At 50.1% G+C, this 71,478-nt stretch overlaps 1 long non-coding RNA gene across 1 annotated transcript; it reads left to right on the top strand.

Annotated features, from left to right (window-relative positions):
- The first annotated feature begins 11,783 nt into the window (after positions 1 to 11,783).
- On the top strand, positions 11,784 to 41,042 carry LOC119966980. The gene is made up of 2 exons (XR_005460889.1): positions 11,784 to 11,858; positions 40,792 to 41,042. It is a non-coding gene; the product is annotated as an uncharacterized LOC119966980 (long non-coding RNA).
- The last annotated feature ends 30,436 nt before the right edge of the window (positions 41,043 to 71,478 follow it).

Below are 71,478 nucleotides of genomic sequence, written 5' to 3'. Positions count from 1 at the left end.
TCTATCACTCTGAGCATAGTGAATGGCAGGGTTTAGAATGTGGTATCTATCACTCTGAGAGCATCGCTGAATGGCAGGGTTTAGAATGTGGTATCTATCACTCTGAGAGCATCGCGAATGGCAGGGTTTAGAATGTGGTATCTATCACTCTGAGCATCGCGAATGGCAGGGTTTAGAATGTGGTATCTATCACTCTGAGCATCGCGAATCGCAGGGTTTAGAATGTGGTATCTGTCACTCTGAGCATCGTGAATGGCAGGGTTTAGAATGTGGTATCTATCACTCTGAGCATCGCGAATGGCAGGGTTTAGAATGTGGTATCTATCACTCTGAGCATCGCGAATGGCAGGGTTTAGAATGTGGTATCTATCACTCTGAGTATCGTGAATGGCAGGGTTTAGAATGTGGTATCTATCACTCTGAGCATCGTGAATGGCAGGGTTTAGAATGTGGTATCTATCACTCTGAGCATCGTGAATGGCAGGGTTTAGAATGTGGTATCTATCACTGAGCATCGCGAATGGCAGGGTTTAGAATGTGGTATCTATCACTCTGAGCATCGCGAATGGCAGGGTTTAGAATGTGGTATCTATCACTGAGCATCGCGAATGGCAGGGTTTAGAATGTGGTATCTGTCACTCTGAGCATCGTGAATGGCAGGGTTTAGAATGTGGTATCTGTCACTCAGAGCATCGTGAATGGCAGGGTTTAGAATGTGGTATCTATCACTCTGAGCATCGCGAATGGCAGGGTTTAGAATGTGGTATCTATCACTCTGAGCATCGTGAATGGCAGGGTTTAGAATGTGGTATCTATCACTCTGAGCATCGCGAATGGCAGGGTTTAGAATGTGGTATCTATCACTCTGAGCATCGTGAATGGCAGGGTTTAGAATGTGGTATCTGTCACTCAGAGCATCGTGAATGGCAGGGTTTAGAATGTGGTATCTATCACTCTGAGCATCGCGAATGGCAGGGTTTAGAATGTGGTATCTATCACTAAGCATCGTGAATGGCAGGGTTTAGAATGTGGTATCTATCACTCTGAGCATCATGAATGGCAGGGTTTAGAATGTGGTATCTATCACTCTGAGCATCGCGAATGGCAGGGTTTAGAATGTGGTATCTATCACTGAGCATCGTGAATGGCAGGGCTTAGAATGTGGTATCTATCACTCTGAGAGCATCGCGAATGGCAGGGTTTAGAATGTGGTATCTATCACTCTGAGCATCGCGAATGGCAGGGTTTAGAATGTGGTATCTATCACTCTGAGCATCGTGAATGGCAGGGTTTAGAATGTGGTATCTATCACTCTGAGCATCGCGAATGGCAGGGTTTAGAATGTGGTATCTATCACTCTGAGCATCGTGAATGGCAGGGTTTAGAATGTGGTATCTATCACTCTGAGCATCGCGAATGGCAGGGTTTAGAATATGGTATCTATCACTCTGAGAGCATCGTGAATGGCAGGGTTTAGAATGTGGTATCTATCACTCAGAGCATCGTGAATGGCAGGGTTTAGAATGTGGTATCTATCACTCTGAGCATCGCGAATGGCAGGGTTTAGAATGTGGTATCTATCACTCTGCGCATCGCGAATGGCAGGGTTTAGAATGTGGTATCTATCACTCTGAGCATCGCGAATGGCAGGGTTTAGAATGTGGTATCTATCACTGAGCATCGCGAATGGCAGGGTTTAGAATGTGGTATCTATCACTCAGAGCATCGTGAATGGCAGGGTTTAGAATGTGGTATCTATCACTCTGAGCATCGCGAATGGCAGGGTTTAGAATGTGGTATCTATCACTCTGAGAGCATCGCGAATGGCAGGGTTTAGAATGTGGTATCTATCACTGAGCATCGTGAATGGCAGGGTTTAGAATGTGGTATCTATCACTCTGAGCATCGTGAATGGCAGGGTTTAGAATGTGGTATCTATCACTCTGAGCATCGCGAATGGCAGGGTTTAGAATGTGGTATCTATTACTGAGCATCGTGAATGGCAGGGTTTAGAATGTGGTATCTATCACTCTGAGCATCGCGAATGGCAGGGTTTAGAATGTGGTATCTATCATTCTGAGCATCGTGAATGGCAGGGTTTAGAATGTGGTATCTATCACTCTGAGCATCGCGAATGGCAGGGTTTAGAATGTGGTATCTATCACTCTGAGCATCGTGAATGGCAGGGTTTAGAATGTGGTATCTATCACTCTGAGAGCATCGCGAATGGCAGGGTTTAGAATGTGGTATCTATCACTCTGAGCATCGCGAATGGCAGGGTTTAGAATGTGGTATCTATCACTCTGAGCATAGTGAATGGCAGGGTTTAGAATGTGGTATCTATCACTCTGAGAGCATCATGAATGGCAGGGTTTAGAATGTGGTATCTATCACTCTGAGAGCATCGCGAATGGCAGGGTTTAGAATGTGGTATCTATCACTCTGAGCATCGCGAATGGCAGGGTTTAGAATGTGGTATCTATCACTCTGAGCATCGCGAATGGCAGGGTTTAGAATGTGGTATCTGTCACTCTGAGCATCGTGAATGGCAGGGTTTAGAATGTGGTATCTATCACTCTGAGCATCGCGAATGGCAGGGTTTAGAATGTGGTATCTATCACTCTGAGCATCGCGAATGGCAGGGTTTAGAATGTGGTATCTATCACTCTGAGCATCGTGAATGGCAGGGTTTAGAATGTGGTATCTATCACTCTGAGCATCGTGAATGGCAGGGTTTAGAATGTGGTATCTATCACTCTGAGCATCGTGAATGGCAGGGTTTAGAATGTGGTATCTATCACTGAGCATCGCGAATGGCAGGGTTTAGAATGTGGTATCTATCACTCTGAGCATCGCGAATGGCAGGGTTTAGAATGTGGTATCTATCACTGAGCATCGCGAATGGCAGGGTTTAGAATGTGGTATCTATCACTCTGAGCATCGTGAATGGCAGGGTTTAGAATGTGGTATCTGTCACTCAGAGCATCGTGAATGGCAGGGTTTAGAATGTGGTATCTATCACTCTGAGCATCGCGAATGGCAGGGTTTAGAATGTGGTATCTATCACTCTGAGCATCGCGAATGGCAGGGTTTAGAATGTGGTATCTATCACTCTGAGCATCGTGAATGGCAGGGTTTAGAATGTGGTATCTGTCACTCAGAGCATCGTGAATGGCAGGGTTTAGAATGTGGTATCTATCACTCTGAGCATCGCGAATGGCAGGGTTTAGAATGTGGTATCTATCACTGAGAGCATCGTGAATGGCAGGGTTTAGAATGTGGTATCTATCACTCTGAGCATCGTGAATGGCAGGGTTTAGAATGTGGTATCTATCACTGAGCATCGCGAATGGCAGGGTTTAGAATGTGGTATCTATCACTCTGAGCATCGTGAATGGCAGGGTTTAGAATGTGGTATCTATCACTCTGAGCATCGTGAATGGCAGGGTTTAGAATGTGGTATCTATCACTCTGAGCATCGTGAATGGCAGGGTTTAGAATGTGGTATCTATCACTCTGAGCATCGCGAATGGCAGGGTTTAGAATGTGGTATCTATCACTCTGAGAGCATCGTGAATGGCAGGGTTTAGAATGTGGTATCTGTCACTCAGAGCATCGTGAATGGCAGGGTTTAGAATGTGGTATCTATCACTCTGAGCATCGTGAATGGCAGGGTTTAGAATGTGGTATCTATCACTCTGAGCATCGCGAATGGCAGGGTTTAGAATGTGGTATCTATCACTAAGCATCGCGAATGGCAGGGTTTAGAATGTGGTATCTATCACTGAGCATCGCGAATGGCAGGGTTTAGAATATGGTATCTATCACTGAGCATCGCGAATGGCAGGGTTTAGAATGTGGTATCTATCACTCTGAGAGCATCGTGAATGGCAGGGTTTAGAATGTGGTATCTATCACTCTGAGCATCGTGAATGGCAGGGTTTAGAATGTGGTATCTATCACTCTGAGCATCGTGAATGGCAGGGTTTAGAATGTGGTATCTATCACTCTGAGAGCATCGTGAATGGCAGGGTTTAGAATGTGGTATCTATCACTAAGCATCGTGAATGGCAGGGTTTAGAATGTGGTATCTATCACTGAGAGCATCGTGAATGGCAGGGTTTAGAATGTGGTATCTATCACTCTGAGAGCATCGTGAATGGCAGGGTTTAGAATGTGGTATCTATCACTCTGAGCATCGCGAATGGCAGGGTTTAGAATGTGGTATCTATCACTCTGAGAGCATCGTGAATGGCAGGGTTTAGAATGTGGTATCTATCACTGAGCATCGTGAATGGCAGGGTTTAGAATGTGGTATCTGTCACTCTGAGCATCGTGAATGGCAGGGTTTAGAATGTGGTATCTATCACTCTGAGCATCGCGAATGGCAGGGTTTAGAATGTGGTATCTATCACTCTGAGCATCGTGAATGGCAGGGTTTAGAATGTGGTATCTATCACTCAGAGCATCGTGAATGGCAGGGTTTAGAATGTGGTATCTATCACTCAGAGCATCGTGAATGGCAGGGTTTAGAATGTGGTATCTATCACTCTGAGCATCGTGAATGGCAGGGTTTAGAATGTGGTATCTATCACTCTGAGCATCGTGAATGGCAGGGTTTAGAATGTGGTATCTATCACTCTGAGCATAGTGAATGGCAGGGTTTAGAATGTGGTATCTATCACTCTGAGAGCATCATGAATGGCAGGGTTTAGAATGTGGTATCTATCACTCTGAGAGCATCGCGAATGGCAGGGTTTAGAATGTGGTATCTATCACTCTGAGCATCGCGAATGGCAGGGTTTAGAATGTGGTATCTATCACTCTGAGCATCGCGAATGGCAGGGTTTAGAATGTGGTATCTATCACTCTGAGCATCGTGAATGGCAGGGTTTAGAATGTGGTATCTATCACTCTGAGCATCGTGAATGGCAGGGTTTAGAATGTGGTATCTATCACTGAGCATCGCGAATGGCAGGGTTTAGAATGTGGTATCTATCACTCTGAGCATCGCGAATGGCAGGGTTTAGAATGTGGTATCTATCACTGAGCATCGCGAATGGCAGGGTTTAGAATGTGGTATCTGTCACTCTGAGCATCGTGAATGGCAGGGTTTAGAATGTGGTATCTGTCACTCAGAGCATCGTGAATGGCAGGGTTTAGAATGTGGTATCTATCACTCTGAGCATCGCGAATGGCAGGGTTTAGAATGTGGTATCTATCACTCTGAGCATCGCGAATGGCAGGGTTTAGAATGTGGTATCTATCACTCTGAGCATCGTGAATGGCAGGGTTTAGAATGTGGTATCTGTCACTCAGAGCATCGTGAATGGCAGGGTTTAGAATGTGGTATCTATCACTCTGAGCATCGCGAATGGCAGGGTTTAGAATGTGGTATCTATCACTAAGCATCGTGAATGGCAGGGTTTAGAATGTGGTATCTATCACTCTGAGCATCGTGAATGGCAGGGTTTAGAATGTGGTATCTATCACTGAGCATCGCGAATGGCAGGGTTTAGAATGTGGTATCTATCACTCTGAGGATCGTGATTGGCAGGGTTTAGAATGTGGTATCTATCACTGAGCATCGTGAATGGCAGGGTTTAGAATGTGGTATCTATCACTCTGAGCATCGTGAATGGCAGGGTTTAGAATGTGGTATCTATCACTCTGAGCATCGCGAATGGCAGGGTTTAGAATGTGGTATCTATCACTAAGCATCGCGAATGTCAGGGTTTAGAATGTGGTATCTATCACTGAGCATCGCGAATGGCAGGGTTTAGAATATGGTATCTATCACTGAGCATCGCGAATGGCAGGGTTTAGAATGTGGTATCTATCACTCTGAGCATCGTGAATGGCAGGGTTTAGAATGTGGTATCTATCACTCTGAGAGCATCGTGAATGGCAGGGTTTAGAATGTGGTATCTATCACTCTGAGCATCGCGAATGGCAGGGTTTAGAATGTGGTATCTATCACTCTGAGAGCATCGTGAATGGCAGGGTTTAGAATGTGGTATCTATCACTGAGCATCGTGAATGGCAGGGTTTAGAATGTGGTATCTGTCACTCTGAGCATCGTGAATGGCAGGGTTTAGAATGTGGTATCTATCACTCTGAGCATCGCGAATGGCAGGGTTTAGAATGTGGTATCTATCACTCTGAGCATCGTGAATGGCAGGGTTTAGAATGTGGTATCTATCACTCAGAGCATCGTGAATGGCAGGGTTTAGAATGTGGTATCTATCACTCAGAGCATCGTGAATGGCAGGGTTTAGAATGTGGCATCTATCACTCTGAGCATCGTGAATGGCAGGGTTTAGAATGTGGTATCTATCACTCTGAGCATCGTGAATGGCAGGGTTTAGAATGTGGTATCTATCACTGAGCATCGCGAATGGCAGGGTTTAGAATGTGGTATCTATCACTCTGAGCATCGCGAATGGCAGGGTTTAGAATGTGGTATCTATCACTGAGCATCGCGAATGGCAGGGTTTAGAATGTGGTATCTATCACTCAGAGCATCGTGAATGGCAGGGTTTAGAATGTGGTATCTATCACTCTGAGCATTGTGAATGGCAGGGTTTAGAATGTGGTATCTATCACTCTGAGCATCGCGAATGGCAGGGTTTAGAATGTGGTATCTATCACTCTGAGCATCGTGAATGGCGGGGTTTAGAATGTGGTATCTATCACTCTGAGCATCGCGAATGGCAGGGTTTAGAATGTGGTATCTATCACTCTGAGCATCGCGAATGGCAGGGTTTAGCATGTGGTATCTATCACTCTGAGCATCGTGAATGGCAGGGTTTAGAATGTGGTATCTATCACTCTGAGCATCGTGAATGGCAGGGTTTAGAATGTGGTATCTATCATTCTGAGCATCGTGAATGGCAGGGTTTAGAATGTGGTATCTATCACTCTGAGCATCGTGAATGGCAGGGTTTAGAATGTGGTATCTATCACTCTGAGCATCGTGAATGGCAGGGTTTAGAATGTGGTATCTATCACTCTGAGCATCGTGAATGGCAGGGTTTAGAATGTGGTATCTATCACTGAGCATCGTGAATGGCAGGGTTTAGAATGTGGTATCTATCACTCTGAGCATCGCGAATGGCAGGGTTTAGAATGTGGTATCTATCACTCTGAGAGCATCGCGAATGGCAGGGTATAGAATGTGGTATCTATCACTCAGCATCGCGAATGGCAGGGTTTAGAATGTGGTATCTATCACTCTGAGCATCGTGAATGGCAGGGTTTAGAATGTGGTATCTATCACTCTGAGAGCATCGCGAATGGCAGGGTTTAGAATGTGGTATCTATCACTCTGAGCATCGCGAATGGCAGGGTTTAGAATGTGGTATCTATCACTCTGAGCATCGTGAATGGCAGGGTTTAGAATGTGGTATCTATCACTCTGAGCATCGCGAATGGCAGGGTTTAGAATGTGGTATCTGTCTCTCTGAGCATCGTGAATGGCAGGGTTTAGAATGTGGTATCTATCACTCTGAGCATCGCGAATGGCAGGGTTTAGAATGTGGTATCTATCACTCTGAGAGCATCGCGAATGGCAGGGTTTAGAATGTGGTATCTATCACTCTGAGCATCGTGAATGGCAGGGTTTAGAATGTGGTATCTATCACTCTGAGCATCGTGAATGGCAGGGTTTAGAATGTGGTATCTATCACTCTGAGCATCGCGAATGGCAGGGTTTAGAATGTGGTATCTGTCTCTCTGAGCATCGTGAATGGCAGGGTTTAGAATGTGGTATCTATCACTCTGAGCATCGTGAATGGCAGGGTTTAGAATGTGGTATCTATCACTCTGAGCATCGCGAATGGCAGGGTTTGGAATGTGGTATCTGTCACTCTGAGCATCGCGAATGGCAGGGTTTGGAATGTGGTCACCCTGGAACCTTAGCTTTACAAATCCCAGGTTAGACTCCACTTGGAGTACTGTGGGCACCACACTTTAGGAAGGATATTTTATCCTGAGAAGAAGGGCAATGTCGGTTTGCAAAAGTGATACCTAGACTTCAGGGGTTAAGTTACGAAGAGAGATGATACAAATTTGACCTATTTTTGCTAGAATTTAGAAGGTTATGGGATGATCTGATCGAAGTCGTCAAGATATTAACAGGGAAAGATAGTTTCAACTGGTTGGAGATTCTAAAACTAGGGGGCTTAGTCTAAAATAATCTATAATCTTTATCAGTGTCACAAGTAGGCTTACATTTACACTGCAATAAAGTTACTGTGAAAATCCTAGTCACCATATTCCGCCGCCTGTTTGGATACATGGAGGGAGAATTCAGATTGTCCAATTCACCTAATAAGCACGTCTTTCTGGACTTGTGGGAGGAAACCGGAGCCCCCCGGAGGAAACCCACGCAGACACGGGGAGAATGTGCAGACTCCGCACAGAAGACTCTGTCCTGGGAGAGAGTCAGTGCGGCACCTGTGCCACACCCTCACGGACATGGGACTTCACGGAGGAGACTGTGACTGGTCCACAAGCTTACTGTGAAGGAAACATGCTCACCCTCTTTTCTCTTTCACTTATGTTTTTTTAAATTTCTACCCCTCTGTGTTTGTCTGTCTTGTCAGTGTATGTAGAGGGTGGGGAGGCAAGTTAAATTAGGAGTTAGGTATTTATCAATAGTCAACACACTGCATTTGCTGCACACTTCATGATAGTTCTTGTTCTAAATAAACAGAAACTGTGTTTAGACTTACAAACCAGGTGAGTATAATTATTGGGCAGCCGGGGGCCAATGACTTTGGGAATTTTTCTAAGAATTATTGGTCAATCCACTTGTGTTGTGACTCCGAGACGAGTGGGGCTGGAATTGACCCGGGACTTGCCCAGGATGTTGTGATATAATTTGGGGGCTGGATCTTTGGAATGGTAGACAGCAAAGTTTCGGTTATAGAGATACCAGGTTTGTAGTGATATAACAAGATGGCTCTGGAAGCTGCTAAGCATTCTCTTAAGGTGGATGACTTATCTCTGGTTTACTTAAAAGAGCTTCGCAAAGACAAGCTAGTTGAAATGGTAGGTGAACTAGAAAGAGGTACCAGCTAGATCTAGGAAGTTGGAGATAATTGACGTGGTTGCTCAACATTTGAGTTTGAAAGAAATGCCAGAAACACAGTCTGGGTCACGGCAAGAATCAGTAGAATTAGCTAAAATCAGCACCAAATGAAAGATATCGAGGGAGGCAGAAAGAAAGAGAAATGGAGAGGAAGCAAAGAGATATGGAGCGAAAGCAACGAGAAATAGAGAGGAAGCAAGGAGGAATAGAAAATTGAAAATCGCTTATTGTCACGAGTAGGCTTCAATGAAGTTACTGTGAAAAGCCCCTAGTCGCCACATTCCAGCGCCTGTCCGGGGAGGCTGGTACGGGAATCGAACCTGTGCTGCTGGCCTGCTTAGTCTGCTTTAAAAGCCAGCGATTTAGCTCAGTGAGCTAAACCAGCCCCTGGGAGCAAGGAGGAATAGAGAGGAAGCAAGGAGAAATAGAGAAGAAGCAAGCAGAAATAGAGAAGAAGCAAGCGGAAAAGGAAGCAAGAAGGAATAGAGAGGAAGCAAGGAGAAATAGAGAGGAAATAGAGACAATTCCAGGTGAAGGCACTAGAAATTAGTGGGAAACCCTCCTAACTCCTTGCTTAAGTTCTTTCCTACTTTCTTTATATTCTTCAAGGGCGTCATGTGTTCCCAGCCTTGTAGAGCTTACAAATGTTTCCTTTTTCTTTTTGACAAGACTCACAATATCCCTCGTTATTCTAGGTTCCCAAAACTTGCCAAACGTATCCTCCATCTTCACAGGAACATGCCGGTCATGAATTCTTATCAACTGACATTTGAAAGACTCGCACATGTCAGATGTTGATTTACCCTCAAACAGCCGGCCCAATCTAAATTCTTCAGTTCCTGCCTAATATTGTTATAATGAGCCTTTCCCCTCCCAATGTAGCGCATTCACCCAAGGACTAGTCAACTATTTATCCACCAGGAACTGGGAACTTACGGAGTTATAATCACTCTTCGCGAATTGCGCCCCGATTGAAACTTTGACTACCTGGCTGGGGAAGTAAAATCACCCCCCCCCCCCCCCCCCGCCACAACATCCCTGTTTACAGCCGAGCCAGTGTGCACTGGGACAGCTGACCCAGTGAAATGCACTGGGGAACTGAACCCAACAGCACTGGAGACCAGCTCCGAGCCAGTGTGCACTGGGACAGCTGACCCAGTGAAATGCACTGGGGAACTGAACCCAACAGCACTGGAGACCAGCTCCGAGCCAGTGTGCACTGGGACAGCTGACCCAGTGAAATGCACTGGGGAACTGAACCCAACAGCACTGGAGACCAGCTCCGAGCCAGTGTGCACTGGGACAGCTGACCCAGTGAAATGCACTGGGGAACTGAACCCAACAGCACTGGAGACCAGCTCCGAGCCAGTGTGCACTGGGACAGCTGACCCAGTGAAATGCACTGGGGAACTGAACCCAACAGCACTGGAGACCAGCTCCGAGCCAGTGTGCACTGGGACAGCTGACCAAGTGAAATGCACTGGGGAACTGAACCCAATAGCACTGGAAACCAGCTCCAAACCAGTGTGCACTGGGACAGCTGACCAAGTGAAATGCACTGGGGAACTGAACCCAACAGCACTGGAAACCAGCTCCGAGCCAGTGTGCACTGGGACAGCTGACCCAGTGAAATGCACTGGGGAACTGAACCCAATAGCACTGGAAACCAGCTCCGAGCCAGTGTGCACTGGGACAGCTGACCTCAGTACGACTTGTGTTACAGATGGACTTGTATGGCTGAATTGGAAGATGGGAAGAATCTTGCGGCAGTGCCATTTGCTGGATTGTGTGCACGGGTAGATGTCAGGCAGGCACAGGTTCTGGCTAGGATGTGATGTTTAGTGGTTTATGTCCATCTAGGTGAAAGATCAGGGCTTCCGGGGGAGCAGCAAAGTTAACAACATCAAGGTGAAAGACTAGATAATTCACCAAATAATTATGATGAATTTGGGCTTTTAACCAATTGATTGCCAAAAGATAAATAACTTTATTCGCATATTTGAGGTCCAGGTATAAGATGTAAAATAAAGCCGATTTAAATATGGTATGGAATCAAGGAGTTTTATTTATGTGCAGCTAGCACAGGTTGAGGATGCCTCGAAGAATTTTGCAGCTTATTAACTCGTTTTCATCTTTAATCATCGTGGTAATGGGAGAGATGAAGGGAGGAAGGCAAATGGGTCGGAATGTTTACAGCTCAGTGGAAAAAAAGGGGAAAATTCTGAGGAACTAGAGGCAAACAGGAGAGGGAGGGACTGGAAACTACGGGTGACAAGAAGATTTCCTGTCAATTGAGAAGCTTTGGCCAGAATCAGGCTTTATAATAATAACCTTTATTATTTTCACAAGTGGGCTTACATTAACACTGCAATGAAGTTACTGTGAAAATCCCCTAATCACCACATTCCTAGAGCCTGTTCGGGTCACAGAGGGAGAATTCAGAATGTCCAAATTACCCAACAGCACGTCTTTCAGACTTTCAAAAAATTCATAATTGTTGAGGGAGAAGATACAGCCATAATTGGAGAAATTGAAATAAGAGATAGCGAGGCCTAGAGCGGTCTGTGGGATGTAGATGGACAATCACTAAATTAGATACTTGGAAGTGAATGTGATGATGAATATTTGTGTTTGAAGAATTGAGCCTGCGATTGGTATTGATGTTGAGTTGCTGTTCTCTGTTGCAGGTGGAGTACCTCAGGTTGTGCTTACTGCTCCCACTGGAACAGTCCAAATCCCACTGTCAGCTGTCCAGCTACACCAGGTATGGTGTAAAGAGACAATATCTGAAAATGTCTGATGTCCTACAGGAAAGGTCAATGGGCTTCCCATTTTTATTACATGGAGGATGGTCAGGGGATTGTTATTTATGATATGTCTTCTCTCTGCCTCTCTCTCTGTCGTCTTCTTTTCCCTTCATACTTGGCAGGAGAAACAAGAGGCATTAATTAAAAGGTACATCTTTGGCTTGTCTTTTGTTACGATCCCAGTTGATGTTATAACTTGACGAGAACATCCCAGAATGGAATCCTGACACATATATATATATATATATATTGTACGGTCTCCCTGTCTCTCAGGGTCACAGATATATATTGTACGGTCTCCCTGTCTCTCGGGGTCACAGATATATATTGTACAGTTTCCCTGTCTCTCAGGGACACAGATATATATTGTACGGTCTCCCTGTCTCTCAGGGACACAGATATATATTGTACGGTATCCCTGTCTCTCAGGGACACAGATATATATTGTACAGTCTCCCTGTCTCTCAGGGTCACAGATATATATTGTACGGTCTCCCTGTCTCTCAGGGTTACAGATCTATATTGTACGGTCTCCCTGTCTCTCAGGGACACAGATATATATTGTACAGTCTCCCTGTCTCTCAGGGTCACAGATATATATTGTACGGTCTCCCTGTCTCTCAGGGTTACAGATCTATATTGTACGGTCTCCCTGTCTCTCAGGGTCACAGATATATATTGTACGGTCTCCCTGTCTCTCAGGGACACAGATATATATTGTCTGGTCTCCCTGTCTCTCAGGGACACAGATATATATTGTACGGTCTCCCTGTCTCTCAGGGACACAGATATATATTGTACGGTCTCCCTGTCTCTCAGGGACACAGATATATATTGTACGGTCTCCCTGTCTCTCAGGGACACAGATATATATTGTACGGTCTCCCTGTCTCTCAGGGACACAGATATATATTGTACGGTCTCCCTGTCTCTCAGGGACACAGATATATATTGTACGGTCTCCCTGTCTCTCAGGGACACAGATATATATTGTCTGGTCTCCCTGTCTCTCAGGGACACAGATATATATTGTACGGTCTCCCTGTCTCTCAGGGACACAGGGACCGGTTCTGGGGGAGGTGGGACCAGTACAAACCCGACGGTCTGCACTTGGGCAGGACTGGAACCGATGTCCTGGGGGGGTGTTTTCTAGAGCTGTTGGGGAGGGTTTAAACTAATGTGGCAGGGGGATGGGAACCAATGCTGGAAGTTGGAAGGTAGTAAAACAGGGACAGAAACAAAAGGAAGTAAGGGGAAAAGTGCAAGGCAGAGAAGACATAGTCAGAAATCCATAAGGGCGACAGTACAAGGTACAGTGACTGAGGGGAGCACAGTGAATAGGCCCAGTAATAACAAAAGGAATAAAACTGGAGATGTTAAGATTCAAAACAGAGGTAAAAAAACCAACATAAGTGTACTTTACCTGAATGCTCGTAGTATTCGGAATAAAGTAAATGAGTTGGTGGCACAAATCATCGTAAATGACTATGATTTAGTGGCCATTACTGAAACATGGTTAAAGGATGGTCACGACTGGGAGTTAAATATCCGAGGGTATCAAACTATTCGGAAGGACAGAGTGGATGGTAAGGGAGGTGGTGTTGCTCTGTTATTTAAGGATGACATCCGGGCAATAGTAAGGGATGACATCGGTGCTATGGAGGATAAGGTTGAATCCATTTGGGTGGAAATCAGGAATAGTAAGGCGAAAAAGTCACTGATAGGAGTAGTCTATCGGCCACCAAATAGTAACGAGATGGTGGGGCAGGCAATAAACAAAGAAATAACTGATGCATGTAGAAATGGTACAGCAGTTATCATGGGGGATTTTAATCTACATGTCGATTGGTTTAACCAGGTCGGTCAAGGCAACCGTGAGGAGGAGTTTATAGAATGTATCCGCGATAGTTTCCTAGAACAGTATGTAATGGAACCTACGAGGGAACAAGCGGTCCTAGATCTTGTCCTGTGTAATGAGACAGGATTGATTCATGATCTCATAGTTAGGGATCCTCTCGGAAGGAGTGATCACAATATGGTGGAATTTAAAATACAGATGGAGGGTGAGAAAGTAAAATCAAATACTAGTGTTTGTGTTTAAACAAAGGAGATTACAAGGGGATGAGAGAAGAACTAGCTAAGGTAGACTGGGAGCTAAGACTTTATGGTGGAACAGTTGAGGAACAGTGGAGAACCTTCCAAGCGATTTTTCACAGTGCTCAGCAAAGGTTTATACCAACAAAAAGGAAGGACGGAAGAAAGAGGGAAAATCGACCGTGGATATCTAAGGAAAAAAGGGAGAGTATCAAATTGAAGGAAAAAGCATATAAAGTGGCAAAGATTAGTGGGAGACTAGAGGACTGGGAAATCTTTAGGGGGCAACAGAAAGCTACTAAAAAAGCTATAAGAAGAGTAAGATAGAGTATGAGAGTAAACTTGCTCAGAATATAAAAACAGACAGTAAAAGTTTTTACAAATATATAAGACAAAAAAGAGTGGCTAAGGTAAATATTGGTCCTTTAGAGGATGAGAAGGGAGTTTTAATAATGGGAAATGAGGAAATGGCTGAGGAACTGAACAGGTTTTTTGGGTCGGTCTTCACAGTGGGAGACACAAATAACATGCCAGCGACTGATAGAAATGAGGCTATGACAGGTGAGGACCTTGAGAGGATTGTTATCACTAAGGAGGTAGTGATGGGCAAGCTAATGGGGCTAAAGGTAGACAAGTCTCCTGGCCCTGATGGAATGCATCCCAGAGTGCTAAAAGAGATGGCTAGGGAAATTGCAGATGCACTAGTGATAATTTACCGAAATTCACTAGACTCTGGGGTGGTCCCGGTGGATTGGAAATTAGCAAACGTGACGCCACTGTTTAAAAAAGGAGGTAGGCAGAAAGCAGGAAATTATAGGCCAGTGAGTTTAACTTCGGTAATAGGGAAGATGCTGGAATCTATCATCAAGGAAGAAATTGCGAGGCATCTGGATAGAAATTGTCCCATTGGGCAGACGCAGCATGGGTTCGTTAAAGGCAGGTCATGCCTAACTAATTTAGTGGAATTTTTTGAGGACATTACCAGTGCAGTAGATAACGGGGAGCCGATGGATGTGGTATATCTGGATTTCCAGAAAGCCTTTGACAAGGTGCCACACAAAAGGTTGCTGCATAAGATAAAGATGCATGGCATTAAGGGTAAAGTAGTAGCATGGATAGAGGATTGGTTAATTAATAGAAAGCAAAGAGTTGGGATAAATGGGTGTTTCTCTGGTTGGCAATCAGTAGCTAGTGGTGTCCCTCAGGGATCCGTGTTGGGCCCACAATTGTTCACAATTTACATTGATGATTTGGAGTTGGGGACCAAGGGCAATGTGTCCAAGTTTGCAGATGACACTAAGATGAGTGGTAAAGCGAAAAGTGCAGAGGATACTGGAAGTCTGCAGAGGGATTTGGATAGGTTAAGTGAATGGGCTCGGGTCTGGCAGATGGAATACAATGTTGACAAATGTGAGGTTATCCATTTTGGTAGGAATAACAGCAAACGGGATTATTATTTAAACGATAAAATATTAAAGCATGCCGCTGTTCAGAGAGACTTGGGTGTGCTAGTGCATGAGTCACAGAAGGTTGGTTTACAAGTGCAACAGGTGATTAAGAAGGCAAATGGAATTTTGTCCTTCATTACTAGAGGGATGGAGTTTAAGACTAGGGAGGTTATGTTGCAATTGTATAAGGTGTTAGTGCGGCCACACCTGGAGTATTGTGTTCAGTTTTGGTCTCCTTACTTGAGAAAGGACGTACTGGCACTGGAGGGTGTGCAGAGGAGATTCACTAGGTTAATCCCAGAGCTGAAGGGGTTGGATTATGAGGAGAGGTTGAGTAGACTGGGACTGTACTCGTTGGAATTTAGAAGGATGAGGGGGGATCTTATAGAAACATTTAAAATTATGAAGGGAATAGATAGGATAGATGCGGGCAGGTTGTTTCCACTGGCGGGTGAAAGCAGAACTAGGGGGCATAGCCTCAAAATAAGGGGAAGTAGATTTAGAACTGAGTTTAGGAGGAACTTCTTCACCCAAAGGGTTGTGAATCTATGGAATTCCTTGCCCAGTGAAGCAGTTGAGGCTCCTTCATTACATGTTTTTAAGGTAAAGATAGATACTTTTTTGAAGAATAAAGGGATTAAGGGTTATGGTGTTCGGGCCGGAAAGTGGAGCTGAGTCCACAAAAGATCAGCCATGATCTAATTGAATGGCGGAGCAGGCTCGAGGGGCCAGATGGCCTACTCCTGCTCCTAGTTCTTATGTTCTTATGTTCTTATATATTGTACGGTCTCCCTGTCTCTCAGGGTCACAGATATATATTGTACGGTATCCCTGTCTCTCAGGGACACAGATATATATTGTACGGTCTCCCTGTCTCTCAGGGTCACAGATATATATTGTCTGGTCTCCCCGTCTCTCAGAGACACAGATATATATTGTACGGTCTCCCTGTCTCTCAGGGACACAGATATATATTGTACGGTCTCCCTGTCTCTCAGGGTCACAGATATATATTGTACGGTCTCCCTGTCTCTCAGGGACACAGATATATATTGTACGGTCTCCCTGTCTCTCAGGGTTACAGATATATATTGTCTGGTCTCCTTGTCTCTCAGGGACACAGATATATATTGTACGGTCTCCCTGTCTCTCAGGGTCACAGATATATATTGTCTGGTCTCCCTGTCTCTCAGGGTTACAGATATATATTGTACGGTCTCCCTGTCTCTCAGGGACACAGATATATATTGTACGGTCTCCCTGTCTCTCAGGGTCACAGATATATATTGTACGGTCTCCCTGTCTCTCAGGGACACAGATATATATTGTCTGGTCTCCCTGTCTCTCAGGGACACAGATATATATTGTACGGTCTCCCTGTCTCTCAGGGTCACAGATATATATTGTACAATCTCCCTGTCTCTCAGGGACACAGATATATATTGTACGGTCTCCCTGTCTCTCAGGGTTACAGATATATATTGTACGGTCTCCCCGTCTCTCAGGGACACAGATATATATTGTACGGTCTCCCTGTCTCTCAGGGACACAGATATATATTGTCTGGTATCGCTGTTTTCGTCTCATTTCTCCGAGAGAGCAATTTTTAAAAATAATAATTTATGGGATGTGTGCGTTGCTGGCTAGGCCAGGGTTTATTGCCCAACCCTTGAGAATCTGTTGGTGAGCTGCCTTCTTGAACTGCTGACACGCAGGTACATCCACAGCCCTGTTGGGGGAAATTCGAGGATGTTGCCCCAGCGACAGTGAAAGAATGGCGATATATTTCCAAGTCAGGATGGTGAGTGACCTGGAGGGCAATAAATACTGTGGCTACAAGAGCCAGTCAAAAGGCAGGAATCGGCAGTGAGTAACTGATGGTGTTACCAGCTCCTTGCTGCTCTTAACCTTCCAGATGGTGTGGTGGTCATGAGTGAGAAAAGAATTGCCTAAGAAGCCTTGGTGAGTTCTTGCAATGCATCTTGTAGATGGTACACACGGCTGCTTCTGTGTGTCAGTGGTGGAGGAAGTGAATGTTTGTCGGTGAAATTCCAATCTAATGGGCTCCTTTGTCCTGGATGGCTTCGATCTTCTTGAATGTTGTTTGAGCTGCATTCATCCAGGCAAGTGGGGACTATCCTAATACACTCCTGACTTGTGCCCTGTAGATGGTGCACAGGCTTTGGGGAGTCGGAAGGTGAGTTACTGACCGCCGATTCCTGTCTTTTGACTGGCTCTTGTAGCCACAGTATTTATATGGCTAGTTCAGTTTCTGGTCATTGGTAACACCGAGATATTGATAGTGGGAGTTCAGGGATTCAGCGATGATATCGCTGTTCTCTTTGTGCAAACCATCCCCCCCCCCCCACACTCCTCCAGACCTGCTTAACTCCGAGGAGATATATATTTCTATTTGATTCATTCATGGAATATGGGTGTCGCTTGCTGGGCCAGCATTTATTGGCCAACCTGAAGTGCCCTTGGGTAGATGGTGAGCTGACCTCTGGAACTGCTGTAGCCCCTGTGGCATTGGTACAGGCGTTGATAGCAGGATGTTAATGAAGCAGCTGAAGGTGGTTGGGCATGGGACACTACCCAGAGGAACTCCTGCAGTGATGTCCTGGGACTAAGATGATTGACCTCCAACCACCATCTTCCTTTGTGCCAGGTATGGCTCCAACCAGCAGAGGGTTCCCTTCCTCCTGCCCCAATTCTCTCTCACTCCAGTTTTGCCAGGGCTCCTTGATGCCATACTCTGTCAAATTCTGCCTTGATGTCAGGGCAGTCACTCTCACCTCACCTCTACTCGTTTGTTCATGTTTCACTCAAGGCTGTAATGAGGTCAGGAGCTAAGTGACCCTGACGGAACCCAAACTGAGCTTCAGTGAATCAGGTCAGTGCCACTTGGAAGTGCTGTTGATGACTCCTTCCATCACTTACTGATGATTGAGAGTAGACTGATGAGGTGGTAATTGGTCGAGTTGGATTTATCCTGTTTCTCATGTACAGGACATGGTTGAGCAATTTTGCACATTGTCACGTAGATGCCAGTGTCGTTGCTGTATTCGGACAGCTTGGTTAGGGGTGTGGAAGGTCCTGGAGCACAGGTCAGCAGTATTATTGACACAATATTGTCATAGCTTTTGCAGTATCCAGGTCCTTCAGCCATTTCTTGATATCACGTGGAATGAATTGAATTGGCTGAAGACTGACATCTGTGATGCTGGGGCCTCGAGAGGAGGCTGAGATGGATCATCCACTCGGCACTTGACTGAATATTGCAGCGAATGCCTCAGCCTTGTCTTTTGCTCGCATGTGCTGGGCTCCTCCATCATTGAGGATGGGGATATTTGTGGAGCCTCCTCCTCCAGTGAGTTGTTTAATTGTCCACCACCATTCACGGCTGGATGTGGCAGGACTGGAGAGCTTAGATCTGATGCGTTGGTTGTGGAATCATTTAGCTCTGTCTATTATTTGCTGCTTATGCTGTTTGGCAGAAGCAGTCCTGTGTTGTAGCTTCACCAGGTTGAAACCTCATTTTTCAATATGCCTAATGTTGTTCCTGGCATGCTCTCCTGCACTCTTCATTGAATCAGGTTTGATCCCCCATTTTGGTAATGGTAGAATGGAGGATATGCTGAGTTATGAGGTTATAGATTGTAGCTGAGTACAATTCTACTGCTGCTGATGGCCCACAGCACTTTGGATGCCCAGTCTTAGAACATAGAACATAGAACATTACAGCGCAGTACGGGCCCTTCGGCCCTCGATGTTGCGCCGACCTGTGAAACAATCTGAAGCCTATCTGACCTACACTATTCCATTTTCATCCATATGTCTATCCAGTGACCACTTAAATGCCCTTAAAGTTGGCGAGTCTACTACTGTTGCAGGCAGGGCGTTCCACACCCCTACTACTCTCTGAGTGAAGAAACTGCCTCTGACATCTGTCCTATATCTACCACCCCTCAATTTAAAGCTATGTCCCCTCATGTTGATCATCACCATCCAAGGAAAAAGACTCTCACTGTCCACCCTATCTAACCCTCTGACTATCTTATATGTCTCTATTAAGTCACCTCTCAGCCTTCTCCTCTCTAACGAAAACAATCTCAAGTCCCTGAGCCTTTCCTCGTAAGACCGTCCCTCTATACCAGGCAACATCCTAGTAAATCTCCTCTGAACCCTTTCCAAAGCTTCCACATCCTTCCTATAATGTGGTGACCAGAACTGCACGCAGTACTCCAGGAGCGGCCGCACCAGAGTTATGTACAGCTGCAGCATGATGTAAATTATTCCATTGTACTATTTGAAGAAGAGAAATTAGTTTTCCTTAGTGTCCTGACCAATATTCATCCCTCAACCAACATCTCTGAAACAGCGATTATTTGGTCATTGTCAAATTACTGTTTCAGAAGATTGCTGTGCACAAATTGCTTTCCACATTTAATAAATTGCGACTTGAACAGTGAGCGAATGGCTGTAAAGTGTTTTGGAATATCCTGGGGCTATGAAAGGTGCAGATGTGTTCAAGCCTTACTTTCTGTTCTTTTCTTCCCCTTTGCTCCTCTGATATGCTAAGCAATGGCTGGGGGAGGAAAATTGATTGATGTTCAGAATGATCTAAGGAAATATTTAAGAACTCAGAAAAGGTGAATATCAATTGTTCTTCCTTAAAATAACAAAACTAAAAACAAATTGTTATGCTTTCAGTTTGTATTAAAATAACACAAAGCGGGGATTTCTGTGAATAAATTGAGTAAATGTGAATCACAGAACGGAAGCTGAGGGTGCAATCTAACAGCCACCTTAGGCCCGACTCAGATTGATGCGAGCCGGTTAGATTGCGGCAGAGGCTGAAATCGGGGTCTGCAACCGGCAGCGAACGGTTTCTTATCTAACCGGCCCACTCCCGTTGGCGGGTTCCAAGACATGGCGATGTTCCAATTAACAACAATTTGGGCCAATCTCCATATCGTTAACAGAACCCCCCACTTCGCATGGCCTCCCATTATCTAATTTGCTCCGCAGTGAGCAGTTGCGCGGGCGCCTTTTAGAACATAGAACATAGAACATAGAACACTACAGCGCAGTACGGGCCCTTCGGCCCTCGATGTTGCGCCGACCTGTGAAACCATCTGAAGCCTATCTGACCTACACTATTCCATTTTCATCCATATGTCTATCCAGTGACCACTTAAATGCCCTTAAAGTTGGCGAGTCTACTACTGTTGCAGGCAGGGCGTTCCACACTCCTACTACTCTCTGAGTAAAGAAACTGCCTCTGACATCTGTCCTATATCTACCACCCCTCAATTTAAAGCTATGTCCCCTCGTGTTGGTCATCACCATCCAAGGAAAAAGACTCTCAGTGTCCACCCTATCTAACCCTCTGACTATCTTATATGTCTCTATTAAGTCACCTCTCAGCCTTCTCCTCTCTAACGAAAACAACCTCAATTCCGTGAGCCTTTCCTCGTAAGACCTTGAGTTGCTTGATCTCTTCTGAATCTATCCCATTGAGCACACAATACAATGAATGGTATCCTCAATGTGACGACGTAACTTTGTCTCCATAAGATGAAAAATTAAATGAAATGAAAATTGCTTATTGTCACGAGTAGGCTTCAATGAAGTTACTGTGAAAAACCCCTAGTCGCCACATTCCGGCGCCTGTTCGGGGAGGCTGGTACGGGTCTATGTGATGGTCACTCCTACTGGTATACTCATGGACAGACGCATCTGCAGCAGGCAGGTTAGTGAGGATGACGCCAAGTAAGTTTTTAAAAATCTTGTTGGTTCCCTCACCACCTGCTGCAGTCCCAGTCTAGCAGCTATTGTCCTTTAGGACCCGGCCAGCTCGGTCTGTGGTGGTACTACTGAGCCACTCTTGGTGATGGACATTGAAGATCCCCACCCAGAGCATATTCTACGCTCCTGTCACCCTCCGTGTTTCATCCAAGTGGTGTTCAACATGGACTCAAAAGATCACAAGACAAGATTTCACACTTTAAGACTTGTAGCATAACAAAGAAGGTAAAATGAATACCAATTAAACACTACTTAGGAGGCAACTTTATTAGCTTCTTAACATGACTGATAAACTCATGCCAGTTCTACACATTATGCCCTACCCTCAGCTGAACCTTGGCCTTGTTTTCAAACTCCCAAACCTCTCCCTGCATTTCAACAGGCTTTCCTCTCTCTAACGCTGGGGCAAGTCTTCCAGAGTCCTTTAAAAATGCCTTCAATCCTGAACACAGCCCCATGGACTTCCAGCAGCAAGACACCATCAGGCAACCTCTCAGTCTTTAAATCTCTAAATGGTCCACCTTTTCAAATGTGGGATTCATTCTCTTTTTTAAAAAATAATTTTTATTAAGATTTTCACAAAATATATACAACAAAACAATATTAACCAAACAACCATAGTAAAAACAAAAGAACAAAAACCAAACCCCCCCCCCAGCAACTACAAAAATAAAACAAAAAGAAAGCAACAAAAAGAAAAGAGATAACACCCGCCACATCCCACAACCCCATGTACACAATTCTCCCTCCCACCGAACCAAACCCACCCCCCCCCCCCCACCCCCGGTTGCTGCTGCTGTCGGCCTATTTCCCTACCGTTCCGCCAGGAAGTCCAGGAAAGGCTGCCACCGCCTAAAGAACCCTTGAACTGATCCCCTCAGGGCAAATCTCACCTTCTCCAATTTGATGAACCCCGCCATATCATTGATCCAGGCCTCCACGCTTGGGGGCCTCACATCCTTCCATTGGAGCAAGATCCTCCGCCGGGCTACTAGGGATGCAAAGGCCAGAACACCGGCCTCTTTCGCCTCCTGCACTCCCGGCTCCACTGCAACCCCAAAAATTGCGAGTCCCCAGCCTGGCTTGACCCTGGATCCTACCACCCTCGACACCGTGCTTGCTACCCCCTTCCAAAAATCCCCCAACGCTGGGCACGCCCAAAACATATGGGCATGGTTCGCTGGGCTCCCCGAACACCTAGCACACCTGTCTTCGCCCCCAAAGAACCTACTCATCCTCGACCCAGTCATATGAGCCCAATGCAGCACCTTGAACTGTATGAGGCTAAGCCTCGCACAGGAAGAGGAGGAGTTCACTCTTTCCAGGGCATCTGCCCACATCCCCTCCTCAATCTCCTCACCCAGCTCCTCTTCCCATTTACCCTTCAGCTCCTCCACCGAGGCCTCATTCACCTCTTGCATAACATGGTACACGTCTGAAATCTTCCCTCCTCCAACCCACACCCCCGAGAGCACCCTGTCCTGAACCCCCCGCGGGGGCAACACCGGGAACCCCGCCACTTGCCGCCTGGCAAACGCCCTCACCTGCATGTACCTAAACATGTTCCCCGGGGGGAACCCAAACATCCCCTCCAACTCGCCCAGGCTCGCAAACTTCCCATCTACAAACAGGTCCCTCAACCTCCTAATACCTGCCCTGTGCCAGCTAAGAAACCCCCCATCGACGCTCCCCGGGACAAACCGGTGATTCCCCCGTATCGGGGACTCCATCGAGCCCCCCACCTCCCCCCTATGCCGTCTCCATTGCCCCCAAATTTTCAGGGTAGCCGCCACCACCGGACTCGTAGTATACCTCGTTGGAGGGAGCGGCAACGGCGCCGTTACCAGCGCCTCCAGGCTCGTGTCCACACAGGACGCCATCTCCATCCTCTTCCATGCTGCCCCTTCCCTGTCCATTACCCATTTACGCACCATTGCTGCGTTGGCAGCCCAGTAATACCTACAAAGGTCGGGCAGCGCCAGCCCCCCCCTATCCCTGCCCTGCTCCAAAAACATCCCTTCTCACCCTCGGAGTCCCATGCGCCCACACAAATCCCGTAATACTGTTGACCCTCCAAAAAAGGCCTTCGGGATAAGGATGGGGAGGCACTGGAACGGGAACAAAAACCTCGGGAGCACCGTCATCTTGACGGACTGCACCCTCCCCGCCAGTGACAGCGGTAACATATCCCACCTTTTAAACTCCTCCTCCATTTGCTCCACCAGCATTGTGAGGTTGAGCTTGTGCAGGGCCTCCCAGCCACCTGGACTCCTAGGTACCTGAAGCTCTTCCCTACCTGCTTCAGTGGGAGCCTACCAATCCCCTCCTCCTGATCCCCCGGGTGCACAACGAACAGCTTGCTCTTACCCAGGTTGAGCTTATACCCAGAAAAGCCCCCAAATTTGCTGAGAATCCTCATCACCTCCGGCATCCCCCCCACCAGGTCCGCCACATACAGCAACAAGTCATCTGCGTAAAGTGACACTCGATGCTCCTCCCCACCCCGCACCAGGCCCTCCCAGTTCCATGCCTCTCTCAACGCCATGGCCAGGGGCTCAATCGCCAGCGCGAAGAGCAAGGGGGACAGGGGGCACCCCTGTCTCGTCCCCCGGTGCAGCCGAAAGTACTCGGTACTCCGATCTCCTCCTATTCGTGGCTACATTCGCCATCGGGGCCTCATAGAGCAGCCTCACCCAACGGACAAACCCCTCCCCAAACCCAAACCTCTCCAACACCTCGCACAGATACTCCCACTCAACCCTATCAAAGGCCTTCTCCGCATCTAATGCCACCACTATCTCCGCCTCCCCTTCCACAGACGGCATCATAATGACGTTGAGGAGCCTTCGTATGTTAGTATTCAACTGCCTTCCCTTCACAAACCCCGTCTGGTCCTCATGAATGACCCCGGGTACACAATCCTCTATCCTTATAGCTAAGATCTTCGCCAACAGCTTGGCGTCTACATTTAACAGCGAGATCGGCCTGTATGACCCACACTGCAGAGGGTCCTTGTCCCGCTTCAAGATCAAGGAAATCAGCGCCCGTGACATAGTTGGGGGCAAAGCACCCCCCCCCCCCCCCCCCCCCCCCCCCCCCCCCCCCCCCCCTTGCCTTGTTAAAGGTCCGGACCAACAGGTCCGCATACATTTTATAAAATTCGGCCGGAAACCCATCCGGCTCCCGTGCCTTCCCCGACTGCATGCTCCCTATCCCTTTAACCAACTCCTCCAGCTCGATCGGCGCCCCTAGTCCTTCCACCTGCCCCTCCTCCACCCTCGGAAATCGTAGCTTGTCCAAGAAGCGCCCCATTCTCTCCCCCCCACCGGGGGTTCAGACTGGTACAATTCCCCATAAAAGTCCCTAAAGACCCCATTAACATCTACTCCCCTCCGCACCACCTTCCCATCTCTATCCTTCACTCCCCCAAACTCCCTGGCCGTGTCCCGCTTTCGGAGCTGGTGTGCCAGCATCCTGCTCGCCTTCTCCCCGTATTCATACACCGCCCCCTGTGCTTTCCTCCACTGAGCCTCCGCTTTTCTGGCAGTCAATAGATCGAACCCGGTCTGAAGGCTACGCCTTACCCCAGCAATCCCTCCTCCGGAGCCTCCGCGTATCTCCTGTCCACCCTCACCACCTCCCCCACCAATCTCTCCCCTCTCCCTATGGGTTCTGCTCTCCCCCTCCTTATGGGTTCGGATGGAAATCAACTCCCCTCTAATCACCGCCTTCAATGCCTCCCAGACCGTCCCCACTCTGACCTCCCCGTTATCGTTGGCCTCAAGGTACCTCTTGATACAACCTCGAACCCGCCCGCCCACCTCCGCGCCTGCCAGCAGCCCCACCTCCAAGCACCAGAGTGGACGCTGGTCCCTCTCCTCCCTCAGCCTGACCCTGACCCCCCCCCCCCCCCATGATCAGGCCTCCAGATCTGGAATGCGGCCCAACATGCGCCGCATAAACCCCGCATCGTCCCAGTTCGGGACGTATGCGTTAACCAGCACCACCCGCTCCCCCTGCAGCTTGCCACTCACCATCACATACCTCCCGCCACTGTCCGTCACCACATTCGGCGCCTCAAACGACACCCGCTTTCCCACCAGGATCGCCATCCACCGATTCTTCTCATCCAGCCCTGAATGAAATACTTGGCCTACCCATCCCTTCCTCAGTCGAACCTGGTCCGCCACCTTCAGGTGCGTCTCCTGGAGCATGGCCACATCTGCCTTCAAGTGCGTAACCCCCCCCCCTCCCATTGCCAGTCCCCACCACCAGCTCCCCTCACTCCCAGTTTACCTCCCTGCCCGAACCCGTCCACCAGACACATACAAAAAGACATCACCCCACCCACCCTGAAGCCAACACACATCCTGCATGAAACAGAGAACCCCCCCTCCAAACAATCGAGACAGTTGCATTTACATACAAAACCCCCATCCCTGACCCTCCGTTTGAGTCCAATTTCTCGGACTGCACGAAGGCCCACGCCTCCTCTGGGGACTCGAAATAATGGTGCCGGTCCTTGTAGGTGACCCACAGACGCGCCGGCTGCAACATGCCAAACTTCACACTCCGTCTGTGGAGCACCGCCTTCGTCCGGTTGAACCCGGCCCTCCACTTAGCCACCTCCGTACTCCAGTCCTGGTAGATCCGCACCACCGTGTTCTCCCACTTGCTGCTCCGCTCCTTCTTGGCCCACCGGAGCATGCACTCCCGGTCAACGAACCGGTGGAACCACACCAGCACCGCCCGAGGCGGCTCATTCGGCTTGGGCCTCCTAGCCAGTATTCTGTGGGCCCCCTCCAGCTCCAGGGGCCCCTGGAAGGACCCAGCTCCCATCAGCGAGTTCAACAAAACGACCACGTAGGCCCCCAGGTCCGACCCCTCCAGCCCCTCCGTGAGGCCCAGGATCTGTAAATTTTTTCGCCTCGACCGGTTCTCCATCTCCTCGAACCACTCCTGCCACTTTTTATGGAGTGCCTCGCGCATCTCCACCTTCCCCACGACGGCCGCGGCCTCATCCTCCCTTTCGGAGGCCTGCTGCTGCAACTCCCGGATTGCAGCCCCCTGGGCTGTCTGAGTCTCCAGCAGCTTACCAGTGGTAGCCTTCAGCGACTCCAGCAACTCCACCTTAACCTCCTGAAAGCAGTGCAGCAGTCTCCTGCTGCTGCTGAAAATGAAAAAAATGAAAATCGCTTATTGTCACGAGTAGGCTTCAATGAAGTTACTGTGAAAAGCCCCTAGTCGCCACATTCCGGCGCCTGTCCGGGGAGGCTGGTACGGGAATCGAACCGTGCTGCTTGGTCTGCTTTAAAAGCCAGCGATTTTGCCCAGTGTGCTAAACCAGCCCCTGGTGGGTGCCCTGCGCCCACTGCCTCCACTCCTCGAGGGCTCCGCCGGCCGCCATTTTGTTTTCCTTCCCCCGCTTTTGCTGAGGCGCTGCCACCGCTTTTCTGCTCGCCCCATTCCTGGTCCGGACCATAGAACCCTGGGGATCTACTGCAGACCCCTTCCCACGTCGGGAATCGTCGATCAAGTACCGCTGGGGGCCCTAAAAAGAGCCCAAAAAGTCTGTTTCTAGCGGGAGCTGCCGAACGTGCGGCTTAGCTCCGCATAGCCACAACCGGAAGTCGTGGGATTCATTCTCACCAACGCTCTGAGCGATAACTTTCCTGCATTTTCTCCCAGCAGCATCTTTCTTACTCTCCAACTGCATGTGTTTGACGAAGATTCTGAGAGTCGCACAAGGCTGCTTCTGCCTTTGTTCCGGTGTAAAAACTGGCACTTGAGAGTTTCAATTGGGCTTAACTTGGCCCCCAGTCCCCATGGCAACCAAGTCACATCAGCATGTCATGGACAGAACTAATAGCGAATCTCACATTCCTCTTTGTGACTCCCTTTTCCCCTCAATTAGAGACAATTTAGGAAATAACCATTTGATAAAAGCAAGCCTTGTAACACCGTTCACTGGTTTCAATTCATTGTGGGCCCCCTTGTTATCATTCCCTGATCCCAGGCCGGTTCAGTTGGAGTCTGTCCCAAAGGTATAGTTCATTCCAGCCCCAGCATTGAACAGTTCTGATGAAAGGTTATCAACCTGAAACATTAACTGTTTCTTGCTGCACAGGCGCTGGCAGACCTGCTGCGTTTTTCCAGCATTTTCTGTTTATATTTTCGATTTTGTTTTTGTCCCATGAAATCGCGAACTGTGCGGAGTCTGCTTGTCCTCCCGTGTGTGTGTGGGTTTCCTCCGGATGCTCCGGTTTCCTCCCACAGTCCAAAGATGTGCAGGTTAGGAGAATTGGCCATGATAAATTGCCCTTAGTGTTGGGTGGGGTTATGGGGATAGGGTGGAGATGACCAGAGATATTCAGGATAAGATGAAAAAGTAAAGAGGTTTGTAGTAAGTACAAGGGGAGCAATCAACAGGGACATTAGTGGAGTACAGAAAGTTCTGAATGGAGCTTAAGAAAGCAATTAGGAGAACAAAGAGGGGATAGGCCCATCAGTGATCAAGGGGCAATCTGTGGTGGGGCCAGAGGACACCCGGTTGAGTGAATACATCACATCCGTCTTCACCTAATACAATGAGGAGGTAGATGTGGAACTCAGGGAGAGAGACTGAGAGGTTCTTCAGCAAATTGACATAGGGAGTGACAAAGGTATCGGAGGTGTTGGTGGGCTTAAAAGTGGACAAATCTCCAGGTCCTGATGAATTGTATCCCAGGCTGCTGTGGGAGGCGAGGGAGGAGATTGCAGGGGCTCTGACCCAAATTTTTAATTCCTCTCTGGCCGCGGGGAAGACTGGAGAACAGCTATCGTTATTCCACTAATTAAGAAGAGATAAGTCAGGGAACTACAGACACGTCAGTGGATAGGGAAACTATTGGAAATTCTGGAGAGAATCTCTCTCCACTTGCAGAGGCACGGTTTGATCAGGAATAGTCAGCATGGCTTGGTCAGAGGGAGGACATGCCTAACTAATTTCATTGAATTTTTTGAGGATGAGGCCAGGTGTGTAGATGAGGGTAAGTGCAGTTGATGTCGTTTAGATGGATTTCAGCAAAACCTTTGACAGGGTGCCACATGGGAGACTAATAAAGAAACCAAATGCACATGGGATACAGGCTAATTTGATACGGTGAATTCAAAATGGCTTAGCTGTAGGAGACAGAGGGTGATGACAGACGGCAGCTTTAGTGACTGGAAGCCAGTGTCTGGTGGCATACCACAGGGATCTGTGCTGGGTTCCCTATTGTTTGTCATTTATATAAACAACAAGGGGCTGGTTTAGCACACTGGGCTAAATCGCTGGCTTTTAAAGCAGACCGAGGCAGGCCAACAGCACGGTTCAATTCCCATACTAGCCTCCCCGAACAGGCGCCGGAATGTGGCGACTAGGGGCTTTTCACAGTAACTTTATTTGAACAAAGAACAATGAAAAATACAGCACAGGAACAGGCCCTTCGGCCCTCCAAGCCTGTGCCGACCATGCTGCCCGTCTAAACTAAAATCTTCTACACTTCCAGGGTCCGTATCCCTCTATTCCCATCCTATTCATGTATTTGTCAAGATGGCCGTGAAATGTCACTATCGTCCCTGCTTCCACCACCTCCTCCGACAGCGAGTTCCAGGCACTCACTAGCCTCTGTGTAAAAAACTTGCCTCATACATCTACTCTAAACCTTGCCCCTCGCACCTTAAACCTATGCCCCCTAGTAATTGACCCCTCTACTCTGGGGAAAAAGCCTCTGACTATCCACTCTGTCTATGCCCCTCATAATTTAGTAGACCTCTATCAGGTCGCCCGTCAACCTCCTTCGTTCCAGTGAGAACAAACCAAGTTTATTCAACCGCTCCTCATTGCTAATGCCTCCATACCAGGCAACATCCTGGTAAATCTCTTCTGCACCCTCTAAAGCCTCCACATCCTTCTGGTAGTGTGGCAACCAGAATTGAACACTATACTCCAAGTGTTGCCTAACTAAGGTTCTATACAGCTGCAACATGACTTGCCAATTCTTATACTCAATGCCCCGGCCAATGAAGGCAAGCATGCCGTATGCCTTCTTGACTACCTTCTCCACCTGTATTGCCCCTTTCAGTGACCTGTGGACCTGTACACCTTGATCTCTCTGACTGTCCATACTCCTGAGGGTTCTACCATGAAAATGAAAAATGAAATGAAAATCGCTTATTGTCACGAGACGGCTTCAATGACTGTGAAAAGCCCCTAGTTGCCACATTCCGGCACCTGTTCAGGGAGGCTGGTACGGGAATTGAACCGTGCTGCTGGCCTGCCTTGGTCTGCTTTAAAAGCCAGTGATTTAGCCCAGTGTGCTAAACCAGCCCCTGTATATTCCCTACCTGCATTAGACCTTCCAAAATGCATTACCTCACATTTGTCCGGATTAAACTCCATCTGCCATCTCTCCGCCCAAGTCGGCAAACAATCTAAATCCTGCTGTATCCTCTGACAGTCCTCATCACGATCCGCAATTCCACCAACCTTTGTGTCGTCTGCAAACTTACTAATCAGATCAGTTGCATTTTCCTCCAAATCATTTATATATACTACGAACAGCAACGGTCCCAGCACTGATCCCTGCGGAACACCACTAGTCACAGCCCTCCAATCAGAAAAGCACCCTTCCATTGCTACTCTCTGCCTTCTATGACCTAGCCAGTTCTGTATCCATCTTGCCAGCTCACGTCTGATCCCATGTGACTTCACCTTTTGTACCAGTCTGCCATGAGGAACGCTGTGTACAGTAGCGAGCGGGATTGGGGAAGGCTGTGTACAGCAGTGAGAGGGATTGGGGAACGCTGTGTACAGCAGCGAGGGGGATTGGGGAACGCTGTGTACAGCAGCGAGCGGGATTGGGGAAGGCTGTGTACAGCAGCGAGAGGGATTGGGGAACGCTGTGTACAGCAGTGAGAGGGATTGGGAAACGCTGTGTACAGCAGTGAGAGGGATTGGGAAACGCTGTGTACAGCAGGAGCGGGATTGGGAACGCTGTGTACAGCAGTGAGAGGGATTGGGGAACGCTGTGTACAGCAGCGAGAGGGATTGGGGAACGCTGTGTACAGCAGCGAGCGGGATTGGGGAACGCTGTGTACAGCAGCGAGCGGGATTGGGGAAGGCTATGTACAGTCCCGAGCGGGATTGGGGAACGCTGTGTGCAGCAGTGAGAGGGATTGGGGAACGCTGTGTACAGCAGCGAGAGGGATTGGGGAAGGCTGTGTACAGTAGCGAGCGGGATTGGGGAAGGCTGTGTACAGCAGTGAGAGGGATTGGGGAACGCTCTGTACAGCAGCGAGCGGGATTGGGAACGCTGTGTACAGTACCGAGCTGAATTGGGGAATGCTGTGTACAGCAGTGAGAGGGATTGGGAAACGCTGTGTACAGCAGGAGCGGGATTGGGAACACTGTGTACAGTCCCGAGCGGGATTGGGAACGCTGTGTACAGCAGCGAGAGGGATTGGGAACGCTGTGTACAGCAGTGAGAGGGATTGGAGACGCTGTGTACAGCAGCGAGAGGAATTGGGGAACGCTGTGTACAGCAGCGAGCGGGATTGGGGAACGCTGTGTACTGTAGCGAGAGGGATTGGGGAACGCTGTGTACAGCAGCGAGAGGCATTGGGGAACGCTGTGTACAGCAGCGAGAGGGATTGGGGAACGCTGTGTACAGCAGCGAGTGGGATTGGGGAACGCTGTGTACAGCAGTGAGAGGGATTGGGGAACGCTGTGTACAGCAGTGAGAGGAATTGGGGAACGCTGTGTACTGTAGCGAGCGGGATTGGGGAACGCTGTGTACAGCAGCGAGAGGCATTGGGGAACGCTGTGTACTGTAGCGAGCGGGATTGGGGACGCTGTGTACAGCAGTGAGAGGGATTGGGGAACGCTGTGTACAGCAGCGAGCTGGATTAGTGAACGCTGTGTACAGCAGCGAGAGGGATTGGGGAACGCTGTGTACAGCAGCGAGGGGGATTGGGGAACGCTGTGTACAGCAGCGAGGGGATTGGGGAAGGCTGTGTACAGCAGTGAGAGGGATTGGGGACGCTGTGTACAGCATCGAGAGGGATTGGGGAACGCTGTGTACAGCAGCGAGAGGGATTGGGAATGCTGTGTACAGCAGCGAGAGGGATTGGGGACGCTGTGTACAGCAGCGAGAGGGATTGGGGAACGCTGTGTACAGCAGTGAGAGGGATTGGGGAACGCTGTGTACAGCAGCGAGAGGGATTGGGGACGCTGTGTACAGCAGGAGCGGGATTGGGGAACGCTGTGTACAGTAGCAAGCGGGATTGGGGAAGGCTGTGTACAGCAGCGAGAGGGATTGGGGACGCTGTGTACAGCAGTGAGAGGGATTGGGGAACGCTGTGTACAGCAGCGAGAGGGATTGGGGAACACTGTGTACAGCAGCGAGAGGGATTGGGGAACGCTGTGTACAGCAGCGAGAGGGATTGGGGAACGCTGTGTACAGCAGCGAGAGGGATTGGGGACGCTGTGTACAGCAGCGAGCGGGATTGGGGAACGCTGTGTATAGTAGCGAGCGGGATTGGGGAAGCTGTGTGCAGCAGTGAGAGGGATTGGGGAACACTGTGTACAGCAGGAGCGGGATTGGGGAACGCTGTGTACAGCAGCGAGAGGCATTGGGGAACGCTGTGTACAGCAGCGAGAGGGATTGGGGATGCTGTGTACAGCAGCGAGAGGGATTGGGAACGCTGTGTACAGTAGCGAGCGGGATTGGGGAACGCTGTGTACAGCAGCGAGAGGGATTGGGGACGCTGTGTACAGCAGCGAGCTGGATTAGTGAACGCTGTGTACAGCAGCGAGAGGGATTGGGGAAGGCTGTGTACAGCAGCGAGGGGGATTGGGGAAGGCTGTGTACAGCAGTGAGAGGGATTGGGGACGCTGTGTACAGCAGGAGCGTGATTGGGGAACGCTGTGTACAGCAGCGAGAGGGATTGGGGAACGCTGTGTACAGCAGCGAGAGGGATTGGGGAACGCTGTGTACAGTACCGAGCGTGATTGGGGACGCTGTGTACAGCAGCGAGAGGGATTGGGGAACGCTGTGTACAGTACCGAGCGGGATTGGGGAACGCTGTGTACAGTACCGAGCGGGATTGGGAAACGCTGTGTACAGCAGTGAGAGGGATTGGGGACGCTGTGTACAGCAGTGAGAGGGATTGGGGAAGGCTGTGTACAGCAGTGAGAGGGATTGGGGAACGCTCTGCACAGCAGTGAGAGGGATTGGGGAACGCTGTGTACAGCAGCGAGAGGAATTGGGGAACGCTGTGTACAGCAGTGAGAGGGATTGGGGAACGCTCTGCACAGCAGTGAGAGGGATTGGGGAACGCTGTGTACAGCAGCGAGAGGGATTGGGAACGCTGTGTACAGTAGCGAGCGGGATTGGGGAAGGCTGTGTACAGCAGCGAGCTGGATTAGGGAACGCTGTGTACAGCAGCGAGAGGCATTGGGGAACACTGTGTACTGTAGCGAGCGGGATTGGGGAACGCTGTGTACAGCAGCGAGAGGCATTGGGGAACGCTGTGTACAGTAGCAAGCGGAATTGGGGAACGCTGTGTACAGCAGCGAGGGATTGGGGAACGCTGTGTACAGCAGCGAGGGGGATTGGGGAACGCTGTGTACAGTAGTGAGCGCGATTGGGGAACGCTGTGTACAGCAGCGAGCGGGATTGGGGAACGCTGTGTACAGCAGCGAGAGGCATTGGGGAACGCTGTGTACAACAGCGAGAGGGATTGGGGAACGCTGTGTACAGCAGCGAGAGGGATTGGGGACGCTGTGTACAGCAGCGAGAGGGATTGGGGACGCTGTGTACAGCAGCGAGAGGGATTGGGGAAGGCTGTGTACAGCAGTGAGAGGCATTGGGGAACGCTGTGTACAGCAGCGAGAGGGATTGGGAATGCTGTGTACAGTACCGAGCTGAATTGGGGAACGCTGTGTACAGCAGCGAGAGGGATTGGGGAACGCTGTGTACAGCAGCGAGAGGGATTGGGAATGCTGTGTACAGTACCGAGCTGAATTGGGGAATGCTGTGTACAGTACCGAGTGGGATTGGGGAACGCTGTGTACAGCAGCGAGAGGAATTCGGGACGCTGTGTACAGCAGGAGCGGGATTGGGATCGCTGTGTACAGCAGCGAGAGGGATTGGGATCGCTGTGTAAAGCAGCGAGAGGGATTGGGATCGCTGTGTACAGTACCGAGAGGGATTGGGATCGCTGTGTACAGCAGCGAGAGGGATTGGGATCGCTGTGTACAGTACCGAGTGGGATTGGGGAACGCTGTGTACAGCAGCGAGAGGGATTGGGGACGCTGTGTACAGCAGCGAGAGGGATTGGGGAACGCTGTGTACAGCAGCGAGAGGGATTGGGGAACGCTGTGTACAGCAGCGAGAGGGATTGGGGGACGCTGTGTACAGCAGTGAGAGGGATTGGGGAACGCTGTGTACAGCAGCGAGAGGGATTGGGGAACGCTGTGTACAGCAGCGAGAGGGATTGGGAAACGCTGTGTACAGCAGTGAGAGGGATTGGGGAACGCTGTGTACAGCAGCGAGAGGGATTGGGAACGCTGTGTACAGCAGTGAGAGGGATTGGGAACGCTGTGTACAGCAGCGAGAGGGATTGGGGGACGCTGTGTACAGCAGCGAGAGGGATTGGGGAACGCTGTGTACAGTACCGAGCGGGATTGGGGACGCTGTGTACAGCAGTGAGAGGGATTGGGAACGCTGTGTACAGCAGCGAGAGGGATTGGGGAAGGCTGTGTACAGCAGCGAGACGGATTGGGGAATGCTGTGTACATCAGTGAGGGGGATTGGGGAACGCTGTGTACAGCAGTGAGACGGATTGGGGAACGCTGTGTACAGCAGCGAGAGGGATTGGGAACGCTGTGTGGAGCAGCGAGTGGGATTGGGGAACGCTGTGTACAGTACCGAGCGGGATTGGGGAACGCTGTGTACAGCAGTGAGAGGGATTGGGGGACGCTGTGTACAGCAGTGAGGGGGATTGGGAACGCTGTGTACAGCAGCGAGAGGGATTGGGGAACGCTGTGTACAGCAGCGAGAGGGATTGGGAATGCTGTGTACAGTACCGAGCTGAATTGGGGAATGCTGTGTACAGTACCGAGCGGGATTAGGGGATGCTGTGTACAGCAGGGAGAGGGATTGGGGAACGCTGTGTATAGCAGCGAGCGGGATTGGGGAACTCTGTGTGCAGCAGTGAGAGGGATTGGGGAACGCTGTGTATAGCAGTCAGAGGGATTGGGGAACGTTGTGTACAGCAGCGAGCGGGATTGGGGAACGCTGTGTGCAGCAGCGAGAGGGATTGGGGACACTGTGTACAGTAGCGAGCGGGATTGGGGAACGCTGTGTACAGCAGCGAGAGGGATTGGGGAACGCTGTGTACAGTACCGAGCGGGATTGGGGAACGCTGTGTACAGCAGCGAGAGGGATTGGGGAACCCTGTGTACAGCAGTGAGAGGGATTGGGGATGCTGTGTACAGCAGTGAGAGGGATTGGGGAACGCTGTGTGCAGTAGGGAGCGGGATTGGGGAACGCTGTGTACAGCAGTGAGAGGGATTGGGGAACGCTGTGTATAGCAGCGAGCGGGATTGGGGAACTCTGTGTGCATCAGTGAGAGGGATTGGGGACGCTGTGTACAGCAGCGAGTGGGATTGGGGATGCTGTGTACAACAGCGAGTGGGATTGGGGAACGCTGTGTACAGTACCGAGCGGGATTGGGGAACCCTGTGTACAGCAGTGAGAGGGATTGGGGATGCTGTGTACAGCAGTGAGAGGGATTGGGGAACGCTGTGTGCAGTAGGGAGCGGGATTGGGGAACGCTGTGTACAGCAGTGAGAGGGATTGGGGAACGCTGTGTATAGCAGCGAGCGGGATTGGGGAACTCTGTGTGCAGCAGTGAGAGGGATTGGGGAACGCTGTGTATAGCAGTCAGAGGGATTGGGGAACGTTGTGTACAGCAGCGAGCGGGATTGGGGAACGCTGTGTGCAGCAGCGAGAGGGATTGGGGACACTGTGTACAGTAGCGAGCGGGATTGGGGAACGCTGTGTACAGCAGCGAGCGGGATTGGGGACGCTGTGTACAGCAGCGAGAGGGATTGGGGAACGCTGTGTACAGTACCGAGCGGGATTGGGGAACGCTGTGTACAGCAGCGAGGGGGATTGGGGACGCTGTGTACAGCAGCGAGTGGGATTGGGGATGCTGTGTACAACAGCGAGTGGGATTGGGGAACGCTGTGTACAGTACAGAGCGGGATTGGGGAACCCTGTGTACAGCAGTGAGAGGGATTGGGGATGCTGTGTACAGCAGTGAGAGGGATTGGGGAACGCTGTGTGCAGTAGGGAGCGGGATTGGGGAACGCTGTGTACAGCAGTGAGAGGGATTGGGGAACGCTGTGTACAGCAGTGAGAGGGATTGGGGAACGCTGTGTACAGCAGTGAGAGGGATTGGGATCGCTGTGTACAGCAGTGAGAGGGATTGGGGAACGCTGTGTGCAGTAGGGAGCGGGATTGGGGAACGCTGTGTACAGCAGTGAGAGGGATTGGGGAACGCTGTGTACAGTACCAAGCGGGATTGGGAACGCTGTGTGCAGCAGCGAGCGGGATTGGGGAACGCTGTGTACAGTACCGAGCGGGATTGGGGAACGCTGTGTACAGCAGCGAGAGGGATTGGGGAACGCTGTGTACAGCAGCGAGAGGAATTGGGAATGCTGTGTACAGCAGCGAGAGGAATTCATGACGCTGTGTACAGTACCGAGCGGGATTGGGAACGCTGTGTACAGTACCGAGCTGGATTGGGGAACGCTGTGTACAGTACCGAGCGGGATTGGGGAAGGCTGTGTACAGCAGCGAGCGGGATTGGGGAACGCTGTGTACAGCAGCGAGAGGGATTGGGAACGCTGTGTACAGTAGCGAGCTGGATTGGGGAAGGCTGTGTACAGCAGTGAGAGGGATTGGGGAACGCTGTGTACAGCAGGGAGCGGGATTGGGGAAGGCTGTGTACAGCAGGGAGAGGGATTGGGGAACGCTGTGTACAGCAGCGAGAGGGATTGGGGAAGGCTGTGTACAGCAGTGAGAGGGATTGGGGAACGCTGTGTACAGCAGCGAGAGGCATTGGGGAACGCTGTGTACTGTAGCGAGCGGGATTGGGGAAGGCTGTGTACAGCAGCGAGAGGGATTGGGAACGCTGTGTACAGCAGCGAGAGGGATTGGGGAACGCTGTGTACATCAGTGAGGGGGATTGGGGAACGCTGTGTACAGCAGTGAGACGGATTGGGGAATGCTGTGTACAGCAGCGAGAGGGATTGGGAACGCTGTGTACAGCAGCGAGAGGGATTGGGGAACGCTGTGTACAGTACCGAGCGGGATTGGGGAACGCTGTGTACAGCAGCGAGGGGGATTGGGAACGCTGTGTACAGTACCGAGCTGAATTGGGGAATGCTGTGTACAGTACCGAGTGGGATTGGGGAACGCTGTGTACAGCAGCGAGAGGAATTCGGGACGCTGTGTACAGCAGGAGCGGGATTGGGGAACGCTGTGTACAGCAGCGAGAGGGATTGGGATCGCTGTGTACAGTACCGAGCGGGATTGGGGGATGCTGTGTACAGCAGCGAGAGGGATTGGGGAACGCTGTGTACAGCAGCGAGAGGCATTGGGGAATGCTGTGTACAGCAGCAAGCGGGATTGGGGAACGCTGTGTGCAGCAGTGAGGGGGATTGGGGAACGCTGTGTAAAGCAGCGAGCGGGATTGGGGAACGCTGTGTACAGCAGCGAGCGGGATTGGGGAACGCTGTGTACAGTACCGAGCGGGATTGGGGAACGCTGTGTACAGCAGTGAGAGGGATTGGGGAACGCTGTGTACAGCAGTGAGACGGATTGGGGAACGCTGTGTACAGCAGCGACAGGGATTGGGAACGCTGTGTGGAGCAGCGAGTGGGATTGGGGAACGCTGTGTACAGTACCGAGCGGGATTGGGGAACGCTGTGTACAGCAGTGAGAGGGATTGGGGAACGCTGTGTACAGCAGTGAGAGGGATTGGGGAACGCTGTGTACAGCAGGAGCGGGATTGGGGAACGCTGTGTACAGCAGCGAGAGGGATTGGGATCGCTGTGTACAGTACCGAGCGGGATTGGGGAATGCTGTGTACAGTACCGAGCGGGATTAGGGGATGCTGTGTACAGCAGCGAGAGGGATTGGGGACGCTGTGTACAGCAGCGAGAGGCATTGGGGAATGCTGTGTACAGCAGCAAGCGGGATTGGGGAACGCTGTGTGCAGCAGTGAGGGGGATTGGGGACGCTGTGTACAGTACCGAGCGGGATTGGGAAACGCTGTGTACAGCAGGAGCGGGATTGGGGAACGCTGTGTAAAGCAGCGAGCGGGACTGGGGAACGCTGTGTACAGCAGCGAGCGGGATTGGGGAACGCTGTGTACAGTACCGAGCGGGATTGGGGAACGCTGTGTACAGCAGCGAGAGGGATTGGGGAACGCTGTGTACAACAGCGAGAGGGATTGGGGACGCTGTGTACAGCAGCGAGAGGGATTGGGGAACGCTGTGTACAGTACCGAGCGGGATTGGGGAACGCTGTGTACAGCAGCGAGACGGATTGGGGAATGCTGTGTACATCAGTGAGGGGGATTGGGGAACGCTGTGTACAGCAGTGAGACGGATTGGGGAACGCTGTGTACAGCAGCGAGAGGGATTGGGAACGCTGTGTGGAGCAGCGAGTGGGATTGGGGAACGCTGTGTACAGTACCGAGCGGGATTGGGGAACGCTGTGTACAGCAGTGAGAGGGATTGGGGAACGCTGTGTACAGCAGTGAGAGGGATTGGGGAACGCTGTGTACAGCAGTGAGAGGGATTGGGGAACGCTGTGTACAGCAGCGAGAGGGATTGGGGAACGCTGTGTACAGTACCGAGCGGGATTGGGGAACGCTGTGTACATCAGTGAGAGGGATTGGGGAATGCTGTGTACAGCAGCGAGAGGGATTGGGAACGCTGTGTGCAGCAGCGAGTGGGATTGGGGAACGCTGTGTACAGTACCGAGCGGGATTGGGGAACGCTGTGTACAGCAGGGAGCGGGATTGGGGAACGCTGTGTACAGCCAGGGCCGGCCCAAGTTACCGGCAACTCGGGCAGTCGCCCGGGGCGCCATGTGCTAGGGGGCGCCAGAGACTCGGGTCCCGCGCATGCGCAGTTGGGCCGGTGCCAACCAGCGCATGCGCGGTGGCCGCCCTCCCCCAGGGAGAGGGATTGGGAACACTGTGTACAGTACCAAGCGGGATTGGGGAACGCTGTGTACAGCAGGGAGCGGGATTGGGGAACGCTGTGTGCAGCAGGGAGCGGGATTGGGAACACTGTGTACAGTACCGAGCGGGATTGGGGAACGCTGTGTGCAGCAGGGAGCGGGATTGGTGAATGCTGTGTGCAGCAGGGAGCGGGATTGGGAACGCTGTCTACAGTACTGAGCGGGATTGGGAACGCTGTGTGCAGCAGGGAGCGGGATTGGTGAATGCTGTGTACAGTACCGAGCGGGATTGGGGAACGCTGTGTGCAGCAGGGAGCGGGATTGGTGAATGCTGTGTGCAGTAGGGAGCGGGATTGGGGAATGCTGTGTGCAGCAGGGAGCGGGATTGGGGAACGCTGTGTGCAGCAGGGAGCGGGATTGGTGAATGCTGTGTGCAGCAGGGAGCGGGATTGGTGAATGCTGTGTGCAGCAGGGAGCGGGATTGGGAACGCTGTGTACAGCAGGGAGCAGGATTGGGAACACTGTACAGTACCAAGCGGGATTGGGGAACGCTGTGTGCAGCAGGGAGCGGGATTGGTGAATGCTGTGTGCAGCAGGAGCGGGATTGGGAACGCTGTGTACAGTACCGAGCGGGATTGGGGAACGCTGTGTGCAGCAGGGAGCGGGATTGGTGAATGCTGTGTGCAGCAGGGAGCGGGATTGGGAACGCTGTCTACAGTACCGAGCGGGATTGGGGAACGCTGTGTGCAGCAGGGAGCGGGATTGGGAACGCTGTGTACAGTACCGAGCGGGATTGGGGAACGCTGTGTGCAGCAGGGAGCGGCATTGGTGAATGCTGTGTGCAGCAGGGAGCGGGATTGGGAACGCTGTCTACAGTACCGAGCGGGATTGGGGAACGCTGTGTGCAGCAGGGAGCGGGATTGGGAACGCTGTCTACAGTCCCGAGCGGGATTGGGGAACGCTGTGTGCAGCAGGGAGCGGGATTGGTGAATGCTGTGTGCAGCAGGGAGCGGGATTGGTGAATGCTGTGTGCAGCAGGGAGCGGGATTGGGAACGCTGTGTGCAGCAGGGAGCGGGATTGGTGAATGCTGTGTGCAGCAGGGAGTGGGATTGGGGAACGCTGTGTGCAGCAGGGAGCGGGATTGGGGAACGCTGTGTGCAGCAGGGAGCGGGATTGGGGAACGCTGTGTGCAGCAGGGAGCGGGATTGGGAACGCTGTCTACAGTACCGAGCGGGATTGGGGAACGCTGTGTGCAGCAGGGAGCGGGATTGGTGAATGCTGTGTGCAGCAGGGAGCGGGATTGGGAATGCTGTCTACAGTACCGAGCGGGATTGGGGAACGCTGTGTGCAGCAGGGAGCGGGATTGGGAACGCTGTGTACAGTACCGAGCAGGATTGGGGAACGCTGTGTGCAGCAGGGAGCGGGATTGGTGAATGCTGTGTGCAGCAGGGAGCGGGATTGGGAACGCTGTCAACAGTACCGAGCGGGATTGGGGAACGCTGTGTGCAGCAGGGAGCGGGATTGGTGAATGCTGTGTGCAGCAGGGACCGGGATTGGGAACGCTGTCTACAGTTCCGAGCGGGATTGGGGAACGCTGTGTGCAGCAGGGAGCGGGATTGGTGAATGCTGTGTGCAGCAGGGAGCGGGATTGGTGAATGCTGTGTGCAGCAGGGAGCGGGATTGGGAACGCTGTGTGCAGCAGGGAGCGGGATTGGTGAATGCTGTGTGCAGCAGGGAGCGGGATTGGTGAATGCTGTGTGCAGCAGGGAGCAGGATTGGGAACGCTGTGTACAGTACCGAGCGGGATTGGGGAACGCTGTGTGCAGCAGGGAGCGGGATTGGGGAACGCTGTGCACAGTACCGAGCGGGATTGGGGAACGCTGTGTGCAGCAGGGAGCGGGATTGGTGAATGCTGTGTGCAGCAGGGAGCGGGATTGGGGAACGCTGTGTGCAGCAGGGAGCGGGATTGGTGAATGCTGTGTGCAGCAGGGAGCGGGATTGGTGAATGCTGTGTGCAGCAGGGAGCGGGATTGGGGAACGCTGTGTGCAGCAGGGAGCGGGATTGGGGAACGGTGTGTGAAGCAGGGAGCGGGATTGGTGAATGCTGTGTGCAGCAGGGAGTGGGATTGGGAACGCTGTGTGCAGCAGGGAGCGGGATTGGGGAACGCTGTGTGCAGCAGGGAGCGGGATTGGGGAACGCTGTGTACAGCCCTGAGGCAGGAGTGACTCTTTGGCTTTGTTGTCTTCACAGATGGCTGTCCTTGGTCAGCAGTCAGGCAGCGCTAGTCTAACAGAGCTACAGGTGAGCACCCTGGAAACCCAACACAGCAGCAAGCTGGCCCAGAACGACTGATCATTCACAAGCCAGGAACTCAAAGAAGCAACATCTATTTAAATATAGAAACTGACTGCCATATTTATTTATTTTTTGTCTCCCCCTCTCCCTCAGCCCTTGTTATATTCGCAATGGATGGAGCTTTTTTCTAAATCAATGTGAAATTACCGACTGCCTAAGGTTGATCTTTTACACAATTCAAAGCGATTTGCACACTGTGGACCCATTTCAGACTCCAGCCAACAGTTCCCCTGGTGCAGGAGCCCTGTAAATACATGAATTCAGTCTTCTGCCAGGCCCTGGAGGATCAAAGTCATCACCAACACTTTCTTAAAAATGTGTCTGCTTTTGTAATTGTTGAGTTTTGAGTGAGGTTGTGGGAAGGACGGGTCTGGGTGCATGTGGACAGCAGCAGCTTGGATTGGCTGCCTTCAAACCCAGTTCCCTTTCTGCTTTCATTTAGTTTGCAAAGGTTCAGGACATCATGGCATTAATTTCCACAGCTATTTCTCCAACGTTTCTTTTGTAATTATGTTTGTACTGAAGACAGATTGGAGGTGTGTGTTATACATGCGTGTATAATCTGTGTATATAAAATATACACACACATATATATAAAATACACAGGTATGTGTGGTACACACACACAATGTTAAGTATTTAGAAAGTGCTTTTTAATGAAGGCGATATGAATCTTGATTCGCAGTTTACGCTGATTTAATTGATGTGAGTGGCCTTTGGGGGGTGAGGGAACACCATAAGTGACCTCATAACCCTGCACTAGCAAGCAAAAATTAGATTGAAGTTTTTGCTCCTGACCGTTATCCAGTGAGCCCAACTCAGACTGGCCGATTTCGCAATCCAGCTCTTGTAACATTGTAAGCAGATAAGGAACTTATCAGTCATGATAGAATGGTGGAGCGGACTCGATGGGCAGAATTGCCTAATTCTGCTCCTATATCGGAGGAAGACTGGAAAAAAGGACCTGTGCACGCTGATTAGGATTGGAATCGGCTCGTACATGCCCATCGGCTAAGATCTGCATCAAGAGTGGCTGCAACGTCCCCCCATCGGATAAGATCAGGATCAGGATTGGCTGGGACATCTCCCTTCTGGCTAAGATCAGGATTGGCTGGGACATCTCCCTTCCAGCTAAGATCAGGATTGGCTGGGACATCTCCCTTCTGGCTAAGATCAGGATTGGCTGGGACATCTCCCTTCTGGCTAAGATCAGGATTGGCTGGGACATCTCCCTTCTGGCTAAGATCAGGATTGGCTGGGACATCTCCCTTCCAGCTAAGATCAGGATCAGGATTGGCTGGGACATCTCCCTTCCGGCTAAGATCAGGATTGGCTGGGACATCTCCCTTCCGGCTAAGATCAGGATCAGGATTGGCTGGGACATCTCCCTTCTGGCTAAGATCAGGATTGGCTGGGACATCTCCCTTCTGGCTAAGATCAGGATTGGCTGGGGCATCTCCCTTCCGGCTAAGATCAGGATTGGCTGGGACATCTCCCTTCTGGCTAAGATCAGGATTGGCTGGGACATCTCCCTTCTGGCTAAGATCAGGATTGGCTGGGGCATCTCCCTTCTGGCTAAGATCAGGATTGGCTGGGGAATGCCCCTTTTGGCTGAGATCAGGATCAGGATTGGCTGGGACATCTCCCTTCCAGCTAAGATCAGGATTGGCTGGGACATCTCCCTTCTGGCTAAGATCAGGATTGGCTGGGACATCTCCCTTCCGGCTAAGATCAGGATTGGCTGGGACATCTCCCTTCCAGCTAAGATCAGGATTGGCTGGGACATCTCCCTTCTGGCTAAGATCAGGATTGGCTGGGACATCTCCCTTCCAGCTAAGATCAGGATTGGCTGGGACACCTCCCTTCTGGCTAAGATCAGGATCAGGATTGGCTGGGACATCTCCCTTCTGGCTAAGATCAGGATTGGCTGGGACATCTCCCTTCCAGTTAAGATCAGGATTGGCTGGGACATCTCCCTTCTGGCTAAGATCAGGATTGGCTGGGGCATCTCCCTTCCGGCTAAGATCAGGATCAGGATTGGCTGGGACATCTCCCTTCCAGCTAAGATCAGGATTGGCTGGGACATCTCCCTTCAGGCTAAGATCAGGATCAGGATTGGCTGGGACATCTCCCTTCTGGCTAAGATCAGGATTGGCTGGGACATCTCCCTTCTGGCTAAGATCAGGATTGGCTGGGACATCTCCCTTCCGGCTAAGATCAGGATTGGCTGGGACATCTCCCTTCTGGCTAAGATCAGGATTGGCTGGGACATCTCCCTTCTGGCTAAGATCAGGATTGGCTGGGACATCTCCCTTCTGGCTAAGATCAGGATTGGCTGGGACATCTCCCTTCTGGCTAAGATCAGGATTGGCTGGGACATTTCCCTTCTGGCTAAGATCAGGACTGGCTGGGGCATCTCCCTTCAGGCTAAGATCAGGATCAGGATTGGCTGGGACATCTCCCTTCTGGCTAAGATCAGGATCAGGATTGGCTGGGACATCTCCCTTCTGGCTAAGATCAGGATCAGGATTGGCTGGGACATACTGCTTTCAGCTAAGATCAGGACCAGGATTGGCTGGGATATCTCCCTTCTGGCTAAGATCAGGATTGGCTGGGACATCTCCCTTCTGGCTAAGATCGGGATCAGGATTGGCTGGGACATCTCCCTTCTGGCTAAGATCAGGATCAGGATTGGCTGGGACATCTCCCTTCCGGCTAAGATCAGGATCGGCTGGGACATCTCCCTTCTGGCTAAGATCGGGATCAGGATTGGCTGGGACATCTCCCTTCTGGCTAAGATCGGGATCAGGATTGGCTGGGACATCTCCCTTCTGGCTAAGATCAGGATCAGGATTGGCTGGGACATCTCCCTTCCGGCTAAGATCAGGATCGGCTGGGACACCTCCCTTCTGGCTAGGATCAGGATCAGGATTGGCTGGGACATCTCCCTTCCGGCTAAGATCAGGATTGGCTGGGACACCTCCCTTCTGGCTAAGATCAGGATCAGGATTGGCTGGGACATCTCCCTTCTGGCTAAGAACAGGATTGGCTGGGACATCTCCCTTCCGGCTAAGATCAGGGTTGGCTGGGACATCTCCCTTCCGGCTAAGATCAGGATTGGCTGGGGCATCTCCCTTCTGGCTAAGATCAGGATCAGGATTGGTTGGGACATCTCCCTTCTGGCTAAGAACAGGATTGGCTGGGACATCTCCCTTCTGGCTAAGATCAGGATCAGGACTGGCTGGGACATACCCCTGTTGGCTAAGATCAGGATTGGCTGGGACACCTCCCTTCCGGCTAAGATCAGGATTGGCTGGGACATCTCCCTTCTGGCTAGGATCAGGATTGGCTGGGACATACTGCTTTCAGCTAAGGTCAGGATCAGGATTGGCTGGGACATCTCCCTTCTGGCTAAGATCAGGATCAGGATTGGCTGGGACATACTGCTTTCAGCTAAGGTCAGGATCAGGATTGGCTGGGACATCTCCCTTCTGGCTAAGATCAGGATTGGCTGGGAGATAACCCTTTCAGCTAAGGTCAGGATCGGGATTGGCTGGGAGATACCGCTTTGACTAAGTTCAGAATCAGGATTGGCTGGGACATACCCCTTCCAGCTGAGGTCAGGATTGGCTGCGCCAATGCCCTTCCAGTTAAGGTCAGGATTGGCTGGGACATCCCCTTGCTGGCTGAGATCAGGATGAGGATTGGCTGGGACATGGCCATGCTGGTTGAGATCAGGATGAGGATTGGCTGGGACATGGCCCTGCTGGCTGAGATCAGGATGAGGATTGGCTGGGACATGGCCATGCTGGTTGAGATCAGGATGAGGATTGGCTGGGACATGGCTTTGCTGGCTGAGATCAGGATGAGGATTGGCTGGGGCATGCCCTGCTGGCTGAGATCAGGATGAGGATTGGCTGGGACATGGCCATCCTGGCTGAGATCAGGATTGGGATTGGCTGGGACATGGCCCTGCTGGCTGAGATCAGGATTGGGATTGGCTGGGACATGGCCCTGCTGGCTGAGATCAGGATGAGGATTGGCTGGGACATGGCCCTGCTGGCTGAGATCAGGATGAGGATTGGCTGGGACATGGCCCTGCTGGCTGAGATCAGGATGAGGATTGGCTGGGACATGGCCCTGCTGGCTGAGATCAGGATGAGGATTGGCTGGGACATGGCCCTGCTGGCTGAGATCAGGATGAGGATTGGCTGGGACATGGCCCTGCTGGCTGAGATCAGGATGAGGATTGGCTGGGACATGGCCCTGCTGGCTGAGATCAGGATGAGGATTGGCTGGGACATGGCCCTGCTGGCTAAGATCAGGATGAGGATTGGCTGGGACATGGCTTTGCAGGCTGAGATCAGGATTAGGATTGGCTGGGACATGGCCCTGCTGGCTGAGATCAGGATGAGGATTGGCTTGGAAATCCCCTTTCCTGCTAGGATCTGGATCAGGATTGGCTGGGCTGTCCATGACCTCCTTCTGAATCCAGCAACACCATCTTGTCTGACACGGACATGGTGTGTGGATATCTTATCTGAGTCAATATGTACTTGGGCAGGAAGGAAGGTTATAGCCATACAAAAGATACAGCACAGACGGAGGCCATTCGCTCCATCTTGTCCAAGCCAACGCAAAGCCACCCAGTTGCCTGCCCTTTTGAATCCTGCATACGGCCCATAGCCCTGCAGCCTACAGCACATCCAATGCAGATCCAGGTACTATTAAAAGAGTTTTGGGTCTCTCCTCCATCACCAACTCAGGCAGCAAATTCCAGACACTCACCACCCTCTGCGTAAAAATGTTTATCCTCATGTTCCATCTAATCCTTTTGCCACTTAGCTCGAATCTATTACCTGTGGTTTTTCAATTCTTTGCCAAGGGAAACAAGTTCCATCTCTCTGATCTATCTCTACCCCTCACAGTTTTGTATACCTCAATAATGTCAGCCCTCAGCCTCTTCTGTTCTAAGGAAAACAACCCCAGCCTCTCCAATCTATCCTCAGAGCTACAATTCCCCAACACTCATCTGACAACATTCTAGTAAATCTTCTCTGCCCTCTCTCCAGAGCAATTACATCCTTCCTGTAATGTGACCAGAACTGCACACAATACTCCTGTTGTGGCCTTACCAGGGCTTAGACAGTTACATCATTATATCCCTACTTTTGTATTCTGTACCTCTGCCAATGAAGGAGAACATTCCATATGCCTTCTTTACAATCTTATCTACCTGTACTGCTATCTTTAGGGACCTGTGCACTTCATCTACCTCTGTCAGTATATTCCCATTTATTGTGCATTCACTTTTACTGTTTGACCTCCCTAAATGCTTTACCTCACACTTATCGGAGTTGAACTCCCTCTGTCACTTTCATGTCCACTCCACCAACCCATTTTGGAGCTTACAGCTGTCCTCTGGGGTGACAACATGCTTGACCACTGCTACACAAAAATCAAGGGTGCCTACCGTTCCATCCCCTGACCACACTTTGGAAAAACAGACCGGCTTACAAGCAGAAACTTAAGTGGGAGAATCCGGCTAAGACGGTCGTGCAGTGCTAGTCCGAGGAAACAGAAAAGCTCCTATGACATGACTGCTTGGAGACAATGGAATGTTTAAGAACTCAGCGACCAACTTCGTCTGCCACCACCATCACAGACTTTATCAGCAAATGTGTGGACGACTGCGTGCCAAAGAAAGCAGTACGTACGTTCCAACCGGAAGCCATGGCTCAATCGGGAGATTGATTCCCTACTGAAGGACAGAGGCGTTCAAGTCAAGCGACCCTGACCTGTACAAGAAATCCAGGTACGACCTCCGCAAAGGCATCCGAGATGCCAAGAGACAATATCAGACCAAGCCAGAGTCACAGATTAGCGTTAAAGACTCTAGTCGGTTGTGGCAAGGCCTAAACAACATAACAGACTACAAAGCGAAGCCGAGCAGTATCTCCGGCAGCAGCGCACCCCTCCCCGATGAACTCAATGCATTCTATGCTCAGTTCGAGCAGGAAACCAACGATCCGCTGTCAAGTGCCCAAGCAGCCCATCATACACCCATACCCACTATCACTGCTTCCGAAGTCAGATTCGTCTTCCTGAAAGTGAACCCTCGGAAGTTGACGGGTCCGGACGTGGTCCCTGGTTATGCACTCAGAGCCTGTGCGGACCAGCTGGCAGATGGAGCATCTCTACAACAAGGACTCCTACATCAAACTCCTATTTGTTGATTACAACTCTGCCTTCAACACCAGAATCCCAGCGAAGCTCATATCAAAGCTCCAAAACCTAGGACTTGGCTCCCCACTCTGCAACTGGGTCCTTGACTTTCTGACTCACAGACCATAATCAGTAGGAATAAACAACAACACCTCCTCCACGCTAGTCCTCAATATCAGGACCCCGCAAGGATGGTACTTAGCCCCCTACTCTACTCCCTGTACACACACGACTGCATGGCAAAACTTGGTTCCAACTCCATCTGCATGTTTGCTGATAATGCGATCATTGTGGGTCGGGCCTCGAACAACGGCGAGTCAGAATACAGGAGGGAGATAGAGAACTTAGTGGAGTGGTGCAGCAACAACAATCTCTCCCTCAATGCCAGCAAAACTAAAGAGCTGGTCATTAACTTCAGGAAGCAAAGTACTGTACACACCCCTGTCAGCATCAATGGGGCCGAGGTGGAGATGGTTAGCAGTTTCAAATTCCTCGGTGTGCACATCGGCAAAAATCTGTCCTGGTCCACCCACGTCGACGCTACCACCAAGAAAGCACAACAGCGCCGATACTTCCTCAGGAAACTAAGGAAATTCGGCATGTCCACACTGACACTTACCAACTTTTACAGGTGCACTATAGAAAGCATCCTATCTGGCTGCATCACAGCCTGGTATGGCAACTGCTCGGCCCAAGACCGCTAGAAACTTCAGAGAGTCGTGAACACAGCCCAGTCTATCACACAAACCTGCCTCCCATCCATTAACTCTGTCTACACCTCCCGCTGCCGGGGGAAAGTGGGCAGCATAATCGAAGATCCCTCCCACCCGGCTTACTCACTTTTCCAACTTCTTCCATCGGGCAGGAGATACAGAAGTCTGAGAACACGCACGAACAGACTCAAAAACAGCTTCTTCCCCGCTGCTACCAGACTCCTAAATGACCCTCTTATGGACTGACCTGATTAATACTACACCCCTGTGTGCTTCACCGGATGCTGGTGTCTATGTATTTACATTGTGGAACTTGTTGCCCTATTATGTATTTTCTTTTTATTTTATTTTCGTTTCATGAACTAAATGATCTGTTTGAGCTGCTCGCAGCAAAATACCTTTCACTGTACCTCAGTACACGTGACAATAAACAAATCCAATCCAATCCAATCTGCACTATCTTTTCATGGCCAATTTTTGTGTCACCTGCAAATTTCCCAATTGTGCCCCCCACTTTCAAGTCCAAATGTTTTAATATATAAAACAAACAGGAGGGGTCCCAACACCAAGCCCTGTGGAACACCACTTGAAGCAGCTTTCCATTCGCAAGGACAGCCATCGACCATTACCCCTTGTTTCCTGTTACTGAGCCTACTTTGGATCCAATTCACCATGTTACCCTCTATCCTAGGTGCTTTTACTTTTATGACCAGTCTGCCATATGGGACCTTGCCAAATGCCTTACTGAAATCCATGTAGACAACACCCACTGCACTAGCCTCTTCAATCCTCCTTTGTCACTTCCTCAAATAATTCATTCAAATTTATACAACATAACCTTCGCTGACTGATTATGCTGATTATCCCTGGCTAGTCCATGTCTTTCTAAGTGACAGTTTATCTGATCTTTCACAATTGATTCTAACAATTTTCCCACCACTGAAGTAAGACTAACCGGCCTATAATTGTTTGGCATTTGAAATGAAATGAAAATCGCTTATTGTCACGAGTAGGTTTCAATGAAGTTACTGTGAAAAGCCCCTAGTCGCCACATTCCGGCGCCTTCTTAAACAACTGAACCACATTTGCAGTCCTCCAGAACCTTTGCTGTGCCTAGTGAAGATTAGAAAATAATCCTCCGAGCAGCTGCTATTTCTCCCTGAACTCCATCATCCTAGGAAACCAGCCATCCGGCCCTGGCAACTTATCCACTTTCAAGGACTCCCACCTCCTCTCTTGTAATGATTATTTTATCCAATATTTCACACTGCTCCTCTTGGGTTATTATATCCACATCATCCCTTTCATTTGTGAATATGGAGACAAAAAAAAGTTTAGAACTCTTCAGATATCCTCTGCATCTTAAGTTCCCTTCTTCATTTCTGACAGGTCCTACTTTTTCCTTAACTATCCTTTTACTTTCCATATACTGGTAAAGCATCTTTGGGTTTTCCTTCATCTTTCTTGCTAATATTTTTTCACACCCTCTTTGAATTTCTTATTTCTTTTTTTTAGTTGATCCCTATGCTTTCTATACTCCTGCACGCTATCTGCAGTGATGAATATTTTGTGACTGTATTAAACTTTAGTTGTTTCTTGTTCAATTCTCCCCTGTATTTTTCTGGACAGCCGCGGGGTCTGGATTTGGCAGTACCATTCTTATTTTTGGAGGGGTCATGTCTGCATTCTAAGGATCTCACTTCTTACTGCTTCCCACTGGCTTATCCTTTAGCCGTCTTGTCCAGTCCACTTCAACCAAATCACTTCTCAGCTTTGTAAACTTTGCCTTCCCCCAGTTTTAAATTTTTACTCCTGATTTATCTCTGTCCTTTTCCACAATAATACTAAATCTAACTGAATTGTGGCTACTATTCCCGACATAGTCGCCCACTGTCACTTCACCCACTTGCCCATCTTCATTTCCCAAGACTACATCTAGAATTGCATCTCCTCTCATTGGGCTTTTTAAAATGTATTTGTTCATGGGATCTCAGCGTCACTGGCTAATCCCCAATTACTCTTTTTATGACCATCGACAATGGTTTCATGGTCATCATTCGACTTTAATTCCAGACTTTTATGAATTCAAATTTCACCCGCGTCATGGCAGGTTTTAAATTTGGGTTGCCAGAACATGAGCTTGGGTCCGACTCTGGATTATTACCACCAGTGATATTACCACTACACCACCTTCTTCCCCCTGGTCATGGGATTAATGAGGTATAGATCATTGATATATAGTGTGGGAGTATTTATTCCATATGATCATTCAGTAGAATTGAAATCTTTCATTCATCAGCGCTGCCTTTGCCTTGAGCCCCATGTATACCAGAGTGAAAATGGCCAAACACTCAGATAATCGTTCCCTCAAACTCTCGGATAATTGGCCCCTCAACACTCTGATAATTGTCCCCTCAAACACTGGGATAATCGTCCCCTCAAACACTCGGATAATTGTTCCCTCAAACACTCGGATAATCGGCCCCTCAAACACTCGGATAATTGTCCCCTCAAACACTCAGATAATCGTCCCCTCAAACACTCGGATAATTGTTCCCTCAAACACTCGGATAATCGGCCCCTCAAACACTCGGATAATTGTTCCCTCAAACACTCAGATAATCGGCCCCTCAACATTGGGATAATCGTTCCCTCAAACACTCGGATAATTGTTCCCTCAAACACTCGGATAATCGTCCCCTCAACATTGGGATAATCGTCCCCTCAAACACTCGGATAATCAGCCCCTCAAACACTCGGATAATCGGCCCCTCAAACACTGGGATAATCGGCCCCTCAAACACTGGGATAATCAGCCCCTCAAACACTGGGATAATCGGCCCCTCAAACACTGGGATAATCGGCCCCTCAAACACTGGGATAATCGGCCCCTCAAACACTGGGATAATCGTTCCCTCAAACACTGGGATAATCGTCCCCTCAAGCACTCGGATAATTGTCCCCTCAAACACTGGGATAATCGGCCCCTCAAACACTCGGATAATCGGCCCCTCAAACACTGGGATAATCGGCCCCTCAAACACTGGGATAATCGGCCCCTCAAACACTGGGATAATCGGCCCCTCAAACACTGGGATAATCGGCCCCTCAAACACTGGGATAATCGGCCCCTCAAACACTGGGATAATCGTTCCCTCAAACACTGGGATAATCGTCCCCTCAAGCACTCGGATAATTGTCCCCTCAAACACTGGGATAATCAGCCCCTCAAACACTCGGATAATCGTCCCCTCAAACACTGGGATAATCGGCCCCTCAAACACTCGGATAATCAGCCCCTCAAACACTCGGATAATCGTCCCCTCAAGCACTCGGATAATCGGCCCCTCAAACACTGGGATAATCGGCCCCTCAAACACTGGGATAATCGGCCCCTCAAACACTGGGATAATCGGCCCCTCAAACACTGGGATAATCGTTCCCTCAAACAATCGGATAATTGTCCCCTCAAACACTCGGATAATCGTCCCCTCAAACTCTCGGATAATCGTCCCCTCAAACACTCGGATAATCGTGCCCTCAAACATTCGGATAATTGTCCCCTCAAACACTCTTGGTGAAATTTGTATTTACCAGCTGATTGAGATTTACCCACCCAGAGAAACCCTGCTGGACATGGTGAGATTGAGATACGCCCACTCTGCTCCTGATCCCGATCCAGTGCACTGACCTCAGGAGTGAGGGGAGTGAGCAGAGTTCCTGATCCCGATCCAGTGCCCTGACCTCGGGAGTGAGTGAGGGGAGTGAGCAGAGTTCCTGATCCCGATCCAGTGCCCTGACCTCAGGAGTGAGGGGAGTGAGCAGAGTTCCTGATCCCGATCCTGATCCATTGCCCTGACCTCGGGAGTGAGTGAGGGGAGTGAGCAGAGTTCCTGATCCTGATCCAGTGCCCTGACCTCAGGAGTGAGTGAGGGGAGTGAGCAGAGTTCCTAATCCAGATCCAGTGCCTGAGTGAGGAGAGTGAGCAGAGTTCCTGATCCCGATCCCGATCCAGTGCCCTGACCTCGGGAGTGAGTGAGGAGAGTGAGCAGAGTTCCTGATCCTGATCCAGTGCCCTGACCTCGGGAGTGAGGGGAGTGAGCAGAGTTCCTGATCCTGATCCAGTGCCCTGACCTCGGGAGTGAGTGAGTGAGGGGAGTGAGCAGAGTTCCTGATCCCGATCCAGTGCCCTGACCTCGGGAGTGAGTGAGGAGAGTGAGCAGAGTTCCTGATCCAGTGCCCTGACCTCGGGAGTGAGTGAGTGAGGAGAGTGAGCAGAGTTCCTGATCCAGTGCCCTGACCTCGGGAGTGAGTGAGTGAGGGGAGTGAGCAGAGTTCCTGATCCTGATCCAGTGCCCTGACCTCGGGAGTGAGTGAGTGAGGGGAGTGAGCAGAGTTCCTGATCCCGATCCAGTGCCCTGACCTCGGGGGTGAGTGAGGAGAGTGAGCAGAGTTCCTGATCCAGTGCCCTGACCTCGGGAGTGAGTGAGTGAGGAGAGTGAGCAGAGTTCCTGATCCAGTGCCCTGACCTCGGGGGTGAGTGAGTGAGGGGAGTGAGCAGAGTTCCTGATCCTGATCCAGTGCCCTGACCTCGGGAGTGAGTGAGTGAGGGGAGTGAGCAGAGTTCCTGATCCTGATCCAGTGCCCTGACCTCGGGAGTGAGTGAGGAGAGTGAGCAGAGTTCCTGATCCAGTGCCCTGACCTCGGGAGTGAGTGAGTGAGGAGAGTGAGCAGAGTTCCTGATCCAGTGCCCTGACCTCGGGAGTGAGTGAGTGAGGGGAGTGAGCAGAGTTCCTGATCCTGATCCAGTGCCCTGACCTCGGGAGTGAATGAGGGGGGTTGCAGTGTGAGGGCGTTGGTGAGCAGAGTTGGTGGGTGGGAGGGGTGAGCGGAGTTGGTAGGGGGGTGAGCAGAGTTGGTGGGGTGGGGGGGGTGAGCGGAGTTGGTGGGGTGGGGGGGGTGTGCGGAGTTGGTGGGGTGGGGGGGTGAGCGGAGTTGGCGGGGTGGGGGGGTGAGCAGAGTTGGGGTGGGGGGGTGAGCAGAGTTAGCGGGGTGGGGGGGTGAGCGAAGTTGGCAGGGTGGGGGTGAGCAGAGTTAGCGGGGTGGAGGGGTGAGAGGAGTTGGTAGGGGGGTGAGCAGAGTTGCTGATCCTGAGTTCTGGTTGAAGCTGACTGCTGGATAGGAGTGTCAGAATGACAACCGGGTGAACAGGACCATGTGAGATTGGTTAAAAACTGAACTGAACCCTTCTCTACCACACTCATTGTGTGGGTGCACACATTTCAAATATACACTTAGGTACTTGTGAAATCTGTTGTGCAATGAATGGCCATATCTTCCCGAGACACAAGGATAGTCACACAGAAGGAACGGAATGTGCTGAGACTGAGTGGGAGAGTCTGCTACCAGAGCAATCCACTGGGTGACATTCACTTTCCCTGATGGTTGGCAGGGCTGCCAGTACTTGGCTTGGTGTCAGCCCTCTGAAACATTGCGGTCATTAACCCCTTGGTCTGATTACCGAACAGTCAGCCTGGCTTCTGTTCACACAAAGGGAGCCGATTCAATTTGGGGAGGAGGAGATTGAAAAATGACCCCTTTGTCAGCCATCACCTGTGTCAATGATCTCCCTGTGGAGGGGGAGAAATTAGGTTCCCCATTCTGGGCTGGAGCTCTGTTGCCCACAGATCTAATCCCATCATCTTCCCCCTCCCTTATAGAGTCTGCAGAGACTCCGTTTCGCATGGACTCTGTCCAATCAGCCTTTCGGGGGGGTGCGGTTTGATTTGTTTTTCCCCACCCTCTGCACCCTCTCATATTCCCAGTCCATGTCCCGTGACTCCTGACCTTTCTACGTGCCACGGTCCCTTCATCGTCAAGCCCACCTACAAGAAGCTGCGTTTTGTATCTGGTGCTATGAGAAGGGAGGCGTTTTCATAGGAAGAGGCCACTACTTTTTATAAAATGCCTTTGAAAGAGAGAGTTTATTTTTATAGGTGTTTATTCAGTATTTATGTATTACAGAATTACAGAGAAGATGAGAAAAGAAACAGTCGTTAAATTGTATTGCAGTTTTATGTGTACGAGTTTGTATCATGCAAGGCGGGTTGGGGGGGTGGGGAGGGAGGGGGTGTGTATGTTTTGATATTTCTTTTCACAAAGTACTAAACATTCAACATGTTTTGGGGAATAAGAAGGGGACGCGTCAGATTGCAGCCGGTTCTCTCACCCCCAGTCTGACACGCTGGGTTTTGGTGTTATTTACACGGTGAAAGATTTTTTTTTTAAAAGAGAAATCCCTGTTATTTCTTTTTGTTGTGTTTGAATTCTGTTTTTTTTTTCCTTTGTTTCCAGAGCTCTGGAAAGTATGTGTATGTAAACACAGTACTGTGCTCAGAGACATCTTTCTGTATTCAAAAACAATAAAATGCTCTTTCCATAAACGTTACAAATTGTGCTCCCAGCAATTGTGACCGCCTGTCAGTATTGCAATGGAACTTTAATCCCTGCTTGGTGCACATCTGTCATGTGTGTGTGTGTGTGTGCGTGCTTGTGTTTTACTGTGCGTGCATCAGTGGAGTGTGTGTCTATTTGTGTATATTTGCCAGCACGCAAGCATGCATGTATTCCCTTCCATATGCATTTGCATACTTGACTGTGGATGTGCATGTAAGAGACACTGTGTTTGGGCGTGCATTTGTATGTTTCGGCGTGTATTTGTATGTTTGGACGTGTATTTGTATGTTTGGCTGTGTATGTGGGCACACTTGCTTCCTTCTGTCTGTACCCATGTGTGCATTTGCAATGAACTTTTATGGGATGTGGGCTTTTAATGGCTAGGCTAGCATTTGTTGCCCATCCCTAATTTCCCTTGAGCGGGTGGGTACTGCAAGCCATGTGGTGTAGGTACAACTACTGTGCTGTTAGGGAGCAAGTTCCAGGGTTCTGGCCCAGTGACAGTGAAGGAACGGCGATGCATTTCCAAGTCAGAATGGTCAGTAACTTGGAGGGAAACCTCCAGGTGGTGGGGTTCCAAGGTACCTGCTGCTCTTGCCCTTCTAGATGGTAGAGGTCGTCGGTGTGGAAGGTGCCAAAGGGGTGCCAATCAAGCGAGCTTCTTTGTCCTGGATGGTGTTCAGCTTCTCGAGTGTTGCTGGAGCTACACTCATCCAGGCAAGTGGAGAGTATTCCATTAGAACCCTGACTTTTGCCTTGTAGATGGTGGAGAAGCTTTGGGGAGTCAGGAGGTGAGTTACTCGCTGCAGGATTCCTATCTTCTGACCTGCTCTGTATGTTAATTTCAGTATGTAAGTGTGCACATTTGGTTGCACATATGAGACCATTGATTTGGGTGTCGGAATGGTGTGTTCAATTTGGGATTGGAGTGCTGTGTTGGGGACTGTTGAGCTGGATGCTGGTGTGTGTGTTGTGTTGAGTTGGGGAGTGATATGCGTGTTGTGTTGAGTTGGGGACTGTGTGTGTGTGATGTGTTGAGTTGGGGACGTGGTGTGTGTTGAGTTGGGGACGTGGTGTGTGTTGAGTTGGGGACTGGTGTGTGTGATGTGTTGAGTTGGGGAACGTGGTGTGTGTTGAGTTGGGGACTGATGTGTGTGATGTGTTGAGTTGGGGACTGGTGTGTGTGATGTGTTGAGTTGGGGAACGTGGTGTGTGTTGAGTTGGGGACTGATGTGTGTGATGTGTTGAGTTGGGGACTGGTGTGTGTTGAGTTGGGGACTGGTGTGTGTGATGTGTTGAGTTGGGGAACGTGGTGTGTGTTGAGTTGGGGACTGATGTGTGTGATGTGTTGAGTTGGGGACTGGTGTGTGTTGTTGCATTGGGGACACGGTCTGTGTGTTATGTAGAGTTGGATGCTGGTGTGTGTGTTGTTGCATTGGGGACACTGTGTTATGTTGGGTTGGATGCTGGTGTGTGTTGTATGGCATTGGTAACAGACGTGTGTGTTGTGTTGGGTGCTGGTGTGTGTTTGTTTTGAATTGGGGAGTGGGGTGTGTGCGTGCTGAGTTGGGGACGGTATGTGTCTTGGATTGGGGGATTTGTATGTGCGCATTAAATTGGGAGATTATGTGTATGGAGTTGGCTGCTGGTGTGTGTATTGAGTTGAGGACTGGTGTTTGTGTTGAGTTGGGGGCTGGCATGTGTGTTATGTTGAGTTGAGTACAGGCATATTTGTATTGACATGGGGACTGGTGTGCGTGTTACGTTGAATTCGGGACTGGTGTGCATGTTGTGTTGAGGTGGGGACTGGTGTGTGATGTTGAGTTTTGGACTGATGTGTATGTTATGTTGAATTGGGGACTGGTGTGTATTGTGTTAAGTTGGGGAGTGATATGCGTGTTGTGTTGAGTTGGGGACTGGTGTGTGTGTTGTGTTGAGTTGGGGACTGGTGTGTGTGTTGTGTTGGGGATTGATGTGTGTGTTGTGTTGAGTTCGGGACTGGTGTCTGTTGTATTGAGTTGGGGACGTGGTGTGTGTTATGTTAAATTGGGGACTGGTCTGTATTGTGTTGAGTTGGGGAGTGATATGTGTATTGTGTTGTGTTGGGGACTGGTGTGTGTGTTGTGTTGAGTTGGGGACAGGTGTGTGTGTTGTGTTGAGTTCGGGAGTGGTGTCCGTTGTATTGAGTTGGGGACGTGGTGTGTGTTATATTGAATTGGGGAGTGGTGTATGTTTGTTATGTTGAATTGGGGATTGGTGTGTGTGTTATTTTGAATTGGGGAGTGGTGTATGTTTGTTATGTTGAATTGGGGATTGGTGTGTATGTGTTATATTGAATTGGGGAGTGGTGTATGTTTGTTATGTTGAATTGGGGACTGGTGTGTGTGTGTTATGTTGAATTGGGGACTGGTGTGTGTGTGTTATGTTGAATTGGGGACTGGTGTGTGTGTGTTATGTTGAATTGGGGACTGGTGTGTGTGTGTGTTATGTTGAATTGGTGATTGGTGTGTGTGTGTGTTATGTTGAATTGGGGACTGGTGTGTGTGTGTTCTGTTGAATTGGGGACTGGTGTGTGTGTGTTCTGTTGAATTGGGGACTGGTGTATGTGTGTTATGTTGAATTGGGGACTGGTGTGTGTGTGTTCTGTTGAATTGGGGACTGGTGTGTGTGTGTTCTGTTGAATTGGGGACTGGTGTGTGTTGTGCTGAGTTGGGGACTGGTGTGTATTCTTTTGAATTGGGGACTGGTGTGTGTTCTTTTGAGTTGGGGACTGGTGTGTGTGTTGTGCTGAGTTGGCGGTTGTGTGTTGTGTTGAGTTGGGGACTGGTGTGTGTGTTGTGCTGAGTTGGCGGTTGTGTGTTGTGTTGAGTTGACTGGTGTATGTGTTCTTTTGAATTAAGGACTATGTGATGCTGCTGAGTTGGGGTCTGTTGTGCGTGTTGTGTTGTGTTGGGGACTGGTGTATGTGTTGTGTTGGGGACTGGTGTGTGTGTTGTGTTGGGGACTGGGGTGTGTGTTGTGTTGTGTTGGGGACTGATGTGTGTGATGTGTTCAGTTGGGGACTGGTGTGTGGTGATGTTGAGTTGGGGACTGGTGTGTGGTGATGTTGAGTTGGAGTCTGATGTGCGTGTTGTGTTGGGGACTGGGGTGTGTGTTGTGTTGAGTTGGGGACTGGTGTGTGCGTTGTGTTGAGGACTGGTGTGTGTGTTGTGTTGGGGACTGGTGTGTGTGTTGTGTTGGGGACTGGTGTGTGTGTTGTATTGAGTTGGGGACTGGTGTGTTGTGTTGGGGACTGGTGTGTTATGATGAGTTGGAAACTGGTGTGTGATAATGTTGAGTTGGGGACTGATTTGCGTGTTATATTGAGTTGGGACTGGTGTGTGTTATGTGTTGCGTTGGGGACTGATGTGTGTGTTGTGTTAAGTTGGGGACTGGGGTGTGTGATGTGTTAAGTTGGGGACTGGGGTGTGTGATGTGTTGAGTTGGGGACTGGGGTGTGTGATGTGTTGAGTTGGGGACTGGGGTGTGTTATGTGTTGAGTTTGGGACTGATGTGTGTGATGTGTCTAGTTGGGGACTGATGTGTTGAGTTGGGTACTGGGGTGTGTGATGTGTTGAGTTGGGGATTGGGGTGTGTGATATGTTGAGTTGGGGACTGGTGTGTGTGATGTGTTGAGTTGGGGACTGATGTGTGTGATGTGTTGAGTAGGGGACTGGGGTGTGTGATGTGTTGAGTTGGGGACGGATGTGTGTGATGTGTTGAGTAGGGGACTGGTATGTGATGATGTTGAGTTGGGGACTGATGTGCGTGTTATGTTGAGTTGGGGATTGGGGTGTGTGGTGTGTTGAGTTGGGGACTGGGGTGTGTGGTGTGTTGAGTTGGGGACTGATGTGTGTGATGTGTTGAGTTGGGGACTGGGGTGTGTGATGTGTTGAGTTGGGGACTGGTGTGTGTGATGTGTTGAGTTGGGGACTGATGTGTGTGGTGTGTTGAGTTGGGGACTGGGGTGTGTGGTGTGTTGAGTTGGGGACTGATGTGTGTGATGTGTTGAGTAGGGGACTGGTATGTGATGATGTTGAGTTGGGGACTGATGTGCGTGTTATGTTGAGTTGGGGATTGGGGTGTGTGGTGTGTTGAGTTGGGGACTGGGGTGTGTGGTGTGTTGAGTTGGGGACTGGTTTGTGTTGAGTTGGGGACTGGTTTGTGTTGAGTTGGGGACTGGTTTGTGTTGAGTTGGGGACTGGGGTGTGTTGAGTTGGGGACTGGTGTGTGTGTTGTGTTGAGTTGTGGACTGGGGTGTGTGTTATGTTGAATTGGGGACTGGTGTGTGTGATGTGTTGAGTTGGGGAGTGATATGCGTGTTGTGTTGAGTTGGGGAGTGATATGCGTGTTGTGTTGAGTTGGGGACTGATGTGTGTGTTGTGTTGAGTTGGGGACTGATGTGTGTGTTGTGTTGAGTTGGGGACTGGTGTGTGTGATGTGTTGAGTTGGGGAGTGATATGCGTGTTGTGTTGAGTTGGGGACTGATGTGTGTGTTGTGTTGAGTTGTGGACTGGGGTGTGTGTTATGTTGAATTGGGGACTGGTGTGTGTGATGTGTTGAGTTGGGGAGTGATATGCGTGTTGTGTTGAGTTGGGGAGTGATATGCGTGTTGTGTTGAGTTGGGGACTGATGTGTGTGTTGTGTTGAGTTGGGGACTGATGTGTGTGTTGTGTTGAGTTGGGGACTGGTGTGTGTGATGTGTTGAGTTGGGGAGTGATATGCGTGTTGTGTTGAGTTGGGGACTGATGTGTGTGTTGTGTTGAGTTGGGGACTGATGTGTGTGATGTGTTGAGTTGGGGACTGATGTGTGTGTTGTGTTGAGTTGGGGACTGATGTGTGTGATGTGTTGAGTTGGGGACTGATGTGCGCGTTGTGTTGAGTTGGGGACTGATGTGCTCGTTGTGTTGAGTTGGGGACTGATGTGTGTGATGTGTTGAGTTGGGGACTGATGTGCTCGTTGTGTTGAGTTGGGGACTGGGGTGTCTGGTGTTGAGTTGGGGACTGGTGTGTGTGTTGAGTTGGGGACTGATGTGCTCGTTGTGTTGAGTTGGGGACTGGTGTGTGTGTTGAGTTGGGGACTGGGGTGTGTGTTATGTTCAGTTGGGGACTGGTGTGTGTGTTGTGTTGAGTTGGGGATTGGGGGTGTGTGATGTGTTGAGTTGGGGACTGATGTGCGCGTTGTGTTGAGTTGGGGACTGATGTGCTCGTTGTGTTGAGTTGGGGACTGGGGTGTGTGTTGTGTTGAGTTGGGGACTGGGGTGTGTGTTATGTTGAGTTGGGGACTGGTGTGTGTTATGTTTAGTTGGGGACCTATAATCCCTTTTACATGCATCTCTAATTTCTTGTTTAATGCCATTCCCAGCACAAGGCAAAATCGCTGGCTTTGAAAGCAAGCCAAGGCAGGCCAGCAGCACGGTTCAATTCCTATACCAGCCTCCCCGAACAGGCGCCGGAATGTGGCGATTGGGGCCTTTCACAGTAACTTCATTTGAAACCTACTTGTGACAATAAGCGATTTTCATTTCGGTTTATTTCATTTCGCACTGCAGTTTGGGGGTCTATATATGACACCCATTAATGTTTTTTGCCCCTTGGTATTTCTCAACTCTACCCACACAGATTCCACATTGTCAGAGCTAATATCCTTTCTCACTACTGTGTTACTTTCCTCTTTAACCAGCAGTGCCACACCACCACCTTTTCTTTAATGTCTGTTCTTCCTAAATATTGAAAACCTGGGACATTCAGTTCCCATACCTGAACAACCCAGAATCCCAATTATATCATACCCATTTACATCTATCTGCACGATTAGTTCATCCACTTTATTGCAAATGCTCTGTGAATTAAGGCACAGAGCCTTTAAGTTTGTCTTTTTCACAATGTTTTTCTTGCTCCCAATATTTTTCTCTACTGCCCTGTTTGAATTTTGTCCTTGGTTTCTCCACCTATTACTTTTTTAATTCACTTTTCTACCTTTTGTTTTTGTCCTTGCTCCCTCTTTCTCTGACTCCTTCCCATCTCCCTGGCATATTAGTTTAAACCCTCCCCAATTGCTCCAGCATATAGGACATCAGTTCCAGTCCTGCCCAGGTGTAACCCGTCCAGTTTGTACAGGTCCCACCTCCCCCAGAACCAGTCCCAATGCCCCAGGAATCTGAAACTCTCCCCCGACACCATCTCTTCAGCCACATATTCATCCTATATATCCTGTCATCCTAATCTCACTAGCACATGGCACCGGCAGTAATCCTGAGATCACTACTTTGAGGTCCGATTTCTTAACTTCCTTCCAAGCTCCTTCTTTCCGCCTTGAGGACCTCATCCCTTTTATTACCTATGTCGTTTGTACTGATGTGACCACGACCACTGGCTGTTCACCCTCCCCCTCCAGAATGTCCTATACCCGCTCCGAGACATCCTTGACCCTAGCACCAGGGAGGCAACATACCATCCTGGAGTCTTGTTTGCAGCCACAGAAACACCTGTCTATTCCCCTTACAATTGAATCCCCTATAACTATTGCACTGTCACATTTATTGCCCCTCCCCTCTGCAGCAGAACCAACCATGGTGCCACGAGTTTGGCTGTTGCTTTATCCCCTGAGAGGCCATTCCTCTTGCTCTGTCTAGTGGTCACCCATTCCCTTCCTGCCTGCGGTGTCTGAGCCTGTGGTGTGACCACCTCTCTATACGTTCTATCCATGATGCTGTCCGACTTGCGGATGCTCCACAGTGTCTCCAGCCGCCGCTCCAGATCTGAAACTCGAGCTTCCAGGAGCTGTAACTGGAGACACTTCTTGCACACATGCTGACCCTGGGGACAGGAACTGTCCCCAGCCTGATACATGAAGCAAGAGGAGCAGACCATGCCTTGGAGTTGTCCTGCCCTGATTTATTCCTTTAAATTAAACTTTTGAAATTAAACTTTTGAAAGTTGTTTTTGTGTCAGATTATATCCAATGTCTCCTATACTATTTAATTAGCTTTTTTAAAATTAAAAAAATGGAGTATTTATCCCTCTTGATCTGAAATCAAATTTAAAATAGTTTTAACACATGGGAGTAGTTCAGGGAAGATTCACTCGGTTGATTCCTGGGATGAAGGGGTCAGAAACAAAATAAAGAACAAAGAAAGGTTCAGCACAGGAACAGGCCCATCGGCCCTCCAAGCCTGTGCCGACCATGCTGCCCGTTTAAACTAAAATCTTCTGCACTTCTGGGGTCTGTATTCCTCTATTCCCATCCTATTCATGTATTTGTCCAGATGCCACTTAAATGTCACTATTGTACCTGCTTCCACCACCTCCTCTGGCAGCGAGTTACAGGCACCCACTACCCTCTGTGTAAAAAAACTTGCATCGTACATCTCCTCTAAACCTTGCCTTTCGCACCTTAAACCTATGCCCCTTAGTGATTGATCCCTCTACCCTGGGAAAAAGTCTCTGATTATCCACCCTGTCTATGCCCCTAATAATTGTGTAGACCTCTATCAGGTCGCCCCTCAACTTTCGTCGTTCCAGTGAGAACAAATCTAGTTTATTCAACCGCTCCTCATAGCTAATGGCCTCCATACCAGGCAACATCCTGGTAAATCTCTTCTGCACCCTCTCTAAAGCCTCCACATTCTTCTGGTAGTGTGGCGACCAGAATTGAACACAATACTCCAAGTGTGGCCGAACTAAGGTTGTATACAGCTGCAACATGACCTGTCAATTCTTATACCCAATGCCCCGGCCAATGAAGGCAAGCATGCCGTATGCCTTCTTGACTACCTTCTCCACCTGTGTTGCCCCTTTCAGTGACCTGTGGACCTGTACACCTAGATCTCTCTGACTGTCACTACTCGTTTGGGTTCTACCATTCACTGTGTATTCCCTACCTGCATTAGACCTTCCAAAATGCATTACCTTATATTTGTCCGGATTAAACTCCATCTGCCATCTCTCCGCCCAGGTCTCCAAATGATCTAAATCCTGCTGTAACCTCTGATGGTCCTCATCGCTGTCTGCAATTCCACCAACCTTTGTGTCGTCCGCAAACTTACTAATCAGACCAGTTACATTTTCCTCCAAATCATTTATATATACTACGAACAGCAAATGTCCCAGCACTGATCCCTGCAGAACACCACTAGTCACAGCCCTCCAATCAGAAAAGCACCCTTCCATTGCTACTCTCTGCCTTCTATGACCTAGCCAATTCTGCAATCATCTCGCCAGCTCACCTCTGATCCCGTGTGACTTCACCTTTTGTACCAGTCTGCCATGAGCGACTTTATCAAAGGCCTTACTGAAGTCCATATAGACAACATCCACTGCCCAACCTGCATCAATCATCTTTGTGACCTCGAAAACCTCTATCAAGTTAGTGAGACTCGACCTCCCCGTCACAAAACCGTGCTGCCTCTCGCTAATACGTCCATTTGCTTCCAAATGGGAGTAGATCCTGTCTCAAACAATTCCCTACCACTGACGTAAGGCTCACCGGCCCGTAGTTCCCTGGATTATCCTTGCTACCCTTCTTAAACAAAGGAACAACATTGGCTATTCTCCAGTCCGCCGGGACATCTCCTGAAGACAGTGAGGATCCAAAGGCCTCAGCAATTTCCTCTCTTGTCTCCTTCAGTATTCTGGGGTAGATCCCATCCGGCCCTGGGGACTTATCCACCTTGATATTTTTCAAGACGCCCAACACCTCTTTTTGGATCTCAATGTGACCCAGGCTATCTACACACCCTTCTCCAGGCTCAACATCCACCAATTCCTTCTCTTTGGTGAATACTGATGCAAAGTATTCATTTATTATCTCGCCCATTTTCCTTAGCTCCACACATAGATTGCCTCCCCTGTCCTTCAGTGGGCCAACCCTTTCCCTGGCTAGCTTCTTGCTTTTTATGTACGTGTAAAAAGCCTTGGGATTTTCCTTAACCCTATTTGCCAATGACTTTTTGTGACCCCTTCTAGCCCTCCTGACTCCTTGCTTAAGTTCCTTCCTGCTTCCCTTATATTCCACACAGGCTTCATCTGTTCCCAGCCTTCTAGCCCTGACAAATGCCTCCTTTTTCTTTTTGACGAGGCCTACAATATCTCTTGTTATCCAAGGTTCCTGAAATTTGCTGTATTTATCCTTCTTCCTCACAGGAACATGCCAGTCCTGAATTCCTTTCAACTGACATTTGAAAGCCTCTCACATGTCAGATGTTGATTTATCCTCAAACATCCTCCCCCAATCTAGATTCTTTAGTTCCCCCAATTTAGCACATTCACCCGAGGACCGCTCTTATCCTTGTCCACCAGAACTTTAAAATTTACTGAATTGTGGTCACTGTTCCCGAAATGCTCCTCCACTGAAACTTCTACCAGCTGGCCGGGCTCATTCCCCAATACCAGGTCCAGTACAGCCCCTTCCCTAGTTGGACTGTCTACATATTGTTTTCAGAAGCCCTCCTGGATGCTCCTTACAAACTCTGCCCCGTCCAGGCCCCTAGCACTAAGTGAGTCCCAGTCAATATCGGGGAAGTTAAAGTCTCCCATCACAACAACACTGTTGCTTTTGCTTGAGACCTGCCTGCATAGGAAGTCTCGCGTCTGCCAGTACCTAAATTCATTCCCTCCCGTCAGTTCAAATTTCTCCTCCAACTCCCTCAGGCTGGGAAAGCTCCTCTATATAAACATATCACCTATCCTCTTGATTCCTCCTCTCTGCCATCTCCAGAACCCTCCATCTAACCTACCCGGGGCAAACTGGTGATTATCACAAATTGGGGACCAGACCGATGCTCCCTCTGCTCCCACATGTCTCCTCCATTGCCCCCAGACTCTCAGGGCCATGACCACCACGGGGCTGGTGGAGTAGTGCGCTGGCAGGAATGGCAGAGGCGCCATTACCAATGCCTCCAAAATCGTGTCCTTACAAGATGCCGCCTCTACTCGTTCCCACACCCTCCACCCATCCACTTCCTAATCATGGCTATTATCTCTGGTTTGTTGCTGGTGCCACGGGGTAGTGAGGTGAGGAACAGGGAGAGAGTGCAGATAAACACGTGGCTGCAGGGATGTAGGAGGGAGGGTTTCAGGTACGTGGATAATTGGAGCACATTCTGGGGAAGGTGGACCTGTACAGACAGGACAGTGTGCACCTGAACCAGAGGGGCACCAATATCCTGGGAGGGAAATTTGCTATGGCTCTTTGGTGGGGTTTAAACTAATTTGTCAGGGGGCTGGGAAAACAAGCTGGAGTCCAGAAACCAGTGTTGAGAGTAGTGAGGTACTGAGGAGGGTACCAAGGTCGCAGGAGTGTACCGGCAGACAGAAAGGTGGGTTGAAGTGTGTCTACTTCAATGCAAGGAGCATCCGGAGAAGGTAGGTGAACTTGGAGCATGGATTGGTACTTGGGACTACGATGTTGTGGCCATTACGGAGACATGGTTAGAACAAGGACAGGAATGGTTGTTGGAAATTCCGGGGAATAGATGTTTCAGTAAGAGTAGGGAAGGTGGTGAAATAGGTGGAGGAGTAGCATTGTTAATCAAGGATAGTTTAGCGGCTGCAGAAAGGCAGTTCGAAGGGGATCTGCCTCCTGAGGTAATATGGGCCGAAGTTAGAAATGGAAAAGGAGCGGTCACATTGTTAGCCGTTTTCTATAAGCCTCCAAAAAGTAATAGAGATGTGGAGGAAGAAATTGCGAAACAGATTATGGATAGGCATGGAGGTCTCAGGGTAGTTATCATGGGTGACTTTAACTTTCCAAATATTGATTGGAACCTCTACAGGTCGAACAGTTCAGATGGGGCAGTTTTTGTACAGTGTGTGCAGGAGGGTTTCCTGACACAATATGTGGATAGGCCGACAAGAGGTGAGGCCACATTGGATTTGGTACTGGGTAATGAACCGGGCCAAGTGTTAGATTTGTTTGTGGGAGAGCACTTTGGAGATGCTGACCACAATTCGGTGTCTTTCACTATTGCAATGGAGAGGGATAGGGCCATACGGCAGGGCAAGGTTTATAATTTGGGGAGGGGTAATTATGATGCGTTTAGGCAAGAATTAGGGAGCATAAGATGGGAACAGAAACCGTCAGGGAAAGGCACAAATGAAAAGTGGAGCTTGTTCAAGGAACAAATACTGTGTGTCCTTGATAGGTATGTCCCTGTCAGGCAGGGAGAAATGGCCATGTGAGGGAACCATGGTTCACAAAAGAGGTTGACTGTCTTGTCAAGAGGAAAAAGGAAGCGTATGTAAGGATGAGAAAACAAGTTTCAGTTGGGTCGCTTGAGGGTTACAAGGTAGCAAGGAATGAGCTAAAAAAAAAAGGGCTTGGGAGAGCTAGGAGGGGGCATGAGAAGTCCTTGGTGGGTCGGATCAAGGAAAACCCCAAGGCTTTTTACTCTTATGTGAGAAATAAAAGAATGACTAGGGTGAGGGTAGGGCCGGTCAAGGGCAGTAGTGGGAACTTGTGCATGGAGTCAGAAGAAATAGGAGAGGCGTTGAATGAATACTTTTCTTCAGTGTTCACCAAGGAGAGGGGCCATGTTTTTGAGGATGAGAGTGTGATACAGGCGGGTAGGCTGGAGGAGGTAGATGTTCTAAGGAAGGATGTATTAGCAATTTTGAAAAACCTGAGGGTCAACAGGTCTCCTGGCCCAGATGGGATATGTCCAAGTATTCTTTGGGAGGCAAGGGATGAGATTGCAGAGCCTTTGGCTTTGATCTTTGGGTCCTCACTGTCCACGGGGATAGTGCCAGAGGACTGGAGAGTGGAGATGTTGTTCCTCTGTTCAAGAAAGGGAATAGGAATGACCCTGGTAATTATAGGCCAGTTAGTCTTACTTCGGTGGTGGAAAAGGTCCTGAAGGATAGGATTTATGACCAATTGGAAATTTGCAGCTTAATCCGGGATAGTCAAAACGGATTCGGTAAGGGTAAGTCTTGCCTCACAAATTTGATTGAATTCTTTGAAGAGGTAACTAAGTGTGTAGATGAAGGTAGAGCAGTTGATGTCGTATACATGGATTTTAGTAAGGTGTTTGAAAAGGTTCCCCATGGTCGGCTCATGAAGAAAGTAAGGAGGTGTGGGATAGAGGGAAATTTGGCCAATTGGATAAGTAACTGGCTATCACAAAGAAGACAGAGGGTGGTGGTGGATGGAAAATTTTCAGACTGGAGACCAGTTACCAATGGTGTACCACAGTGCTGGGTCCTCTGCTATTTATGATTTTTATCAATGACTTGGAGGAGGGGGCTGAAGGGTGGGTCAGTAAATTTGCTGATGACACCAAGATTGGTGGAGTAGTGGATGAGGTGGAGGGCTGTTGTAGGCTGCAAAGAGACATTGATAGGATGCAGAGCTGGGCTGAAAAATTGCAGATGGAGTTTAACCCTGATAAGTGCGAGGTGATTCATTTTTGTAGAAAAAATTTGAATGCGGATTACAGGGTCAACGGCAGTGTTCTGAGGAATGTGGAGGAACAGGGAGATCTTGGGGTTCATGTCCACAGATCTTTGAAGGTTGCCACTCAAGTGGATAGAGCCGTGAAGAAGGCCTGTAGTGTGTTAGCGTTTATTAACAGGGGGCTTGAGTTTAAGAGCCGCGGGGTTATGCTGCAACTGTACATGACCCTGGTGAGACCACATTTGGAGTATGGTGTGCAGTTCTGGACACCTCATTATAGGAAGGATGTGGAAGCATTGGAAAGGATGCAAAGGAGATTTACCAGGATGCTGCCTGGTTTGCAGGATAGGTCTTATGAGGAAAGGTTGAGGAGCTAGGGCTTTTCTCTTTGGAGCGGAGGAGGATGAGAGGCGACTTAATAGAGGTTTATTAAGATGATGAGGGGGATAGATAGGGTGGACGTTCAGAGACTATTTCCTCGTGTGGATGTGGCTGTTACAAGGGGGCATAACTATAAGATTCAGGGTGGGAGATATAGGAGGGATGTCCGAGGTAGGTTCTTTACTCTAGAGAGTGTTTAGGGTGTGGAATGGACTGCCTGCTGTGATAGTGGAGTTGGACACTTTAGGAACTTTCAAGCGGTTATTGGATAGGCACACGGAGCTCACCAGAATGACAGGGAGTGGAATAGCTTGATCTTGGTTTCGGACAATGCTCGGCACAACATCGAGGGCCGAAGGGCCTGTTCTATGCTGTACTGTTCTATGTTCTATTCCCTGCCCAGTAATAATTACTAAAGTTCGGTAGTGCCAGCCCGCTCTCCCCCCGGCTGCGCTCCATCATCCCTTTTTTAACTCACAGGGTCTTGCCCGCCCAAACAAAGCCCAAGATCACCTTGTTGACCCGTTTAAAAAGGACCGAGGAATCAAGATGAGGAGACACTGAAACACAAACAGGTATCTCGGGAGTACCGTAATTTTCACCGTCTGTAACCTCCCAGCCAGTGAGCAGGAGCACGTCCCACCTCCGAAATTCCTCCTTCATTTGGTCTACTAGTCGGGCCAGATTAAGCTTGTGCATCCATTCCCATTCCCGCGCCGGCTGGATGCCGAGGTACCGAAAGCTTGTCCCTACCACTCTAAATGGCAGCTCCCCCAATCGCCTCTCCTGCCCCCTTGCCTGGATCGCAAACATCTCACTTTTCCCCATGTTCGATTTATAACCCAAAACCCGGCCAAAATTCCTCAGAATCCCCATGCTTTCATCAACCCCTTCCAATGGGTCTGACACATATAGGAGCAGATCGTCCTGCATAGCGAGACTCTGTGTTCCACACACCGCCCCCCCCCCCCCCCCCGGACTACTTCCCTCTAGCCCTTTGAGGCTTTCAACACAATTGTCAGCGGTTCTATGGCCAGTGTAAACAGCAGTGGGGAGAGGGGGCATCCATGCCTCATCCCCCAGTGCAGCCTAAAATAGCCCAACGTCAACCTGTTCATCCGAACACCCACCACAGGCGCCTGATACAGCAGCCTGACCCAGTCAATGAAGCCCCGTCCAAACCCAAACCGCCCCCAATACCTCCCACAGATATTCCCATTCCACCCAGTCAAAGGCCTTCTCTGCGTCCATTGCGACCACTACCTCCATGTCCCTACCCTCTGGGGGCATCATGATCACATTAAGCAACCTTTTTACGTTAGCCGCTAACTGCCTCACCTTAACAAATCCAGTCTGGTCCTCCCCAATCACATCCGGGACACAGTCCTCAATCCTTGAGGGCAAGATCTTAGCCAGCAATTTGGCATCTACATTTAGTAGGTAGATCGGTCTGTAGGACCCGCATAACTCCGGGTCCTTATCCTGCTTCAGGATCAATGAGATAGTGGCCTGTGACATCATTAGGGGCAACCCCCCCCCCACCCCCGCTCTCCCTTGCCTCATTGAACATCCTCATCAGCAGTGACCCCAGCATCCCAGAGAACGTTTCGTAAAACTCCACGAGGTATCCGTCCGGTCCCAGGGCTTTACCCGACTGCGTGGCCTTCAGCCCATCTGCTATCTCTTCCAACCTGATCGGGGTCCCCAGCCTTTCTACCAAGTCTTCATCCACCTTCAGTAATTTCAGCCCCCCTAAGAATTGCCTCATCCCCCCTCGGGCCCAGCTGGGGGTTCCGACTCATACAGCCTGCTGTGGAATTCCTCGAACACCTTATTGACCTCAGCTGAATCTCCGACCAGTTTCCCATCCCTGCCCCTTAATTTCCCAATCTCCCTGGCCGCCTTCCGCTTTCTAAGCTGCTGTGCAAGCATTCTACTGGCCTTCTCCCCATGTTCACAGATCCCCCCCCCTCCCCTTCCTCAGCTGCTCTACTGCCTTTCTGGGAGTTAACAAGCCAAACTCTGCCTGTAGAGTCCGTTGTTCCGTTAAAAGCCCCGCCTCTGGGGTCTCCACATACCTCCTGTCGACCTGTAGTGTTTCCTTTATCGGTCCGTCTCTGCTCTGTCTGCCTTCTCCCTGTGGGCCCGTATCGATATCAGCTTCTCTCTACCCACCGCCTTCAGCACCTCCCAAACCACCTCAGCTGAAACTTCCCTCATGTCATTGACTTCCAGATAGTTCTGGATACATTTCGTCAGCCGCCCACACATCTCATCATCTGCTAAAAGTCCCACATCCAGCCTCCAGTACAGGCACTGGCTACCCTCTTTGTTCACCTGTAGGTCAACCCATTGCAGGGCATGAGATCGTGATCACTGAATACTCAGTGTCCACTACCCCCGTCAAGAAAGCCCTGTTCAGGATACAAAAGTCAAACCGGGAGTACACTTTATGCAAGTGCGAGTAGAAGGAAAACTCCTTCACTCTCGGCCGCCCAAATCTCCATCTGCTCCATAAACCCCTTTAGCTCCTTTGCCATTGCTGGCACCCTTGAGCTAGATTGGTCTAGCCCTGGGTTAATGACTGTTGAAGTCCCGTCCCCCCCATAACCAGCTTATGCGAATCCAGGTCCGGGATCTTCCCCAACATCCTCCTTATGAACTCCACATCATCCCAATTCGGCGCGTACACATTCACGAATATCACCAGCACCCCCTCCAGCTTCCCACTGACCATAATGTACCGACCCCCAACTTCTGCAACTATTCTTCCCCCTTCGAATGACACTCGTTTATTAATCAGGATCGTGACCCCCTCTAGTCTTAGAGTCCAACCCCGAGTGGAAAACCTGTCTGATCCATCCCTTCCTTAGTCTGACCTGGTCAGTTACTTTAAGGTGCGTCTCCTGCAACATTGCCACGTCTGCCTCTAGTCCCCTCAAATGTGTGAACACGCGTGCCCTCTTAACCGGCCCATTTAGCCCTCTTACATTCCATGTGATCAGCCTAGTTGGGGGGCTTCTCGAACCTCCCCGCCCCCCATCAGCCATCCTCTTTCTTGGGCCAGTCTCCAGCCCGCGCCCCTCGCATCCGCAGGCCCGCTCCCAGGCAGGCTCCATCCCCAACCTCCCTATTGTCCCACAGCAAAAGTCCCTCCCCCATCAGCAGAACATTTCCCCCCTCCACCCCCCCCCCAGTAACAGCACTATACACACAGCCCCCTCCAACAAGCATACCATTTGCTCACCCCCCACTGCGCTTCCGTGAGCTAGACCGCCCATGGCGCCAGACATTTTTCCACCTATTGTTCCCTCCCCCCGCTCAGACACACATATGCAAACGTAAACAATCCCAACCCAATTGCCCAAAAGAAACACGCAAAGAAAATCAAAAAGAAGATCAAACATCAATCATCTAACATTCACTCCTCCATCCCCCATCAGTGCAAATGCAAATTTTAACTCGAGCATCTCGTCCGCAGACCCCAACTCAATACAAAAGCCATTACAAGTAACATCCAAAGACAAAACTTTTCTTTTTTTACAAAATAACTGAAGAGAAAAATAAACCCACATGAGCACGGCAGCAAAGTTCAGTCCAAACACCTCAGTCTGCTACCAGCCCTTTCCTCCTCGCTAAGCCCAAACACCTCAGTCCGCTACCAGCCCTTTCCTCCTCGCTAAGCCCAAACACCTCAGTCCGCTACCAGCCCTTTCCTCCTCACTAAGCCCAAACACCTCAGTCTGCTACCAGCCCTTTCCTCCTCGCTAAGCCCAAACACCTCAGTCTGCTACCAGCCCTTTCCTCGTCGCTAAGCCCAAACACCTCAGTCCGCTACCAGCCCTTTCCTCCTCGCTAAGCCCAAACACCTCAGTCCGCTACCAGCCCTTTCCTCCTCGCGAAGCCCAAACACCTCAGTCCACTACCAGCCCTTTCCTCGCGAAGCCCAAACACCTCAGTCCGCTACCAGCCCTTTCCTCCTCGCTAAGCCCAAACACCTCAGTCCGCTACCAGCCCTTTCCTCCTCGCGAGGCCCAAACACCTCAGTCTGCTACCAGCCCTTTCCTCCTCGCTAAGCCCAAACACCTCAGTCTGCTACCAGCCCTTTCCTCCTCGCTAAGCCCAAACACCTCAGTCCACTACCAGCCCTTTCCTCCTCGCTAAGCCCAAACACCTCAGTCTGCTACCAGCCCTTTCCTCCTCGCGAGGCCCAAACACCTCAGTCCGCTACCAGCCCTTTCCTCCTCGCTAAGCCCAAACACCTCAGTCTGCTACCAGCCCTTTCCTCCTCCTGTCGAAGCCCAAACACCTCAGTCCGCTACCAGCCCTTTCCTCCTCGCTAAGCCCAAACACCTCAGTCCGCTACCAGCCCTT

Source organism: Scyliorhinus canicula, chromosome 6 (genome assembly GCF_902713615.1).
Source record: "Scyliorhinus canicula chromosome 6, sScyCan1.1, whole genome shotgun sequence".
Classification (NCBI taxonomy): Eukaryota; Metazoa; Chordata; class Chondrichthyes; order Carcharhiniformes; family Scyliorhinidae; genus Scyliorhinus; species Scyliorhinus canicula.
This window is presented reverse-complemented; position numbering and strand designations above follow the sequence as displayed.